At 44.2% G+C, this 72,089-nt stretch overlaps 1 long non-coding RNA gene across 1 annotated transcript; it reads right to left on the bottom strand.

Annotated features, from left to right (window-relative positions):
- Positions 1 to 14,917: 14,917 nt before the first annotated feature.
- LOC144682508 (uncharacterized) lies at positions 14,918 to 42,601 on the bottom strand. The gene is made up of 3 exons (XR_013577062.1): positions 42,395 to 42,601; positions 27,542 to 27,673; positions 14,918 to 15,439 (listed from the first exon to the last, which is right to left on the bottom strand). It is a non-coding gene; the product is annotated as an uncharacterized LOC144682508 (long non-coding RNA).
- Between the last annotated feature and the right edge of the window lie 29,488 nt (positions 42,602 to 72,089).

Below are 72,089 nucleotides of genomic sequence, written 5' to 3'. Positions count from 1 at the left end.
AAAATAGGAAATTTAACAACACTTTGTCAAAGACCCTTGTGCATACCCTTGGTGAATTGCAATTTCTTCAATTTATGCTTTGTACAGTTTCTACATGGTGCATCCAATGTGGCTTCAGCAGAGATAGAGGGAGGCTGCTCAGGTCCCCTGCTCACTCTTTGCATAGTTCAATCATTGATGAAATGAAGGCAGCATGCGTGTGTCAGGTATATTTATAATTCTTTCACCAGCTACCTGTTTATCTCCAGCTGAGAGGAATGTAGATGCTGCGTTTATCTCCAGGGCGTCCTTGTCCATGAGCTGTACTATTTGTGGTGACCTACCTCCAATCCTGTCCCTCACATTTGCATTTTGTCCTCCTTTCTCCCACAGAGAGTGTAAAACCAGACCTGTGAGCGCGTGAAGATAAGGCATTTGCCCAACAAAATGCAGTGCATTCAGCGAGGGTGACTGTGAGACACACACACATAACATTGTGTAGGAAAGGGGTGAGTGGCAGCAATGGATGAATAAGTGGGGAAATGCTGGAGTGCATAAAAAATAAAAGCTGGGTGTTGCTGGAAGTTCAGTAAGTCTGAGGAGGGATGTAATAGAGTACGCTTAGCAGGACAGGGTGAAAAGGGGCAGGGATGTAGTTAAATCAGCAAGTGTGCTCATTTTTCCTAATCTGTTTATGGTTTTAAACCACTTCCTGCATTGTTTCCAAAACCTGGCACAATGTTCATGCTCATCTCCTCAACTACCTCCAATCATTTTGGCGAGAGCAGTAGGTTTCTTCCTTTCATTGCTGGGGAAAAGTATGCCCCTTCTCCTCCTGACTGCACCCAGCAGTAATTCCAGTAAGGTATCGTTAAATCTGGTTGCTGCACTTGCTGTCAGCTCAGCTTTCATCCTGAGCACCTCCAATTTCCAAATTTGTGAACTTTCCCTTTAAACACAGCGGAGGTGGCCATCGTACCAGCTGTGGAGTTTGGAAAAGCGAAACCCAAATGAATTCGTCCAGTTGAGTTGAGCTTGCAGATTCTGACTGGCTCAGTTGATTTCTTGATATCCCCTGTCGTCTTCAGTTTAATATCAAGGCCCTGCTGCTGTTGCTAAAGCTGATTATAAATGATTTTGCGGGCATTGGAAATACGTTTAAACGAACCATATTTTGAGGCCATTAGCTTCATTAATTTTGCTTAGATAGTAGCTGGTGCTAATCCAGGAGAATCACCAACACCATTGACTTTTACAAGAGTGGGGATAATTATGATAATTAACTTTTATTGTCTTTGGCGAGAGTCAGGGTAGATGAGCGTAAAAGCACTAGGAAAATCTGTATTGGCGTAATTTAAGCGGGAAACTCAACTCCACCATAAATTCTTCTTTGTTTTGTTCCATTTAGTGACTACTATACTGTTGCAACAATGCAAGTGTCCACAAATTTTTTGCCATTATGTAGACAAAAGTATTCACTGGACAATTATACTGATCCTCAATAATGCATTAATCCCTTCCAAGAGGAGGATTCTACCTCAGATCTCACTGCAACTGTCGCAGTTAAAACAGCAAATCAACACCGCACGAACACTCCGTGATGTTTTAGAAAGGTTCACAGCCTCTCACCTCATCTCTGGCTAAGTAAGAATATCCTTTTACAACATCAGAAGAAGATTTCAATAGCCTGAATGATGGCTGGGATTGCACACTTTCATGTAGACAGCATTACGTTTCCATGGCAACTCCCAGAGCCAATCGTTCAGCGATAGATCCCACCACTTAAAACTTGTTTTAAATGGTGTTGTGGCGGTGGGGTTTGGGGATGAAGATCCACTTGCTCATTTGCAGGGAAACAACGCCTTTATGTATTTGAATCATTAAGTGTTTCATAGTTCCAGAGGGATCCATGAAGCTTCAAGAAGGAAGTCAATTGAGCAAATTCCCATCATTCTTGCACATTAAGCATTATATTACATAACTGTTGATGATTTCTTACTCTTAATTAATAAAATTATGTCTTTATAGCTTTAAAGGACACTCGTCATAGAGACGGCAGAAAAGCCAAATTCCTCAAAAGATGAAAAATGTTGTTTTTGATAGGGATTACATGCACAAAAGTTTAGAAATAATAGAACTTTTAATGTAATATCCATTTAGGACAAAACTTTGTGATTGGTCGGCTATTGGGAAAGTGACTTTTTCCTCCAAATTTTCTCCCAGTTTTTATATTCACCTCCTGAAGGCCACCTGCCCAATAAGTGGCCATTCATCATGTTGCAGAACAATAAGTATTGGTGACTGTTCAGCTGTGTTGGAGGGTGCCAGCCAGCAATCCTGACCACACTGAGCATGCCCAAATAGAGATAAATTTCCACAGGGTCAGTGGATAAGATTCATGAACAGGAACCATGTCTGTTTCTCCCATTTCTGAAGAAATATATCATCTCCCCACCACTAACTTGGAACTAGCTCGGAACCTTTCTCGGACAATCTTTTCACTAAACAATCAGGGATGTGTCGCATGGGGAACACACCAACAACATTCCTTTTAAAATGAGTGTATGCATGCCAGTCTTAAAGGGACCGTGTTGGCCGGGCAGGGCAAACAGAAGTTAGAGGGAACATTGCCTTGAAACCTTCTTGCTCTATCTGGCACAGGATCACAACATATGGTTCTATATCAACAGGGTCAACTGGGGGGCACATTAAAAAAAAAATAACACATATTTTCTTCACAAGGGGAACTAAGCTGTGCCACACACTTTCTCCTTGGCCATAGAGTTCTGATATGTGGTCATGAAAGCTTACACAAAAATTTCCCTTTCCTCATGAAGACATAAACACGGTGGCAAATTCCCCATGTTGTGCAATTCTCTTCAAACGAATAGTACTTTCAAAAACAATGGATTTGTGATGTCGTTAGTAATCAAGCTCTAGGTAAATCTTCCAACTTTTTTACAATGTCAAATCAGAGGCACCATCTTCACTTCAGGTGGAAAGAAAAGCCAGTGCAATCATCTGTCATTTTAATTACAAAGCATTGTGCACAGTGGGGGCACAATGGCCAAGAAATTCAGCTCGAGCCCAAAAGAACAGTCAGAGGAGAAGCAGCTGGGTGTGCCGTCCTTTCTGGCTCGAGGCCTGAGCCAAATTTGACTTTTATAGAATCATAGAATGGTTATAGCACAGAAGGAGTCCTGTTTTTGTCTGTGTGCCGGCTCTCTGTCGGAGCAATTCACCTCGTCCCACTCCCCCACCCTTTCCCCATAGCCTTGTAAATGTTTCTTCTGCAGATAATGATCCCAATTCTCTTCTGAAAGCCACAATTGATTCTGCCTCCACCACACTCTCAGGCAGGTCACTCCTGCTCCGAACCACTCGGTGTGTTAAAAAAGCTTCTCCTTGTGCGGCCACTGCCTCAGGTAAATGGCACCAGTGAGCTGTGGGTGCCAGATGCACCCCCTGCTCCAGCTTGTTGGGTGTGGAGGGCAGGAGCATTGGAAGAGCGGGACAAGCCTGTTCCACCATTCAATGGCTGATCTACGACCTAACTCCATGTGCCTGTCTTTGCCCCATAATCCCCTCAATATCTTTGGTTGATAAAATCAGATTTAAAATTAAAAATTCACCTAGCAGCGACTGCCCATATATTAACGGGGTTCCAAACTGCTAGCAGCCTTTGCAAGTCAACGTGTTTCCCAAATCACTCTCGAAACATCTGGCTCTAATCTGTAATTCTAGACTCCTCGAACAGTGGAACTAATTTTTCTCTGTCTACCCTATCAGTTAACCTTATTATCTTGAAGACTTCAAACAAATCGCCCCTTATTTGGCCAGCTTTCTTGTGGGTCTACCGATAGGTTGAGGATTGGAGCAGATGAAGTCACCCTGAAGAGGCGGAAGGCTATGACTGCATTAGCAATGAGCCTAGTGATTAATTGTACGCCCATAGTCGGGGAGGGGGGGCATCTCCTGGGCTCACATAAATAAAAATTAGTAATTTCTTTGGCCAATTCTTCTGAACGGCCTCCAATGGTCCCTTGAAGGAATGAAAAGAGAAAACGTTGCAAACACTCAGCCGGTCAGGCAGCATCTGCAGAGAGAGAAACAGAGATAATGGCCCTAATTTTAACTGCCCCTATGGCATGTTAGTTAGCCCCAGTGATCTTGTTTCTTTCCCAATGTGTCCCCATTTTAACCTTTATTCCAAGGCAGCAAGACACCTAAAGGAGGATGTTGCTGTTGTGACCAGATTTCATTCAGAGGCAAGTGTGAATGGTAGGGGTGGGTGGGGAGTGGTGGAGGTAAGGGCCAATATTGACTTCTCTGTCAGGCAAAACCTTTCACGATAGAAGCTAAATACTGCCGATGTTGGAAATCTGAAATAAAAACAGAAAATGCTGGAAAAACTCAGCAGGTCTGACAGCATCTGTGGAGAGAGAAACAGAGTTACCGTTTCGAGTCTGTATGACTTTTCTTCAGAGCCCTGGGTCTGGAGAGGCTCAGTAGGTAAAATTCAAATGTATTTTTCAGGTTTTTCTGTGGGCTAAGAGAGGCAGGAGTGGTCATCTGAGCCTCAGAATTTGCATCTTTATGCAGCCTTACCCCTGCTTATGTTGTGCAGGCTGCTCTCCCATTTACAGACACACTTGAATACCGCACCAGAAGAGCTTTGAGTGTCAAAATGGTGACCAAAGTGGCCCCTCCTCCCTCAAACAACACTCCTTACTCCGCCACTGACCCTCTTATCTGCAACAGCTCGTGTGAAGTGGGCGACTCTACAGCAATTTTCTCACAACAACGTCCGTCTGGTGTCGTGATGCATTTTGACGCAAGTGGTATAATTGTGTTGAGCAGTCAATACTAGACTGGAATTTCTGGGAAACTTGCATCACAATAATGGTGCATCTATGGCATGTGCCTTTATTCTAGTGCAGACGTTCCAGAAATAATGGCTTAAATGACTTAATGCCATTACATACGCCACCACTTAATCTCCTGGGCCCTCTGACCCTCAGTGAGGAATTAATTATCACAGTTCCATTGCATTAAGCTGAATGGGGATCATGATTTTCCTGAATTAACTCCTGTTGTGTCAGTGCCACCAACTAGACTGACAAATAATTGTGCTGGGGACATGAATAGTACAGGAGACATGACAGTTGTGTGGATTATTGACTTAAAATATGTTCTCTGGTTGCATTTAAGTGACATTTTCACTGCTCAGGACTTGTTGTCAACCACTCTCATATCATTAAAAACAGATTAACAAAATTTGTCTCTATATTTTTAAACTATATATCTACTTAAACATTAATTGTTGCTGATCAGCTACTCCATGCGCAGAATTTTCTGCCTGTCGGGCGGGCGGGCCCCACCCCCACCCCCACCCCCGCCCCCACCCCCACCCAATCTCCGGCGGGCGTGGAGCTGATTGCCGCCAGTGAAGCAAGTCCCACCGCCATTTTACGTGGGCGGTCCAATTAAGGTCCGCCCAGTGTGACGTCCGGCGGGAAGCGCAATGCGCTCCCTGTGCAGGCTGGGGGGGGGGGGGGGATTCCCCAAAAGCGAGAGTTCGCTCTTTCACGCATGCGCACGATAAAGCGCACATCTCCCTGAGGCTAAGTGCGGCTTGAAAAATATTAAAAGCAGAAAAAAAATCCCTTACATGTCCCCCTCATGTGACAATGTCACATGAGTTGGGACATGTTCATAATTTACAGAATAACTTAATTAAAATTTTTAACACCCTGCATGAAATCTGATCCCGCCGGTGGATGAGGTTTCATGTTTGTCTAATTCCCACCGGGTCTCCTGGCCTGCCCGCCAACCTTAAGGTTGGACGGGCAGGTCCTTCAATTGGCTAAATGATCCTGTCAATGGCCTCAATTCAGCTGATTTCGCTGTGCCCCCGCCTTCCTGAAAATTTAAATGGGGCGGGATGACGTCGGGGGTTCCGCCCAACATCATCCCGCGTCATTTTACGCATCGGCGAGCGGGCCCCGCCCCCTGCTCACCAACGGCAAAATTCTGCCCCATAAGTTTGTTTAGCGAGAGGGTCCCTTGATTATAAATTAATGCCAATAAACACAATTCAAGAATCATGAACATACAAACATATGAAATAGGAGCAGAAGAAGGCCATTCAGCCCCTCGAGCCTGCTCCGCCATTCAATAAGATCACGGCTGATCTGTTTGTATTGAGTTCCACATTCCCATCTACCCCAGTAATCTTTGATTCCCTTGCCTAACAAAAATCTATCCACCTCCGCCTTAGAAATATTCAATGAGCCTGCTCCACTGCCTTCTGAGGCAAAGAGTTCCAAAGTCGCACAGCCTCCTGGGAGAAAGAATTTCTCCTCATCTCTGTCCTAAAAGGGCGACCCCTAATTTTAAAACAGTGCCCTTAGTTCTGGACCCACCCACAAGAGGAAACATCCTTTCCACGTCCACCTTGTCAAGACCGTTCAGGATCTTATATACTTCAATTGAGTCACCCCTCGCTCTTCTAAACTAGAGTAGAAACACATATCGATGTGTACAAATGACAGTTAATCCATGGCTGGCAAAACCAGGCATAAATTGGGCTGTACAGTGCAGTAAAATCTCTCACGAATAATGTCAGCCTCGTAAGTCATGAATTTGTTGAACTCTTAGGCAATGCTGGCCCCAGCTCATCCCTCATATTTTGATTAGAATATTCTGTATCTGATTGACATGCCAGTTTAGTGGATCAGTTAATTGAACAAAGCATGCCTCACTTTTGCACAAGATCAGAAAAGGATTAGAATTAATTGGAGCCCCGGCATGCTTCAGTCTGAGATTTATTAGCTCAATCCTTAATTGTTAAGATGAAGATGTTCTTGGAGATTGCTGTCGCTTTTTCTAGCCACTAATCCTCACCCTTCTATAAAGGTGAAATACTTTGCATCAATTTCACAGTCAGAGATGGCTGCACAGGGACCGATTTCAATAAAATACAAGTGGATGTTTTAGCTTAGTGAAATGATCAGAATGCCTTATCGAAAAATTGCGCAGGTTCACATTTTAAATAACTTAGCTATTCAATCTGAAGTGCAACAGCCAAGGGGTAGAGGCAGAATCTGATAAACACAGAACACCTTTCTCATTTCAGTTTCAAATTGTAAATGTTAAAAAAAATTGACATGAGAAATTCTATTTAAACAATTAGCAATAGACTCAGCAAATGAGTATAACAATCCAGATACTCCCAGGTAATCAGAGGGGTGTTTGTGATGTTGATTGAGGGATAAATATTGGCCCAGGCCTAGAAGATAACTCCCCTGCTCTTCTTTGAAATAGAGTCATTGAACCTTTCACATTTGATCTCTGGGCCTCGGTTTAAAATCTCATCAGAAAAAAACAGCACCTTCAGCAGCGCAGCACTCCCTCAGTATTGCACAGGCATGTCAGCTTCGGTTTCTGTGTTGAAGTCTCTGGAGTGGAACTTGAACCATGACCTTCTGACTCAGACGGGAGAGTGCAACCATGGCCAACTCAAGATTTCTATTTTCAATTATTATCCATTATCTATTTTCAACAGTTGAATCCCTTCTTTTGTATGAAACAGACTATGGTCTTCCATTTATTAGAAGTTCACAATGGTGATTACAAATAATAAAATTTAAACACGAGCTTTCACATATTGAAGAATGAGAAGAGGGAGAATTTTAACATCTTATTTAATTTTCATCACTGAGAAGCATATAAGTGTAATAAACTTCAAAATTAGCTTTTAATTTAACTCTTACTTATTTTCTTAAGCATCTATTAATAAATGCAGAAAATGCATAAATGTATCTTAAAATATCATGTTGATGAACAGTCCTAAAAATGGCTTACTGGTACGAAGGGATATAAATATTCTTGTGAGTGCATCACTTTTAAATGAAGGTATCCATGGAATGTGGGAAGTCTAATGGCCATATGGCTGCACTGTTTAACATTTACCACTATGCTGAGTGAAGTATATTCTAACCAATTTTCCAGCAATGTTTGGAGGAAATTAGCCCCTGGAGGTTTGGGATGATTGGTCATTACGTATCCAAGCACTCTGCCAATTTTGGTACCATAGGTGACCTGAGACAGTGATTGACACAAGAGCAACCCTCATCAATTTAGTGCAGGGAAACATCTCTGTTGCCTTGCAGGGATTGGAAAGAACGGGCCCAATTTTAACCCATTCAAAATTCACAAGGGTTAAAAATCAGGCCCAAAGTATCTGTGTTATCTGGTTATGGAAACTCATGCATTAATAGGGCTAGCTCACTCCCAACTTTGTGATTTTAGTGATGGAAGGGGGAGTTTTTAACTCCTGTGTGAAAAATCAGTTAGATGCACAGGCTGCGAGCAGTGTTGGGAGCGCCACTCCATTTTATAAGCTGGGTCTCATTAACATTCCACGAGGGACAGGCAACTCACTGGCTTACAGTCTGAAAAGAGCAGACAGCCTGGTTATGGGGGTGAGGTGGGTGCGCTTCGGAGCGTTTTGTTTGGCTGGAGCAGGGCAGGGTGGTGGTGGGGAAGCCCGGGGAGGTGATTTTGGTATGGGGCCAAAAGCCTATGATAAGTTTATCAGCAAAAATAAATTTTAAACATTCATGTTGGGACCTCCATTCAGAGTGGAGACTTTGTGGTAATTGTTACGCTCAGAGGGCAGTTAAAATTGCTTTGGAGTTCTAATGACATTATAAAGATGCCTATTTATACTTATTCATGAGTCAAGCGAGTACTATAATGACTGAGGGGCGAAAAGAGTCAGGCAAAAAGTGTCTAGACTTTAAGTCCCATTTTTCCAGATTACAACGGGCAAAGGGAATTAAATTTCTCCCTATAAATTCAATTCTCCCCAAAGCTCAAAAACCCAAGCATTGCTATTTGATATTCAAGCCACAGCACAAATCGCAATTCTTATCCAATTAAGATTGCCTACACACGCACAGAATTTAAATATAGAGATAAAAAGGAAGAAACTCTATATGCTGGAATTCTGAAACGGAACCGACAATGCTGTAAATACACACAAGTCCATCAGCACATATCACCTCGAGTGGAGGCTCTTTGTTAGAGCTCAAGAGGCAGAATTTTACGTCCCATGGGTGGGCGTGTGCCAGGCCCAGTCGGGCGTAAAAAAGGATGCGATGACCTCGGGTAAACGTCCCTACGTCATCGCGCACTCGTGCAATATTTCGGTTGGCAGGCACGCGCGAGAGTCGGCAGCACGCCCGCCAACAATTAAGGGGCCTATTAAGGCCCTTAATCAAATAACTTAAGCCATTTTTTTTAGTGCCCGTCCAACCTTATTGTTGGCGGGCGGGCGAATCAGCCAGGCGGCCTTTTGAGTTTTTAGCAAATGTCATCCATGGACGGGATGAGGTTTCCACAATTAAATTAAAAAAATATAAATTTTTGGGCAGAATTTTTATACTTCTTATGTTATTGTGAGTTAGTCCTATGTCGGGACATTTTTTTACAGGTTTTAATAATCTTTATTTTTGATTTAAAAATTGTTTAGCTCCCTGAGGCATCTCCCTGCCTTTGGGGGGGCTTTCAGTGCCCGCTCTCCCCTTCGCATGCGCAGACTTTTGCACTCACCCCCGTCCCCTCCCCCCTGCCCCCACCCCTGCCCCCACCCTGGCAGCGCTGAGCTTCTCAGCGCGTCTTTCACGCTGGCTGCCCGTTAATTGGTCAGCCAGCATGAAATCGTGGTCGGGGGCCGATCGCAGGCCCGTTTCCCGGCCCCTCCTAGGCCCGCCCACCACCCCCACCCCCAAAATCCTGCCCAGAGGCTATATCGGTACAAAATCAAAGCCAAGTACTTTAACCATTGGCCACTTCCACTCTGCTCAAACATGTAAATTATCTTTTTATCTTTCTGAGCAACCCATTGTATATTTCTACTATTTTCTGTATCATAGGACTTATAGAATTGCACACAATTTACAGCACAGAAACAGCCCATTTTCCCAACTGGTCTGTGTTGGTTCTTACATTCTACATGGGCCCCACTCTACTTTATCTAACCCTATCGGCATATTATGCTGAATTGAAGTGTACACAAAGCATCTCAAAGTTAATCTGTCTGGTGCTTGGGAGTGAATCATCGTTGAATAGCTGCAGGTATCGGAATAATTGGATGTCTGCGTTTGTGCACACTTTTTGTGCCTTACATTCAGGTTACATGGCTGGTTGAGATGTCTTCATTGCCTTGGTCATGACATTAACGAGTTATTTGGATTTTGTGGGGATTTGAAATGTCCTGCAACATTAAGCTGTATGATTCCAAGAGAAACTGCGTGTGGTTTATTTATGTAAATTGTTTCAACATATTCCACATAGTCTAAGAGTCCAAGCTAAGCATTTGGGACATCAGCCACTTTCACTCTTTGCATGCAACCTTGCACTCAGTAAGCACCTCACATTTTAGCTGGAAGCATAGACAGAGTCAACTATAATTTGTCAAACTCACTGCAAACGAAACTGTTCCCTCTAAACAAGAAACTCCCAGCTTCCTGCTTTTCCAGATGTTTCTTCTTGAACTCCTGGACGCAGTGCAAGTATTTCTACTTCCCACCTTAAATGATTTCACACCACGCTCACTGCCAATTACCCAGTGGATTTTCCCTTCAATAAGTATTTTTTAGATCAGGAATGGAATTTGTTTCAGTGAATGTCTTGTAGCATAGCTAAATTGTGCTGCTACAGCACACTTAGCAGGGGTGGTGATACTGCCAGTTTATCTCCCCACATCCCATGTATTGCCTCCCTTCACTTAGAAGCTATTGGACACACAGGCCCCGATTTTTGCCGTGGCTCTCATGGAAAAATAGCAGAAGTGGTCGAAAATCCTAAGTCCCGTCCCCAAGTAACTGCATTTCTTATTTTCGCTGGAGCCCGGTTGGACTCGGGCCGGGGTTCGCACATGCGCAGTTTATGGAGGCAACTGGCCATTCAAATCATCAGCTGCCCTCCACTAACGTGGAGGGTAGGCCAGGAGTGTGAAATCCAGAATGCGCAGATTAAACCAGGAACGAGGAGGTCTGAACTTGGCAGATTTGTTTGGGTAGCTAGGGTACCCCTTTGGAGAGGCAAGGTCTCTCTTGTATATGGTCGTTGGTCACTTTTGGGACAAGTAAGACACTCTTTGGGATTGCTAAAAGTAAACATGATTGTGCGCTAAAAGTGCATAAGCTTATTGGAACTGTCAAAGCTGTCAAAGAGCAGTCAACCTGTCGAAAAATTGTCAAAACTTATCAGAATTGTCAACTATCGAAACTCATTGGAACTGTCAAAACTCAAGGGAACTGTCAAAGCTGTCAACGAATTTAACTCTGCTGGGCTTTAAATTTAAAAAAACAGGCTGGACTTCAAAACAAAAAATCAGTGCTTGATATTTCATTCTACCTGCTGACATAAGCCTGAGAATTGTCATGATAGGATTTGTGCTGCAATAACTGATTTTACAAACTAACATTATCACAGTAGGGTGCTGTTAAGTGAGCAGTTTGATTGACAGCTCCAAGTGGTTGTAGCATAGAAATATTTTTTTGTTAAGAAATTGGTTGAAGGAATTACTATGAATTGGGTGATTTTTTTTTAATCAACAGTAGTGATTTTTGTCTAAAATAGTGACATCACCAATAAGCACATAACTTTATTTTATATCAGGATGGCTCCTGATGTTTGTCCATGGTGGATATTAGGTGAGTTAGCATGGAGGGGGTAAGGGCAAAAGGTGGGGAAGAGGGGGCAAGGGTTGGCATGAGCTGGTACTAAATTGGCATGGGGGCTATAAAGGGCTATGGGTATGTAGGAGTATAGGGAGTATGAGGGGCCATGAGGGGTGGGTAGAAAGGTATGTGTTGCCAAGGGGGTATGAGGGGTCATGGAGAGTATGTAGAGAGGGATGAGGGCTGGAGGGATATTTTTTGTTTTAAATTTTTTTTATTGAATTCAACAAAGTACCAGAGCACAGAGGCAGGTCTTCTGCCCAGCCCACCTCCACACCAGGCAGCTTCGCACTCATTTCAGGAGGTTAGAAGTTGGATTGGAAGTCAGGCCCACTGGAACAAAAATTGGAACTCCGGGCCATCATTCTTAAAGGTCAGGTTCACAGAGCTGGGAATTCTCCCATCTTTACGCACTTGACCCAGAGAAAAATCTGGGTCATAATTTGCGTGATAGAGCCATATATGCTATTAACTATGATGTGTATACCACACAGTAAAATGTCAACAAAATATGAAGAAACCCTTAAATTATCGATGGTATATACACTGTTGCTCATCACACTTTGGGCCTCATGCCAGTCGGGATGCAAATATATAACTGGCTCAAATTTCACATTCATACAGGAACAAGGAAAACAGAAAGAAGTGAACCGATGAAATCATTTGCCCTAGTGCTTGAAAATTCTTTTGGTTGCCAACTCGTAGCCACAGTTCAGCGGTGCAGGACAGTCAGGACAGCACTGGAAGTTGAAAGGTAACAAAGGCATGGATGAGAGTTTTAACAGCAGATGAGATGAGACAAGGGCATGTTGCAGAGATAAAAGTAGGTGGTCTTGGTTTTGGAGCATACGTGATCGGGAACTCATTCCAGGGTCAAATACAACAGCAAGGTGGTAAACAACCTTGTGCTGCCTCAGACAGATAGCAGAGGGAAGGGATGGATTCAGTAGTTAGTCAATATTTTCCATCAAACCACACCTAAAAACATATCTGGTCATTTTTTTTTTGAAAAATATACTTTATTCATAAAATATCTGGAAGAACATTACAAAACATTTCTAAATCGCCATCACAAAAAGTGCAATTAGATTCAACTTTTACACATGGATCACGAGGTGCTTCAACAATAATCAATGAATATTACAGCCATTTCAATATGGTCATTACAGACAGTCAGACAATGGTATTGGAGTTATCAACATACATCATGTTGCACTCTGAGGTACTTCAATACAATTATAATACAATTAGTATTCAATGCATACATTCATTGTGAGCTGTACAGCCCGAGGGGCTCTCAACAGTTCCCAGCCCCTTGGTGCACTATGGCAGAAAGGTCTTAGACAGCGACCTTGCCCCATTGCGCCTTTACAGCGGCTGCCCCAAGCTTTAGTGCGTCCCTCAGCACGTAGTCCTGGACCTTGAAATGTGCCAGCTGGCAACACTCGGTCAGGGACAACTCTTTGCACTGGAAGACCAACAAGTTTCGGGCAGAGCAAAGAGCGTCTTTCACTGAGCTGATGATCCTCCAGCTGCAGTTGATGTTTGTCTCGGTGTGTGTCCCTGGGAACAGCCCGTAGAGCACAGAGTCCTGTGTCACAGAACTGCTCAAGATGAACCTCGACAGAAACCACTGCATCTCTCTCCAGACCTTCTTTGCAAAGGCACAATCCATAAGGAGGTGAACAGCAGTCTCGCCCCCACCACAGCCACCTCGAGGGCAACGTATTATCTGGTCATTAACACATTGGTGCTTGTAGGATCTTGCTATGAGTGAATTGACTGCCTTGTTTCCTACACTACAAATAGTGACTACGTTTCAAAGGTACTCAATTAGCTTAAATTTTTTGCAACATCCTGAGATCATGCAAAGCACTACAGAAATCTTGATTATGCCATCAAGATGATATTGTTGCACCTACCCGGGAGCAGTGGTGGCGGAGGTGGAGGTGGGTGGGTCGGGGCAGGGGGTGTTGGTGTGTAATGATGTGTCATATTTGCCCAAAACAAAAGAAAGAACAGGGGAAATTGTGTATAATGTGAAGTAGCATAAGAGAGTGGCCTTTGATTTAATACACAACAGTGCAATCATTCACCCAGGTACCAGCACTTAAACAACTAATCAGATACAATACTAGAAATTCATTGCAAAATTGAGATTACACATCTGACAAGTCAGATAATCCAATCTGCAATGGTAAGCCTAGCTTCACATGATCTAATGACTATAAATTTTTGTTTATACCAAAATAATTATATCCATGGCTTATTCAACTTTAAGACTACATCCAATGGATCATAAGGATTAAACTATAATAAACAAAGCACTAGACAAGTATTCCAGTATGGAACTCTTGCTATATGTGTTATGGCTATCCAAGTCATTGGAAATAATAAAATCGTAACTTGGTTCAATGCATAGAGTAATTCTAGCTTTTCTAAGCAAAGTCAATGTTAGTTATAAGTTAACAACTGTCCAAAAACATCTTAAACATAGTCAAATTTAATACCTTGAGTAAGCATTTTTTCATTTCTTGGTTATGCTATACAGCAATTTATAAATTTAAAAAAAAACATCTTACCCCAAACAAAAGAAAGATCAAGAGACAAGGGGCAGGATTTTCCCATCGGTGAGCAGGGGGCGGAATTCCCAACATCACCGCGCCCCATTTAAATTTTCCGGTAGGCGGGGGCACAGCAAAATCAGCTGCCCACCCCCCGACTTCTCAATGGCCAATTGAGGCCATTGACAGAGCAATTAAACTAATTAACGGACCTGCCCGTCCAACCTTAAGGTTGGTGGGCAGGCCAGGAACCCCGGCAGGAATGATAAAAAGCATGAAACCTCATCCATGGACGGGATGAGGTTTCATGTAGGTTTTAAAAAATTTTATTAAAGTTTTTGTAAAACTTATGGACATGACCCGTCAGGGAAATTTTATTTTTCTATTTTTAGCTTTTTTACATTTAGAGCCAATCTCCCTGAGGCAGCACTTAGCCTCAGGGAGGTGAGTGTGCTCTTTTGTGTGCATGCTCAAAAGAGCGCACTCTCGATTTTGGGATTCCCCTGCCCGCACAGGGAGCACATAGCGGTGGACGTCATGCTGGGTGGACCTTAATTGGCCCGCCCATGTAAAATGGTGTTGCGCCCCCAATTGGGGGCACTGATCGGAAGCCCTTCAACTTCACCCCCGACGGGGGGAAAATCCTGCCCAATGTGCATAGTTTGAAGTAGCAGGAGGAAGCAGCAAAATGGCTACTTCAAGGTATGGTATTCCCTGCTCCTGAGTAGACTAGTCCATTGTCTCTATGGGAGTGCTTGATTGTGGATTGGTCCATTGTCTCTGTGGGGATGTTTGGTTGTGAACTGACTTTTAAGAGAGAAAGCTAACAGAAGGTATATTTGCAACCAATTACATATTAAACACAGAATCTTCAATAAACAATGTGATTTATGAAGAAAAACAGATTTAAAATGGGGGAGTGTGGATGATATCTTAGGGGATCTCATACCATGCTATTTGGAGTGAGGATATTACAAGAAGATGATTAAACTTATCCATTGAATTGTATTCTCTCTGTGAAATTACCTGTAACTGTATTCCCTGTTGGAAGGCAATGCCAGTGCAAAAGGCCTCAGCCTGTAGTTCATCCAGATTTCCACAGCCAAACAATGCTAGTTGAAGGTCACAGCTCCAAGAATGTACCTGCAATTATGAATTATATATCAGTTTTAATAATTGTCAGGTCTATTGAGTGTTCATGGAGCATTCTAGTAACTATTTCTCATGCGCCTGCCCTTTCCCCACTGTTTTCACCAATAGGAAGCTAATCAGATTGTAAATCCTCAGGAGGTTGCAAATGGAACTTTAAACTGTGCCAAATTTTAATTTGAAATAGTTATATTTTGCAATATATTTTACAAAGTTATGGCATCTGTTTTGTATTTTTCTGTTTATACTGAGGTCGCAAAAAATAATTGACAAATAAACAGGGAGAAACCCCTGGAGGAATAGTACCATTAATCAAGTTTTGAGGGAAGTTCCAAATAAACCGCCTGATTTTTTAAACATGTTTTACCAAAGGTTACTGCTTAAATGCAATAAGTACCATTGCAGAAATAGTTAGTGAAGAAGGAAAGAAACAAATAAGAAGCAATGGAACTAACTATTCATATATTTCTTGGCTTTTGCTGTAAAAGTCACACTCTAAACAGATGTAAATTCTGTCCCTGTAATCCTGCATTTGATTTTTGAATTTTTCTCTTTCCCAACCACTCTGCTTATCCCGGACAAGTATCTGAAACTTTATTTCTCCATTGTGCAGCTAACTCTTATTTTGATTATCTGCTCCTATCACTGCTTGCTTGTCCCTACAACCACCCCACCCTCAACTTCTCTCCCCCCGGCCCCCCAACTTAAACCAGCTTATATTTCACCCCTCTCCTAACTACACTCAGTTCTGTTGAAGGGTCATGTGGACTCGAAACGTCAACTCTTTTCTTCTCCGCCGATGCTGCCAGACCTGCTGAGTTTTTCCAGGTAATTCTGTGTTTGTTTTGGATTTCCAGCATCCGCAGTAGTTTTTTGTTTTTAACTCTTATTGTGTTTGACAATTTATTAACAGAACTGAGGACAGCACTATACTGTTGGGTGGGAAGAATTGCATGTAAGGAGATCCTGGTTTAGTTGGAACTGTATGTAGTGATGCTTACAGAGTGGTACATCATATATAGAGAGTTTAACTTCATGTACCTAGAGCTGGAATGGAGATGGAAGTGAAGAAACTGATATATATTGAGCTGAACTCAGCTGCCTGTTTCATTTCTTCTATCTCTCTTTCTGTCTATTTTCTTTCCTCTCTCCATACCTTTTGTCTGCCTCTGTGATCTTTCTTTCCATCCATGCCCTCTTCTCTTGCCCTTCTCACTCCTGTTCTCACCTCTTTTCTGTTTCGCCCTGATTCGTATCATTATTTCTGCCTTATGCTTTCTCACCTTTTTTTCCCTTTTCTGATTCATTTTCTGTCCTTCCTTGCTTTGCTTTTTCGCTTGCTTATATTCCAGTTTGCTCACACTGCCTCCTATTGTGGTTCTCTCTCACCTTTCTCTCTGCTCCCTTCTTTTTCCTTTTTTTCCCATGCCTTTCTCTCCCTTTGTTTCTTCCTCGGTGGGAGGATGTGAGGAACACAAGCTTTGGAGCAAACAGGATTCTGGTGAGAGGAGAGGCAGACATCATGATTGTGACAAGGCTGCTGTGGGAGCAGAAACAACAGGGCTGGGTCTGTTGAGGCACTTATCTAGGAGCGGGAGAAACTGTTTTAGCAGCACAGTGAGAGCGATTGACACTGGGACCATTGCCACAGTAGGAGGAAATGAGTAAATACCAATATGGCCAAGAGGGATGGGTAATAAATACTGGCTTTGGCAGCAATGCCCACATCCTGAGAAAGATTTAAAAACTTCCTCAATGTACAAAAGCATGTCCATAACCGTGTTCAATGAGGTTACTCAAGGAAGTCGCAAACAAAGCATTTTTACCCCTTTATTCATTATCATGTTACAGCACAGTCATGAATCATGAATCAAATGTAATGATGAACTCCTAGTGCCTTTCTCTGAGTCCCAATCCTCTGAAGGGCACATCACCAGCCCCAAGAAGCCATTCATTGCTCTCAATTTCTTTCTCCTTCGGACTGACCCTGATCTTTTTTCCTTATTTTTTTCATGCAATTTGGGCATCATTGGCAAGGCCACCGTTTGTTGCCCATCCTTAATTGCCATCGAACTGAGTGGCTTGCCACACCATTTCAGGGGACAATTAAGAATCAAGCACATTGCTCTGGGTCTGGGGTCTGGAGTCACATGTAGGCCCAGACTAGGTAGGGATGGCCGATTCCTTCTCTAAAGGACATTAGTGAACCAGATCTGTTTGTATGTCAATCAACAATGGTTTCATGGTCACCACTACTGAGACGAGCTTTCAATTCCAGATTTTATTAATTGAATTTAAATTCCTCCAGCTGCCATTTGAACACTTGTCCCCAGAACATTAGCCTGGGCCTCTGGATTACTCGCCCAGTGACATTACCATTACACCGCCCTCTCCCCCCAAGAGTTTCTCCATTCTGCTCAATGAACAAACAGTGGGAGACTTAAAAGTAATTTTGTGTCTTGGCTAATGTTGATTTTTTTTTTTATTCATTCACGGGATGTGGGCTTTGCTGGCTGGGCCAGCATTTATTGCCCATCCCTAGTTACCCTTGAGAAGGCGATGGTGAGCTGCCTTCTTGAACTGCTGCAGTCCATGTGGTGTAGGTACACCCCCAGTGCTGTTAGGAAGGGAGTTCCAGGATTTTGACCCAGCGACAGTGAAGGTCGAAACCAAGCATCTCAAAGCTTCTCGTTGTCATATTCCCCATTCCACATGACACCATATAGGGTTACTCATTGTTGCTCCATGCTCACTACCCACTTCACACTCTGGATTTCGCAAAGGGCACCTGCTGCTACTCTGGTGAGACTCCGCATCTCCACTGCACCTATCACTACCCGCCTTCCTACCCAGTTTTCAAAATCTCACAAATAGTAATGGAAAAGGAAGATGCTTTGTTTTGAAAATCTACAAACTCACACTCTTTATGCAAAAGTTCTCTGAATACATGTGAATTTGAAAGAGGATACCTCACCCTAGGGGAATTAAACCCCTAAGGATAGTCTTAGTGGTACAGCCAATTAAAATATTATGCTTTTTACTACTCAAAGTTGGGTTTCAATGCAACCCAAATCCATGGTGTGAACGCAGAGGCATTCTGTCAGCTGTGGGATTTCTAAAAGAAACTTTTGAGCTCAAAGCTGTTCATAAGTTAGCAGGTGAGGTGAGATGAGAGAGACTGCCCTCGACAACAAAGCAGCATTTGACCGAGTTTGGCTTCAAGATGCCCGAGCAATATTGAAGCCAATGGGAATCAGGGGGAAAAGCTTTCCACTGGTTGGAGTCATACCCAGCACAAAGGGAGATGGTTGTGAGTATTGGAGGCCAATCATTTCATTCTCAGGGCATCGCTGCAAGACTTCCTCAGAGTAGTGTCCTAAGCCCAGCCAACTTCAGCTGCTTCTTCAATGGTCTTCTCTCCAGCGTCAGAAATTCACACAACCATTCAGATCAGGGAGAGGGTGAGAAATAAGCCCACACCCATAAATCTGAAGCTGAAGCTTGATACTGGAGCACAGAGTAACATCATCCAGCTTAGACTGTACCTGAAGATCTTTCCTAAAAATGTGAAAGAAAATGGTTACCCAAGGTGAGGTGCTGTGAAACCGTGCAACAGCATGCTAATGGCATATGGGGGAACTGTAATTCGACAGCTGGGAGCAACCCAAATCAGAGGGACACAGAAAGGAAATGAGGTTAACTGTATGTTCCATGCCGCTAGTGGTCCTGTTCTACTGAGGTTGAGCAGTTGTGAAGAGCTGCAGCTTATCTAAGCAAACCATGAGATAAAAGATCTAGACATAAAGATCCACCACCTAGCAAACAAAACACCACCGAAACTGAACCAATTAGAAATGAGACCAGCAAAGGCCAAGATTTACAGACGCTCTCTCACAAATGATCCAGGAATGGCCTGATAAGATATAGCAAACACAGCCAGCAATATGGCAATACTAGTCTATCGGAGATGATATCTCACTGGAAGATGGTGTTCTGCTAGCTGGATCCAGAATAATCATACCCAAAACTATGCAGGAAGAACTTCTCCAGATGATACGTGAAAGTCACATGGAATGGAGAAGTGTAATTGCAGAGCCAGGTCAGCTGTGTACCGGGTAGGCATCTACAATGACAGTGAAAGAATGCTATCTACATGCCAGAAGTATAGAATTATACAGCAGAACATGAAGATGATGGCTACTGAAGTATCACCCAGACCGTGACATATAGCGGGAGCTGATTTAATCACACGCAATCAAGAACGCTATCTCATAGTTGCAAATTACTACTCAAAATTCCCTTTTATCCAAAAGGTAAAAGATTTAGAGCTACGGCAATCGTCTCAGCAGTATGAGTTCTGTTCACTGAGCAAATGATTCCTGAATGTGTAATATGTGATAATGGAACCCAATTCACCTCCAGAGAAGTTAAGGAATTCACTGAACATCAGGGGTTCAACATTATCACCTCATCACCACGTTACTCTAGGAGACACAGGTTTATAGAAAAAAGATGTCCAGATGGTCAAGAGAACTTTCACAAAATGCTGAGAGAGACAAAGGAAGACCCAAACCTTGCCTTATTGTCACTCTGATCTATATCTCTCAATATATGAAATCGCCTGCAGAACTAATGAATGGAAGAAAATACAAGACAACTCTGTCAGACAAGATATTCCCTCCAAGTGACCAGGAGGAAGTAAGACAGCAACTCACTGATGCACAGATAGAAGGAGGTCAACACTTCAATGAGTATGCTAAATCCCTGCCTGAGCTGTTGAAAAGACAAACCATACATGTAAAGGATCAAATCATGAAAACCTGGAACCCAATAAAATTTGTTGGTGAAACTGAGGTTGCAAGGTCACATATCATTGTGACTGAAACTGATAAGGAAATGAGAAGGAACCAGGTCCATACTCAACCTACACCTAAGCTGGAAAAGCAGAAACGATCACCAACAAAACCAGCAACTTCAGTGACCAGTGAGACATCACCAGCGAGTGGTACAACATCAACTACTTCATCAGCAAGTAACACAACACCAGCAACATCAAGCATGACTCCTACAACACCAGGAGCACCATGCACAACATCTCCTGCGCAGCGTACCAACTTACCACTGAGAGCAATGATTGCCAAATCCACAAGATGGAGGCACAGATCCTACCACCTAAATGATACTGAACGTAATGTTTCTCTGATAAAAGAAAACATGCTATAGAAGAATCTTAAGATGTTCAGTTTATTTATAAAAGTTGATTGTTACCCTTTAGTTTATTACTGAAAAAAGAAACATTTCTCCTCGAAGCTTTTCATCTTACGCTCATCAGGACAGTTCGCAAGAAAATACCAATTAAAGGGGAAACAACATATTAATACTGTGTGAGAAGAGAGTGCTGAATGGTTGACCAAGTGGACTCTGATTGATAGAGGCGTTGCCATAGAAAATGAACCAGCAAACGGCTGTCATTTATTTTGTTTAGCTGAAACAAGCACAATGACTGCCAGTTAACTGCCAAGCATTGTTTGAGAGTGAACCCAGGCAGCTTGATTCTGATTGGTCAAGGCATTGCCCTGGGGAATGAATCAGCGAATGGCTGTCACTTATTTTGTTTAGCTGAAACAGGCACAATGTGTCTACATGTTCTTTCTGTCTGCAGAAAGCAGGGCCCTGTGTATTGATATATGTAGCTTCCAGTGCATGCAAATGCACCACACTGCAAGCCTGGCTAACAATCTTAAATTGGTTGTCAGCATAATTCTTAGCACACTGAGGATTATTTAGCAAATGTTGTCCAATCACGGAATCACATCTAATGTTGGACACTGTGTTTTAAGTTTTGCAAAAATTGGCTGGTTGGATATGGTCTGTACCTTGCCCATTGTGAACAGTGGAAGAGACATGCTGTTTGATACAATCCACCTGTCTTTGGGACATGTGGCCTATCTAGCTAGCATCGCACTGGCACTGAAATTCATACACCACATTACTCATTTGTGTGAATTTGTGTGATAGACAGAATGTCTTTTTGGCTTGACAGCAGCATCCTGTTAGTGACGAACACCACTCATGTTACTACTGCACAGTAGCAGAGTGAAATATCTAGCTTCACCTGTTGCTCAAATTTTTGAGATACCTTGTCCTTCCAGGGTAAACTGAGGTAGACTGGGCACTTTTCAGGGCCGAAAGTGACAGCCTTGTGCCCGTTCATGAGTTTGTGCAATATCCAGAGTGGAATGATCTGATCAGGGTAGCCATTATCTTGCCAGATGTCTTTGATGCATCCCTATTTCAGCATCAAGCTTGCGTGGCAAGCAAATAGCTTGGGCCATATTTACAAGGTTGCCGATAAGGCCAATCTTATAGCGCAAGGAACTGTAAGAATCGCAATGTGTATATTGACCAGTGATGGTACGCTTGCAGTAGACCATAGTAGAGAAAAGCCTGGCAGATTTCTCAACTAGTACGTCAAGGAAGGGGAGTTCGTTTGACTGCTCTACTTCAAAGGTGAATTTGAGCGCAGGATGGAGCCTGTTAAGACATACAAGAAATTATTACATGCAGTTGCGGATTTAAATATAGCAAATGTATCATCCACATATTGGAAGTATTCAAGGGGTAGGAGGTTGGCTATCACCCCAGCAATGACACATTTCTCATGGAACCCAAAGTTGTTTGTGAGATCTGGGCCTAGAGGGGAGCCCATGGCAACACCATCTATTTGGGCATACATGGTATCATTAAAACTGAACTCAAATGCATGTGTTGCCGAATTCATAAGCTCAATGAATACTGATTCACTCAATGGCCGCAGGTCTAGATGGCCATGATATAATGCTGCAGTGCAAATATCTATGGCTTCATTAAGTGGAACGTTGGTGAATAGGATCGCAATGTCAAATGACCACATGGACACACCATTGCTATCAATATGCAACTTCTATATGGTCTTCGCAAATGTGAAGGAATCCTTCACCGTGTATCTGGATAAGGTGCTCAAAACTGGTTGTAACAATTTGCCCAATCATTTGGCCAATTTATGCTGTGCAGAATGGGTCATAGATAAGATAGGGCGTAAAGGGACATCACTTCTGTGTGTCTTGGTCAGCCCATACATAGCAGATGCAGCAAGCCGTGAGGATGAACCCTGTCATATATATATCACGTGGCAGCTCATCGATCTTACACAAGTCCTGCAAGCATTTTTTTTTTAGCTTACTTTCGAGCAAGGCTGTCTGGTCATGCTGAGCGATTTGTTATGTGTTTAGTGCTGTTGTTAATTACATTGCCAAACCATTTCTGCTTAAGTGAGTTTATGGTGTGGATGCATTTCAAATGGGTACTGCTTATGGTGCGGTCACTTATTGAAGCAATATAGCAGCCTAAACAGATCAAATCGAAAATTGAAAGAAATTTGCACATCTTAATTCTTGCGAATTGTCCTGATGAGTGCAAGATGAAAAGCTTCAATGAAAAAATGTCACTTTTTTTCAGCAATGCTCAAGTTCTACCAAATGGCTACGTCTTTAGTTTAGAAAAAATAGTCAATGATTGGAACAGTTATATTGATATAGAGGCATTATATATAATTATTAAATAAAGAGGAATGTTATATTGTTATTATTCATAAAAAGCTAAGAATTAATTGTTATGTGAATATATATCCCAGGGTGCCACATTTTACTGCTGCACTGGACTTATGTGCAGAGCAACAGTGTAGCAGTCTATCAGTCCACCAGCCACATGGAAAAATTCAAGAAATACACCCAATGAAGCTCCAGCATTTTGCGTATTAAGTGTGATTATTTCTAACCTATGGGAACCAGAAGACATATCACTTTTCATCCTTGTATAGGCGACAGAAGATTATCAATATCAGAGTGTATTGGTTTATAGTAGGTATTGGTCCAAAACTGTGTTCTGACTTTCACATATGGTTTGCCACTAACAGTTAGACTACAGGAAATGGAACAAATAACCCCTGACTTCTCCTTTAAGATGTACTTCTACAACTATTCCCCCTGTGCTTCTATCTAGTGCCTGGAGGCAAGAAAGCACATAGAAACGGACATGGATAAAAAAAGAGCACATAATTTATCCTCCAGTAGGGATAGCAGAAAATCCATCAATAAACTCCTTCAGCCCTACAATCCACTGAGATATCTGCAGCCCCCCCTAGTTCTGGCTTCTTGCGCATTCCTGATTTTAATCGTTCCACCTTTGATGGCCATGCCTTCAGTTGCCTAGGCCCTAAGTTCTAGAATACCCTCTCTACACCTTCCAGCTTCTCTACTTTACTTTTCTCTTTAAGCCACTCATTAGAACTTACCCCTTTGACCAAGCTTTTGGTCATCTGACCTAATGGGAAGAATTTGACGGCCCTGTTTCAGTGGGGACGGGGCCGTAAAATGCGGCGAGACATTCTAAACCTCATTGGCTTCAGCGGGAACGTAAAATCCCGCTGTCGTAAAATTTCGTCCGATATCTCCTTATGTGGCTCCATAGTGTGTTTTGTTTTATAATGCTCCTGTGGAGACATGTTATTACTTTAAAGGGGCAATACAAATATAAGTTGCTGTGGTTGGGACACTACTGTGTCTCTACCTTTAAGATGAAATTGCTTCTGACTTTTCAAGTTCGTGACTTGAAACTCTGGACATGTCCTTGAAAATCTGGGCAGTGGCCACTGACCATCTTTTGGTTTGAAATGGTAACGAGTGACAACATTCCTGCTTCATCTTTATCCTTTGGAGATATATTGGAGCCAGAATCCATTATAATGTGGAATTTACCTGAATCAAGCAATAATAAAGGAGGAAGAGGGTTAACTACACCTCCCTTTGCTTGAGAGGCTTCAGAGAGACTTCAGTCTCAGGTACAACACGGGGAATAACTGATGTGTCGTTTCAATCCATAGCTTGCTTTTTTAATGGGTAACAACATGCTTTTCAGCTTGGGTTCAGTTGAACGAACAAACCATCTGGAAAACATTTTAGCTTTTTAATAAGTTCATGTAACAGCCTTTTACATTAACTGTGTTGCTCCATCGAGTCCTAGTGCTCCCTTTTTCTCTTCCTGCCTAAGAAATGACATTTGGACCTGGTTTCAGCAAAAAAAAACTAGGCAACAAAATAAGAAAATGTAATTTTTATCTAGTGTTCTCTTCTTGATTGATATTTGATTATTCAGCAAGGCTTCCCTTCATTATGAAACATATTTTTCCACATATTTAATATCGTAGGCATAAGGTTTTTATAATTTATTTAAAGTTTGCATTGGTCCATATAGACTCAATTCCTGGCTGCATTAAAATGTACTGAAGATCCATCTGCATTAATTTCCATAAAACATTTAGAACTGTGCATTGTCCTATGGTGTAAACGGAGCACAGCACATATCTAGTTAATTAACCTAACATTTTATCTCCCCCAGATATTTTTGACATGGGGCATTTCGATTTCCATGTGGATTCCTCCACTCATTTGAGTTTAATAGAAGTCCTGGGCAAATCTCAGAAAATGGCAGAGGTTTTCACAGCTCTTCTGACGAAATTATGGAAGACCACCAGGACCCACCCTCCCCACAGGAACTCACCCCCAATGTTTATCAAATACATTCGGTGAAATAGGGGCCAATTCAGCTGAATGGCATGAGCTGCATGTTCATGAAACTTTGCACCAGCGGAATGTCTAGTTTACCTCATTGAATTCAGTAAGGTTAGTTAATAAATATCATTAGAATATGCCCTTGGGATGTTTTTCCCTAGCAGAGGGAGCATCTTTATTGGCAGGATATCTGAATGGTTTACAGCTATTAAAGGGTTTCAGCTTGCACTGCCAACAGGCTGCTGTCTTTCACTGTGGCAATTCTGCTACTTCAGCAAAGGAGCTTACACAAGGGGAGGTGGTGGTGCGGTCTAGTCACTGGACTCGTAATCCAGGGACCCGGGGTAATACTCTGGGTGCTTAGGTTTGAATCTGACCATGGCAGATGGTGGATTTTGAATCCAATAAAAATCTGAAGTTAAAAATCTAATGATGACCATGAAACCATTGTTGTTAAGAACCTATCTGGTTCCACTAGTGTCCTTAGGGAAGGAAATCTTCCATCCTTACCTGGTCTGGTCTACAAATGCTTGGAATCTACACCACATGGACTGCAGTGGTTCAAGAAGGTGGCTCACCACCACCTTCTCAACTGCAATTAGGGATGGGCAATAAATGCTGACCCAACCAGTGACACCCATATCCCATGAATGAATAATAAAAAAAATGGCCAGAACTTTCTGCTTTAGTGAAGGAAGCTGGGATATCTTGCTTGATGAGTAGTAGCCAGGGGTCAGTTGGTACCCTCTTACTGCTGAGTCACAAGATTGTGGGCTTAAGTCCCACTCCAGAGACTTAAGCACATCGAGCTAGTCTGACACATCAGGTACCAGTGTAGTACTGTCTTTTGGATGGGATTTTAAACCAAGGCCCAATCTCTCAGGTTGATTTAAAAAATCCCATGGCACTATTTTTAAGAAGAACAGGGGAGCGATTCCCAGTGTCCCGGCCAATATTTATCCCTCTTTCACAATTACTAAGAATGGATTGTCCAATTATTGTCACATTACTGCTCCTGGGAGGTTGTTGAGCACAAATTTGTTGCCGTGTTTTCTACATTACAACAGTGACTATACTTCAGAAATACTTAATTACTCTAAAGGGCTTTGGGACATCCTGAGGTTGTGAAGGACACTCTACAAATACAAACCCTTATTTCTTATAGGTGATCTGTGACAGTAGAGGGTAGTAATATTTAGAGTTGAAGGGAATCCTCCTATGTTCCAACATGCACAATAAGTATGGCAGAGATGGTAGTTTAAGTTAACAATGTATCCATGTTTGTACATTATGGATATTGGGTTTTATGCCTTGGAGAAATGAAGAGATGATACTCGCCAGGTTCCCTGTGTGAATAGGAGTTTTATTATAATTCTTTTAAAATGTCTGCTTTCTCACACTTACTATTGGGTTCAGTTTCTCTCTAATCACACCCAACGGCTTGACTAACAGCACATGGCACAATGAGCAGTCAACAGACACACACTGTCAAAACAGCAACAAATTGAACACATCAGTACAAACAGATGAAAGGGAAGTTCTCTGGTCTGAGGAAGAACACTAAGCATTTTGAATCACCCATGTTCATATGCAACAAGATATGAACAACACTCAGAGTTGAGCTGATAAGTCACAAGTAAAATTTATGCCACACAAGTGTCAGGCAATGATCATCTCCAACAAAAGAGAATCCAACCACGTCCCCTTGGTATTCAATGGCATTACCATTACTGAATCCCCCACCATTAATATCCTGGGGGTTACCATTGACCAGGAAAATAACTGGCCAGCCATATAAATACTGTGCCTACAAGAGCAGGTGAGATGCTGGGAATTCTGTTGTAAGTAACTCATCCCCTGACTCCCCAAATCCTGACCACCATCTACAAGGCACAAGCAAGGAGTATGATAGAATACTCTCCAATTGCATGGTTGAGTACAGCTCAAACAACACTCAAGAAGTTCAACACCATCCTGAACAAAGCAGCTCACTTGATCAGCACCCCATGCACCACATCAAACATTCACTCCCTCCACCACCAACACACAATGGCGGCAATATGTACCATATACAAGATGTATTGCAGCAACTCACTAAGGACCCTTTGACAGCACCGTCTAAACCCATCATCTGAAAGTTCTCCTGCAAGCCACACACCTTCCTGGCTTGGGACTATATCACCATTTCTTCACTGTCACTGGGTCAAAATCCTGGGACTCCCTAACAGCACTGTGGGTGTACCTGCACCACATGCACTGCAGCAGTTAAAGAAGGTGGCTCACCATCAGCTTCACAAGGGCAATTAGAGATGGCCAACAAATGTTGGCCTTGTCAGTGATGCTCACAACCCATAAAAGAATATATAAAAAAACTAAGATATGGTTTTCCAACTCCAGTTAAGTTTATGTCCAAAATGTATCTGTACCTATGATGGAACTTGTTTGAAGGACATGCTTGAGGAGAAGGGCTAACTTGGAAATGGCTTACCTTGTAAAATGGAAAGACCAACTCAGGTCTCTTCAGACATGCCGAAGTGTCTCAACTCCTGAGATAAGAGCAAGCAGATGCCAGGTGCCTCAATTGCACTTGAATTTCTTCGCTCCACAACATCAAGGCCAACTACAAAGATATCCAAGAGATTTGTTAAACTAAACAATTTGTTCATTGCAAGAATAGAATCTGTTTGCAAGCAGCACAGGGGAACAAAATTGGGGAAGCAGTCTTACAAGGCAAAAAAAATAATGCTCATAGCAGCAAGCAAGAAATGTAGATATAGATAACCCAAAAGGGGAATAAAATGCAAAACTTTAGATGCTATGTTAAACTATAAAGGAAATTCCCAATGGCCAGAGCAGTGGGTAATGTACATGAGTTTTAAAAAAAATCCAAGAATTCAGCATTGGAGCAATTTGCGTAGGGTTAATCACAGCTTCCAAAAATATGGGCCAGAATTTTTCGCTTGTCGGGTGGGTGTGCGCCCGACCCGAACAAGGGTAAAATGGCGCACAATGAAGTGGGCGAGCGTCCCGATGTCATTGCGCACTCGCGCAACATTTCAGTTGGCAGGCGCGCGCGTGGGGGAGTTGGCAGCGTGCCTGCCAATAATTAAGAGGCCTATTAAGGCCATTAAAGTAATAATTAACAAAAAAACAGAAAATGCTGGAAAAACTCAGCAGGTCTGACAGCACCTGCGGAGAGAAAAACAAAGTTCACGTTTCGAGCCCCTATGACTCTTCCTCAGACTGGAAATGTTAACTCTGTTTTTCTCTCTACAGATGCTGTCAGACCTGCTGAATTTTTCCAGCATTTTCCGTTTTTGTTTCAGATTTCCAGCACCCGCAGTATTTTGCTTTTATCAAAGTAATAATTAAGTTAAATTTTTGGCTACCCGTCCAATGGTTGGCGGGCAGGCGAAAAGGCCAAGCGGCCTTTTGATACTTTAGAAAACCTCATCCACGGCCGGGCTGAGATTTACAACAGCAAATAAAAATTAAACTAAAATGTTTAAATTTCATTCAGAACATCTCCCTCTGCTCATGTGACAGAGTTACATGTGGGGACATGTTTTTTTAACATTTTAAAATTCTTTATTTATAATTTTTTTAAATCTTCGCCTGCCTCAGGGAGCTTCTCCTGTACACAGCCGCGCACATGCACGTAGTTCCCCGCTCACCCTCCCCACCCACCTCCCCCACTGGCAGCGCTGAGCGCTTGCAGCGTGCGTTTCATGCTGGGCGGGAGTTAATTGGCGTGAAATCGCGGTCGTGGCCCTATCGCGGGCGGTGGTTGCTTCCCGTCCACTCCTCACTCGCTCCCGCCGAGCCCGCCCGACGAGGGCAAAGTCCCGGCCGTGAAACGATTCCTGTCGTTGGATTTCGCATATCAGGCTTCCAAGTCTACTTGCCCAATGCAGCAAAGCGCAGTCCAATAATGTACGCACACATTCACAACATGTACCATCATTGATATGGCCCTGTACGTTCTCAATGTGTGACCTCACAACACTGACTTTGTCACAACAATGAAACCACGTGTTCCATTTCTGGTACTGAATGTATTCAAACCCACCGGTCAAATATAACACCTGCCAGACAGGGGGTTGTGACAGATCATAAAAGACTACATTTTTATGGCATTTTTGGTAGCTGGCCAGATGGTGAACCCTTTAATTTGTTTTAATGTAGGCCAGCAACAGATGGCCTGGGTGCATTTACTATGTCACATGTGCTAATGTCACTTCAAAGGGCCGGGTATGTCATCCCTGTATAGGTGGACCACTTAAAGAATACTAATTGCTGAATCCATATAGGTGGCAGAAACACTTAATGAGTTATTTGGCTGTAAAAGAGACAGAGCTAATTGTTTGTCCCATCAGGCGGTCCTACAAGGATGTACTATCACAGCTTGTCCTTGCCCTAAAGTGGGGGTAGATGTCTGGAAAGAGATATCTGAGTAACTAGCCTGATACTATTGAATCCAACTGTGAGTGACAGCTCTAATGAATAGTGAAAGATACCTCCTTTTAAAATTCCTCTTCCTCTCGGTTTGAATTTCAAAGCAAAGATTAGGTGTAACTATTAGGGCCTTTTAATGAGTTTCTGCTCACCAGTCTGTTAACAAGTGAGGATTAGCAGAGAGAGACACTACATGAATATTCAATATCTTGTAAGATCATTACTTTATTAAATGTGGCCAAAATTAACCGCAAGGGCATTGAAACTATTATTTTGGGAATAGGGGCCGGAAGTTTATGTAAAGTTATGTGCCTTGTGATATCTGTGCTACCTATTCTTGCTTTTGCTAACTCCAATTCTTTATAGATTTGATTTATAGTTAATAGTCAGGAATGATGGGCTGCCAGGGTATTATTTGTTCAGCTATGAATGAGATCCAAGAACGTGAGGTGTCTCATGCTATATTCTGTGTACTTATCAATTGCCTTACAAATATACAAAAATTGCGGGTAGGGAAAGAGCAGCTGGTCCATCGAAACTTTGCATCATGAGGGCTGGTCCTTCCCCTTCCCTCCCTTTCTCCCTCCTCCCATCATCTCACACCCACCTCTGGAGCCATGTAACCCCCTGGGAAAGGGAAAAAAAAACAGGTCAATACAGAAGAGAAATACGATGCAAAATTCCTTGCTGATCCCCTCAGGCAATCAAAACCGGTCCAGGGGAAAAAGTGGACCAAGTATTGTCAATAGTGGATCCGACCTTCAATGTAATGCAACCTCTGCTCCAATCAGGGCCCAGTTCAGCTCCTTCTAGAAAGCCATGCAGAGAGCCAGCGCCCACCACATCAGCTGGCATTGCATTCCAGAGGCTCACAATTCTCCAGGAAAAGAGGAAGCACCGAACATCCGATCTATCCCTACTCTTACAAGTTTAAATACATGTCAATTGGTCCTCACCAATCTGTTAAACAGGAATAATCTGTCAAGAGTGATGCTTTCCAGCCTGTTACTTATTTTAGTGACCTCCATCAGGTTACCCCTAAGTCTACTAGTTACATGTCTTCAAGTCGAACCACATTCATTAACAACAACTTTCTGGCTGCAGGATTGGAAGTAATTACTAATCCAGCATTTGAAATTTCCATCAAGACCACAAGATTTTGACTTGAAATAACCTGATGTGAGGAAACCTATCAAAGCCTTTTTGAAAATGCTTACTGGATTTCCCTCATCCACTACCTCAGTGACTTCCTCAAAAAAACTATTACTTTAGGCATGACCTGGGTTTTCAGCAGCCATATTGTGAATTTCTAATGGTCTCGTTCCCTTTCCCATCTCTTATGATCCCTTCAAGCATCTGTGATGAGCAGAAAATTAGCACTATCCCGATGAATCCATTTGAATTATGACTCCAAGAAGCTGAAACTGTTTAAGCTTGCTCAGTAACTGTAACTCCAGCATAAGACCATAAGACCATAAGGCAAAGGAGCAGAATTAGGCCATTTGGCCCATTGAGTCTGCTCCACCATTCAATGAGATCATGGCTGATCTGATAATCCTCAACTCCACTTTCCTACCTTACTCCACAAATCTTAAACATAGTTTTTGTGATCCTACAGCACACATGATCAATTAGTGGTAGCTCATAACATTAGTTCACAACTCCATGAGTATTAGGCAGGGCTGAAGCTGTGACTCATTCTCTGTCTCTATCTCTGCCTGACAGTCACAAGATCAGGATTTACTTACTCTCAAACCGTGTGATTATATTTCATAGGAGTACAATTTATTTCAATCCTTTACCATAGCGATGTCTTAGACTTCTGATTCACGCTTAAAAATACCCAAAATGATTCTTCTTAGTGGACTGCAGGAGCAGAGATCTAAGAGTGCAGAGGCTTTGGGGCAAGTTCAGTTTTGTGGGGCAAAGCAGGTGCTGTATCTGGACTCAGCGCCTGAAGATAGAGGCCAGGGGATGAAATTGGGGCTCAGGTCTCATCGACATAATACCAGCCAGCTGCCAATCGAGCATCCTGGTACAGCTTGTAGGTTGAGTCCTACTTAAAATGAGCTGCCCTGCAAAACCTGGGGGCAAATAAGTTATTGAAGGAGGTCTGTTTATATTTGGACACAGGTGTGGACGCACCTAAGGAGTGTGATACTTCACGTAATGCTATCTGCATACCCTTCTATTCCTTTCTCCCTCAGGTACTTATATAACTTCCCTTTAAATGCATCTATGCTTTTCAGATTCAGCCACTCCTTGTGGTAGCGAGTTCCCCATTCTGTGCACTCTCTCGTTCTTATTCGATTTCCTCGTGTCCATCTTATATTTATCACACCTAGTGGTGGGCTCTCCCACAAGTGGGAGTAATCTTTAGTACGTTTAAAATAAAAGCAGAAAGTGCTGGAAAATCTCAGCAGGCCTGGCAGCATCTCGGAGAGAAAAATCGAGTTGTATTTCGAGTGAAGAGTCAGTCATGTTGGACTGGAAACATGAACACTCTTTCTCTCTCCATGGATGAAGCCAGGCCTGCTGAGTTTTTCTTGCACTTTCTGTTTTTATTTCCAATCTCCAGCATCTGTGGTATTTTGCTTTTACTTTAATATGTCTATACTGGCAAGAGCCAGTGATTGCATTAGTTTCTCCTCAGCCTCCCTTTCCCAGAGAAACGAGCCCCAGTCTGTTTCAGCTTCCTGGTTCAATTTTGATATAGTTCTCGTTAAGCTATTTTGCAACTTCTCTGCCTCTGTATCCTTTGTTATGGTGACATCCAATTGATCACAGTTCTATATATATTTTACACAACTTCACTGCTTTTCAATTATATTTCTCTAGAAATGAATTCCAGTGGTTTATTTGTATTTAGATAACTTGTAAAACCTGCGCTACTGATCTGCAACCATTAATAGATAGTGCACTGCTGGTTCCAATTTTTGTATTCAAATAGAGTTTCTGGAATGTAAAGTTCCATCTGGAATTAATGTCAACACCTGACAATGAGTCACGCAACTGGTAAATGTTATTAATGTCATTAGTGCATTTAATGTGCTTTTAAAGGAGCATATTAATGGCCCAATCTTCCGGCCTCCGGATTGTCGGAGAACAGCTGTACACCCAAGGTGTATGTCGAGGGCCCATGGAAGTCCCGATGCTCTGACCTCTGTGGGGATTACCCGGGAAGTCTGACCTTCCGATGGGCAATTCCCCTGTTCCTGGTACCCTCCGCGAAAGTCCCTGACTCTGAGCTGGAGTTGGATATTTCAGACAGTTCTGATGTACTTACCTGGGTAGTTACCCAGGAAATGTTAAACAGGAAAACTCTGGGTTACTACAGAACTGATCCCCCAATCACTCATATTGGCCCCCCCCAAGACTCCACCTTTGACTACACCCACTGATCCTCGATTACCTCCGACACCCTAGCCAATGCCCCAGCACGACCTGACTAGCCCCCAACCAGACCTGACTACCCAAGCTGACTCTACTATACCCCGGCCCGCCTAAGAAATCTGCCGCCTCACCCACCTGCCACCTCACCCAGCTGCCACCCTACCCACCTACCACCCTACTCACCTGGCACCCTACCCACCTACCACTCTCCCACCTGCCGCCCCACTCACTTGCCCCACCCACCCTAGCCAGCTCCCCACTTACCTTACCACTGACCCACCCTACCCACCCCGCGAATTCATTAACATTCGCAAACTCACCCATTCACTAGACCTTTAAACCTTTAATATGGCAGCTAGTGCCATAAAAATGGGACCTGGCTTGTCTTCCCCTCCGATGCTCCAACTGTATGATGAAACTCTTCGGTTGAAGGTATGGGCTGCATTCCTGGAGAAGCTGGGCTTGGAAGACCCAGCCAGAAATGGGGAGCAGAGGCAGGGTAAAGTAGGAGCAGAGCAGCAATCCCATGGTGACTGCCGTTTCACAGAAGTTCCAGGCCTTAACCTTTTTACCCACAGCCTAGCTTACATCTACTTCCCATGAGATCTCAGGACACAGGGCATCGTTGAACCTTTGCTGTCACATTCATAAGGAAATTGTATTCTTCTGACAAGCTGTTAGTAAACTCAGAGTAAAGCTGCGTTGAGGAAGAAGCCACCATAAAGCAAGCACAGGAGCAAAAGATAAAATCAGTAATACAACTGGTCTTAGAGCCATAATGGAAGGGTTGGTGAGGATACACTGGATAGAAAAATATGCAGAATGAAAATCTATTTGCTTAATATCCCTTGAAAGTAAATACATTGACCTGACTGACAGCCTCACCATTGCAATAGAATGCAGAGAATGAGCAAAAGAAAGAATGTTTACTGATTGTTTCAGGTGTTTATCTCAACATTACTCAAGTCTTCACTAACTAGATTACCAGATTCATAGGCAGCACTGTTCTGTTGGTTGTAGATATTTCTGACCTAAAGATTCATAAAGTGCCAATCTTAGATAGTTTGTATTTTAGATTCAGTTAATCTGTCAATGTCTCTTCGTAAGTTTATGCTTCCGTCTACATCTGCCAACTCCATCCCCTTCCCTAGCAACAGTCTGTGACTAGATCAGTTCACAATCTTGGTGTGATATTCCACTCGGAGAAGCGCTTCCGACCACATATTCACGCCATCACTAAGATGTCTGATTTCCGCCTCCATAACAACAGCCAGCTTCGTTCCAGTCTCAGTTCATGTTCGGCTGAAACTCTCATTCACACCAGTTTTTACCTCTTGACTTGACTTATTCCAATGCACTCCTGGCTGGTCTTTCACATTTGACCCTCTGTAAACTTGAGGTCATCCAAAATATTGCTGCCTGTGGCTTAACTTGCACTAAGTCCTATTCACCTATCACCCTGCGCTTGTTGACCTACCTTGACTAAATTACTTGATTACATTTTCAAAGAGGTGACTAAAGTAGTGTAGAGGGGCATGTGTTTGGATGTTATTTATATGGGCATCCAGAGGGTACTGGATAAAATCCCCCATAAGAGATTTTTACGCTAAAGTTGAAGCTCATGAAATTGAGGGCAAATTATTGACCCAGTTAGGAGATTGCCTGAGGGACAGGTGACAGAGTCAGGATAATGGACAGGTACTCTGATTGGCTGGATGTAACTAGCAGTGTTCCACAAGGGGCCTCAATTATTCCCTGCATTTATTAATGACTTAGATGATGGAATAGAGAGCTGCACATTCCAAGTTTGCAAATGACACAAAAATCGGTGGCATCTTAAACATCGTAAACCAACAACAATGGGCGTAACTTTCCATTCTGGGACTACGTCCTGTGGTGGCTATGGGAATGGGGAGAGTTTCCCGCTGCAGAGGCTGCTGCGAATTCACGCCATATTGCACAATGCTGGCCTAATTAGGGGGTTTCCCAACGTTTCTCACAGCGGGCAGGCTGAATGGCTCATGCCCACCATCATGTATGGGCGCCTTATTTAAAAGGTGCCCAGTCATCAACTGACCCACTACTGAAGATAGAAGATGGACCTCCTGAACATAGAAGATGGACCTCCTGAACATACAAGATGGACCTCCTGGACATACAAGATGGTCCTCCTGAACATAGAAGATGTACTTCCTGGAACACTGTGAAAGCTAAGGATGGACATCTTGGAATACTCTGAAGCTCGAAGATCTACCTGGTAGATGCTCCAACCACCCACTGCCCATGTACCAGGGTCCACGGTCACTGGAGGCCTCAATCCCGATTTGCACAGGCTGCCCCAGGCCTTCTTCAGGTAAGTCTCGCCGTCTCCACACCACGTTGGTCCAGATGTTCTGGACAGCATGATATCCCGCTGGCGGCATGGACAATCAGGTTGGGGGCGGGGGCGGGGGAACGATTCCGACTGGGCCTTCATCGGCATCCCATTAACAGGATGTAAATCGATTTCCCGCTGGCCTCTGGTGGGAATGTCAACCCGCCATGGCGAGCGGCAGCACAAGAACCTGCCGTCATTTTACACCGGTGCTGAGCCACTTCATCAGCTCCTGCTGCAATGTCCACCCCACCCAGCATTAAACCCACCATGGGCAGGGGCGGTGGGGGTGGTGGGGGTGGGGCTGGAAAATTCAACCCAATGACTTAGATTTGTAGAGCGCCTTCAACATGATAAAATGTCCCGAGGTGCTTCACAGGGACATTTCAAATCAAAATTTAACCAGGTTCATCAGGCATGAATTAGCTCTTGCACATCTATACTGGCAATCTCCATCTAAATGAAAACTTTTAAGCTGTTCAGCTACTCCACCCATAACTATACATTCGAGTTACTTCCCGACAATTGTGCTAACCCGTCTATAATTCTCTAGTTTCCCTCTCTCACATTATCTTGGTTATAGCATTTCAAATAAAGTTATACAAGATACAGTCTTAAACTTTGATAAAAATAGAAATACGTGCAATATGAGAAAGATGAAGGCGCAGTGGAATATTATATTGATTAATTAGCTAATTATAATGGTGGTTAATTATTAGTAGATTGAAACCATTGGGCAGGATTTTGCCCTTGGCGGGTGAGCTCGGCAGGGGTGGGTGGGGACAGTCAGGAAGCTGACCGCTGCCCGCGATTGGAACAGGACCACGATTTCATGGCCGGCGGGCCAATTAAGGCCCGCCCAGCGTGATACACGAGCGGTAGCACTCAGAGCTGCCTGTGCCTGGGGTGGGGGAGTGGGGGGGGGAGGGCGGAGGAGGAGGGCGAGCGGACCGAGTGTGAACTTGGAGCATGCGCGCGAGTGAGCGCTGCACAATCTCCCTGCCTCAGGGAGACGAAGCATTTTTTAAAAAAAGAAAATGAAGAAAATAAAAAAAGTAATAAAACATGTCCCTCATGTGACCCTGTCACATGAGCAGAGACGTGTTATTAATTAAATTTTAAAACTTCTGCCCATGGATGAGGTTTCCAAAAAAAATGCAAAGGCTGTTTGGCCTGCCCGCCAACTGTTATGTCAGACAGGCAACAAACAATTTAATTTAATTAAGAACATAAGAACTAAGAGCAGGAATAGGCAACTCAGCTCCTCGAGCCTGCCCCACCATTCAATACGATCATGGCTGATCTCATTTCGGCCTCAACTCCAATTTCCCGCCCTCTCCCCATAACCTTTCAACCCATTACTAATTAAAAACCTGTCTATCTCCTCCTTAAATTTATTCAGTGTCCCGGCATCCACTGCACTCTGAGGTTGTGAATTCCATAGATTCACGACCCTTTGAGAAAAATAATTCCTCCTCATCTCTGATTTAAATCTACCACCCCTTGGCCTAAAACTATGGCCTCTCCTTCTAGAATGCCCCACAAGGGGAAACATCTGCTCCACATCTACTTTGTCTATCCCCTTTAGCATCTTATATACCTCAATTAGATCTCCTCTCATCCTTCTAAACTCTAGCGAATATAGGCCTAAACTGCTCAATCTCTCCTCATAAGACAAGCCCCGCATCTCTGGAATTGATCTAGTGAACCTCCTCTGAACCGCCTCCAATGCAACTACATCCTTCCTCAAGTAAGGGGACCAAAACTGTGCACAGTACTCCAGGTGCGGTCTCACCAATGCCTTGTACAGTTGCAGCAACACTTCCCTATTTTTATACTCTATTCCTTTAGCAATAAATGCCAAAATTCCATTTACCTTCCTTATTACCTGCTGTATCTGCATACTAGCTTTCAGCGATTCATGCACAAGGACACCCAGATCCCTCTGCACTGAAGCATTCTGAAATTTCTCTCCATTTAAATAATAAGCCACCTTTTTGATGACTTAATGGCCTTAACAGGCCTTTTAATTGTCAGTGGGCGTGATGCCGACTCCGAACGAACTATCACGTGACTGCGCGTTGACATTGGCATGCTCAGCCGACGTTAACGCGCCTCATTTCCCGCTCGAGCAGGTTAGGCGCCACCCGCCCGCCAAGTGAAAATTTCTGCCCGTTGTTACATTTCTTCCACATGAGAAATTGACAGAACATAACATACTTGTGTAAAAGTTTATTTAATGTTAAACATTTAACACCTAGGTGAATTTAGATGAAAACAAAAAACTACTGCGGATGCTGGAAATCCAAAACAAAAACAGAATTACCTGGAAAAACTCAGCAGGTCTGGCAGCATCGGCAGAGAAGAAAAGAGTTGACGTTTCGAGTCCAACATGACCCTTCGGCAAAACGGAAGTATAGTTAGGAGAGGGGTGAAATATAAGCTGGTTTAAGGTGGGGGGCAGGGGGAGAGAGAAGTTGAGGGTGGGGTGGTTGTGGGGACAAGTAAGCAGTGATAGGAGCAGATAATCAAAGGATGTCACAGACAAAAGGATCAAAGAGGTGTTGAAGGTGGTGATATTATCTAAGAAAAGTGCTAATTAAGAATGGATGGCAGGAAACTCAAGGTACAGCTCTAGTGGGGGTGGGGTGGAAAGACTGACAGGGTATTGGTTGTAGATTCAAAAATAATGGAAATAGGTGTCAAAAGAAGAATCTATATAAATTCCTGCCATCCATTCTTAATTAGCACTTTTCTTAGATAATATCACCACCTTCAACACCTCTTTGATCCTTTTGTCTGTGACATTCCTTTGATTATCTGCTCCTATCACTGCTTGCTTGTCCCCACAACCACCCCACCCTCAACTTCTCTCTCCCCCCGCCCCCCACCTTAAACCAGCTTATATTTCACCCCTCTCCTAACTATACTTCAGTTCTGTTGAAGGGTCATGTTGGACTCGAAACGTCAACTCTTTTCTTCTCCACCGATGCTGCCAGACCTGCTGAGTTTTTCCAGGTAATTCTGTTTTTGTTTTGGATTTCCAGCATCCGCAGTAGCTTTTTGTTTTTATCTCTGTGTTTAATTGACTGCCACTTCTCTTCAAGAAATGCCTTCCTTGAAGAAGTATTGCTCTGTTCTCCGACAGGATTTCCGCCTGTCTCTTCTGCCCTGTTCACCTTCATTGCTTTCCATTTCTCTCCTGGTGTTTGACAAGGTGTTTACTAAAATCCGCTTTCACAGCCATATTTCCTTTCTCAGTGACTGTCTCCGTCTCCGACTCACCCCACGTGGATTTCAACTGAAATTCCATCCCTCTTGTTTCGAACCCACCCAGGATTACAGGTATCTCCGGGACATAAAACGTTTCTCGGACTGCTGTTCCCGTCGCATTCTGAAATCCACACTCAGTGCCATGCGCCGCCATATGAACACACTCGACCTCTCCCTCCAGCAGCACCGCCGCACCCTTTTTCAAAGCTGCGCGTGCCCCCAGTTTCATTTTATTCTTCGCTTCATCCGACGCCTCAACAAGAAACTTTTTCTCTTTCTCTCAAGTGCTAAGGAACGCAAGCTCCAACAATTCATTGACACCAACACCCATCTGGGACCCTCCACCCCTGCTTGTCCCTCCGTCCCCACCCCATCTTCCAATCCCAGCCCCAGCCGCGTATTCACTATACCCCCTGACCTTCCCCTCTCTGATGCTGAACGTTCAGTGCTCAGCAAAGGACTTAGCTTCATACCCTTACGCCCTCATTTCAATGAATTTCGGGCTCGGCATGATGCTGAACTCTTCTTCCGCCGTCTTCGTCTCCGTGCTCACTTCTTTGGGCAGGAGTCCTCTCCCCGTTCAATGGATCCTTTTACCCACCTCCAATATTCTCCCTCCACCTGGACCCCTCCCTCTGGATTCTTACCTTCTCTTGATCTTTTCATTGAGAACTGTCGGCGTGACATTAGCCGTCTCAATTTCTCTGCTCCTCTCACCCATTCTAATCTGTCTCTCTCTGAACTTACTGCACTCCGTTCTCTTAGGTCCAACCCCAACATTGTCATCAAACCCGCTGACAAGGGTGGTGCTGTTGTTGTCTGGCGCACTGACCTCTACCTCGCGGAGGCTGAGCGTCAACTCGCAGACACTTCCTCCTACCTCTCCCTGGACCATGGCCCCACCACAGAACATCAAGCCATTGTTTCCAGGACTGTCACTGACCTCATCTCCTCTGGAGATCTTCCTCCCACAGCTTCCAACCTGATAGTCGCCCAATCTCGGACGGCCCGCTTCTACCTCCTACCCAAAATCCACAAACAGAACTGTCCTGGAAGACCGATCGTGTCAGCCTGTTCCTGCCCCACGGAACTCATTTCTCGTTATCTTGACTCCCTTCTCTCTCCCCTTGTCCAGTCCCTTCCCACCTACATCCGTGATTCCTCTGACACCTTACATCAAATCAACAATTTCCAGTTCCCTGGCCCCAACCGCTTCCTCCTCACCATGGATGTCCAATCCCTCTACACCTCCATCCCCCACCAGGATGGTCTGAGGGCCCTTAGCTTCTTCCTTGAACAGAGGCCCCAACAATCCCCATCCACCACTACTCTCCTCCGTCTGGCTGAACTTGTTCTCACACTGAACAATTTCTCCTTTAACTCCTCTCACTTCCTCCAAATAAAAGGTGTGGCTATGGGTACCCGCATGGGCCACAGCTATGCCTGTCTCTTTATGGGGTATGTGGAACATTCCTTGTTCCAGTCCTACTCCGGCCCCCTCCCACAACTCTTTCTCTGGTACATCGATGATTACTTCGGTGCTGCTTCATGCTTTCGTCGGGACCTGGAAAAATTTATTAATTTTGCTTCCAATCACCACCCCTCCATCATTTTCACATGGTCCATCTCTGACACTTCTCTTCCCTTCCTTGACCTCTCTGTCTCAATTTCTGATGATAGACTGTCCACCAATATCCATTACAAGCCTACCGACTCCCACAGCTACCTCGACTACAGCTCCTCACACCCTGCTTCCTGTAAGGACTCCATCCCATTCTCTCAGTTCCTTCGCCTCCGTCGCATCTGTTCTGATGATGCTACCTTCAAAAACAGCTCCTCTGACATGTCCTCCTTCTTCCTTAACCGAGGTTTTCCACCCACGGTCGTTGACAGGGCCCTCAACCATGTCCGGCCCATCTCCCGCGCATCCGCCCTCACGCCTTCTCCTCCCTCCCAGAATCATGATAGGGTCCCCCTTGTCCTCACTTATCACCCCACCAGCCTCCGCATTCAAAGGATCATCCTCCGCCATTTCAGCCAACTCCAGCATGATGCCACCACCAAACACATCTTCCCTTCACCCCCCCGGCGGCATTCCGTAGGGATCGTTCCCTCCGGGACACCCTGGTCCACTCCTCCATCACCCCCTACTCCTCAACCCCCACCTATGGCACCTCCCCATGCCCACGCAGAAGATGCAACACCTGCCCCTTCACTTCCTCTCTCCTCACCGTCCACGGGTCCAAACAGTCCTTTCAAGTGAAGCAGCATTTCACTTACATTTCCCCTAACTTAGTCTACTGCATTCGTTGCTCCCAATGCGGTCTCCTCTACATTGGAGAGACCAAACGCAAACTGGGCGACCACTTTGCAGAACACCTGCGGTCTGTCCGCAAAAAAGATCCAAATCTCCCTGTCGCTTGCCATTTTAACACACCACCCTGCTCTCTTGCCCACATGTCTGTCCTTGGCTTGCTGCATTGTTCCAGTGAAGCCCAATGCAAACTGCACCTCATCTTCCGACTAGGCACTTTACAGCCTTCCGGGCTGAATATTGAATTCAACAACTTTAGATCTTAAACTCCCCCTCCACCCCCCCAACCCCGTTTCTTCCCCCTCCCCCCTTTTTTTTTCAATAATTTACATAGATTCTTCTTTTCCCACCTATTTCCATTATTTTTAAATCTACAACCAATACCCTGTCAGTCTTTCCACCTCACCCCCACTAGAGCTGTACCTTGAGTATCCTGCCATCGATTCTTAATTAGCACTTTTCTTAGATAATATCACCACCTTCAACACCTCTTTGATCCTTTTGTCTTTGACATCCTTTGATTATCTGCTCCTATCACTGCTTGCTTGTCCCCACAACCACCCCACCCTCAACTTCTCTCTCCCCCTGCCCCCCACCTTAAACCAGCTTATATTTCACCCCTCTCCTAACTATACTTCAGTTCTGTTGAAGGGTCATGTTGGACTCGAAACGTCAACTCTTTTCTTCTCCACCGATGCTGCCAGACCTGCTGAGTTTTTCCAGGTAATTCTGTTTTTGTTTTGAATTTAGATGAAGTCAGTTAAGTTCATAGTTATCTATTCTGCTCTCATTTTATTTTTTGGAAAAATACACTTTATTCATAAAATATCTGAAAGAACATTACGAAACATTTCAAAATGGCCATCACAAAAAGTACAATCATATTCAAGTTTTCCACATAGATCATGAGGTGCTTCAATACAATCAATGAACGCTACAGACACTTCAACATGGTTATTACAGGCAGTCAGACAGTGCAATGGTATTTGTTCACCCCAAGCTGTAGTCGATGATCTATTTCTGTCTCACCTATTCAGGAGTTCAGAGAGCCATGGGTGCTCTGTTCCTTCAGTGTATCAGTGACTTTCAACATTCATCATCCTACCTTACCCATTCTTTCACTGCTAATTCTAATATACACACTTTAACTTGCTGCATATTGCATATCCCTCAATGCAAACACCCTGCATTCCTTTCGCTGTGCAATGGCTCTATCATCTTGATCTCCATGCTCATTAATGCTGCACAATCAGTTTTATCCAATTCTTCAAAGACACAAGGTATCATAGCAACTAATGCTCCAGGTGCAGGGCTATTTATGATCTGAGCACAGATTAGGAATTTAAACAAGGTGGACATGCATCCAGCATGATTATCCATCCATTAATTTTAATGGTCAGAAAATTCTTGGGGGTGGGGTGGTGAAACCTGCAAACCCGATTCCAAATATGCACTTCTGTCGTGTGAAACACATTAAAAATTATCCAGTAGTTTATTTATGTCTCATGAAAGTCCAGCAGCTTCTCTCTTACCTTTGATCATCTCAACCTGGGTCCTTTATTATCTCGTGGCTTCTTGGCCTCTATCTGCTCTGATCTCAAGTCTCTTCCATCTCTACCATTGGCCACAAGCAGCTTGGTCTGATTTAATGCCAAAAATCACTTATTTTCTCAACAATTCTTGAGCCGCTATAAAGTTCAACTCAATCCAAGACTTGAATGCTGCTCTCATGTCTGAGGAGTTTCTTGGCACACAAGCAAAAGCTTGTTGTCTGAGAGCTCATTAGATTTTCTGCTCCAAACTCCGTCTCCGATCTTTCTTGTCTGTCTCTGTCTCTCTATTTTACCAATATCAACGTGGGCAATTACTCCTTCGCACTTCCCGCTCCAAAATTCCAAACGTGCACTGCCACGTTCCATGAGCCGGATTTTCAAAGCAGGGTTGGAAATCGACAGCCAGATGAATTCCAGATCCCAACCCGTGCTGTGTCACTCTCACAACACTATTTTCAAATGTAAGTGGCCTAATTGGCCAGGATGCGCACTCGGCGCCGAGTTAGATGCACCAAGTGCCACTAGGATGCAGGAGCCGCTTGCCAGGGGCCAGTGTCATGTGCAGATGGCGTCCATGTTGGGGGCTGCCGCTTCCTTGCCAATGAGAACATGCAGCTGGTTGGAGGCCACAGTGATGCAAGGGGGCCACGCAGGCCGAATTGTGGATCAGTGCTGGTGGTACCTGTGCAAGGATATTCAGGATATCCAGGAGAGGTCAGTGAAAAATCAATGCCTAGAACTTTTCCGGTGGTCCGGCAGTGAAACCAGCAGCTGTACACTATAGTGCACCAAGACGGTTCAGGTTTTTAACTTTAATTGTCCCAATGGTGAATCGACAGACCCCTCAATGAGCTGCTAAATGAGCTCAAGGCGCCGTCAATTGGTGATGAATGCATTTCCTGCTCCCACCCATCCGCCCCAGTCTTCTAAAATTACAAAACTGTTCCAGAAGTATAGAGATTCCAAGACGACCTCTGGGTCCACAATTTTTAATCCTCGGGCTCCCAACCCCTCAGCCCTTTGAAAATCTGGCCCCGTGCCTCTGCAGACTCACTGTAATGAAGCCAAGTCACATTGTCTGCTCTTTTAATTAATTGGCTGAAAGTTTCCTCAGAGGCTGCTTCCACGTTACCACCTTAACATGCAACATGGATTTGCAACAAGTTCAAATATCTCTGTCACCCTTCCGGTAAAGTTGTGGTGAAGCAACAGCAGCTCAAGGGAATCCTGTGATAAGAATTCGACAAACATGGAATGTCTCACCAAATTCAAACTTTTCTTCTTCCTATAATTGGGGAGCTTTAAAAAAAACAATGTTTGTCTGTCCTTGGCTTGCTGCATTGTTCCAGTGAAGCTCAACGCAAACTGGAGGAACAGCACCTCATCTTCCGACTAGGCACTTTACAGCCTTCCGGACTGAATGTTGAATTCAACAACTTTAGATCTTGAACTCCCTCCTCCATCCCCACCCCCTTTCCGTTTCTTCCTCCTCCCTTTTGTTTTTTCCAATAATTTATATAGATTTTTCTTTTCCCACCTATTTCCATTATTTTTAAATCTATACCTGTAATGCCCTGTCAGTCTTTCCACCCCACCCCCACTAGAGCTGTACCTTCAGTGTCCTGCCATCCATTCTTAATTAGCACATTCTCTTAGATAATATCACCACCTTTTACACGTCTTTGTTCCTTTTGTCTGTGACATCTTTTGATTATCTGCTCCTATCACTGCTTGCTTGTCCCTACAACCACTGACCCCACCACCCCCCAACTTCTCTCCCCCCACACCCCCACCCCCCCCCACCTTAAACCAGCTTATATTTCACCCCTCTCCTAATTTTACTCAGTTCTGTTGAAGGGTCATGAGGACTCGAAACATCAACTCTTTTCTTCTCCGCCGATGCTGCCAGACCTGCTGAGTTTTTCCAGGTAATTCTGTTTTTGTTTTGGATTTCCAGCATCCGCAGTAGTTTTTTGTTTTTATGTTTGGCACCACCTTGTTAACTGCTCAAACACTTGTCCCAAATACTGTGCACTCGTGTTCTCAGTTATTCCGTTTCCAAAAGTAGCCTGTCGCTTATCAATTAAAATCAGTGCCTTCATTCACCATCATGTATGGAATAGCAGGTCTAGATTTGACAATTAACTTCCAAGTGTGATATATCACTTCTTAAAGAATACCAGAGATGCCTGCAATGTCCTTCATCACCTCAAAGGCAGAAAACCCAATACATCATCAAACCAATGCCCCGAGGCTAAAATTGCTTAACCGGATTTATATGCAAAGTATTGAATAGAAATGTAAAGCCAATAATTTTCACTCCCAAAAAAGTACGCTTTGGGTAGAATAAGACGTTAAAATGTTAAGAATCGGAATTCCAAACACTACCCACCCCAGCCTGCCGACTTCTGGTGTTAATGGAGGCAGGAGGGGGGCAGAGAGTCAGCTCCAGGAGGCTTGTTGGCAACTTAAATACTATAATGAGTCGGCTTGCCTCTTATTTAACTATCAGTTTAAATTTAACCCCGCTCGGCTGAGTTTTCCAGGCTTCTTGCCTCCAGAAACCTGAAGTGCTAAAGAAAGGAGAGACTTGCTGGTTCCAGAAGGTTTTCTCCTGGCAGTCCCTCAGGATCAAGGATGACCTGCTTTCACTCCATTTCAATGAGTTCTAACATGGCTGGCAAGTATATGTGCTATCTGCAGACTCCGGGCAGGATTTTCCGCGTGTTCAAGCGTGTTCAGTGGCATGAGCGGACAATAAGGCGCGATTGGTTTCACGACCACATGAAACCTGTTTGCGATCTTCCACTCCGTTTCCCACCATCTGATGTCGGGAACCTCATTACAATACATCTGCATATCGTTATTAGGCCAGCCCGCCGGAATCGCCCCCTCCGCTGAATCGTTCACCCACATTGCAGGAAAACACGCCGACTTGTTTCACAACAGCATACATAAGGCGTGCACCTGGTGGGCTGCACTTTGTTCGTGACTTCAAGGTTTGTTTGCCCACCTTGCTTCAGTCCGCACTCGCCGTCATCAGCGCCAGGCCTTACAGACAGCACCACATCACTTTTAGGGGAGCTGACAGGTAAGTTTCTACCTGCCATATCAGCCAAATGTGGGTGGCTTTTCAATGGCTGCAGGGCAAGGTTTTGCTTGGGGAAGGGGGAGAAGTGGCCTCAGACAAGGGAAGAGGCTGCAGGATGGGAGCTGTACTGGGGAAGGAGGGTAACCCAGGGTGTGTGTGGGGGCACATGTTGATCTGTGCAAGTGGCCTCAAGATGCTGAGGGCTGAGGAGGCAGCTTCCAGAGGAGATGAGGCCAGATGGACCTGTGAGGGTATATGTGTGAGAATGGGTGGTGATGTCCCTTGAGCTGGCAGTGAGTGAGATGCCAGTGAACGTGTGATGGGCTTGAGTGTGAGTTTAGAGTGATGAGATGGTTTCCATATCCTGGCTGCACGGATGAAATAATTCATCCTCTACCTGCATTGGATGGCCAACCTCTTCTGTGCAGCATTGGCACTGACCACCACTGCCATTGCCTACCAAGCCAGAGTGGTAATGCTGCTGCCCCTCCTGAGGCCAGAGCCAGGTAGAGAACATCATGGCGGGTCTCCACGGCATCCAAACAGCACTCGAGGGCTACAGTCTTCTTGCCTTTCAGGGTCATGTCTTCTTTGCTGCAGTCCTGGGCTGGAAGCACTCAGCGTGGCTGTATTTTAAATGTGGTGTGTGGCACGATGAAGCGGGGAGGTGACAGCGTGGCAGGCGAATCAGAGCCCGCCCGCCATGGAAACGGCCTGTATCCCGGGAATGCATAATTAATGCAGCAGGTTTGAGATGTTACGGCCTGAAAAGTCACCATTGTGGCCAACGTATAAAGCGTCATTTTTCCCGCCCGTACCGCACTTAGTGCAAATCTGGGAAGGTTTCTCTGTCTCATGTGGAGCAGGTGAATGCTTGGTTAGATAGGTTATTTGGAGGTTTGTGAGCTCCCTCTGATGCTTATAGACTTTGCCTCTGCACATTCCTGACAAATTCTCTCAATGTGTTTGGACCCTTCTCCATTTTGGTTGGCTACAAGCCAGGGTTTCCATAGGAGTCGAGGGATATGTCTTACCTCTTCCAGGATGCTTTGAGGACATCTCTAAAGTGTTTCTTCTGTTCTCCTGGGAGTCTCCTGGAGGTAATTGTCCTTTTACTTACCTGCTGGATCCAATTTACCTGTTTCACCAGCCACCACCAGGATTGGATACTCCCCTGCCCCTTGCAGCCTCCCCAACTTTTCTGATCTCCTCCATGACCCTTTATATCCCCTCCACTCAGCTGCTGATCTCCCACTGACTCCAGCCTCCACTTGTGCCTCTGGCTTCCGATATAGCACCACCACCACCCGACACCCGACCCCAGACCCTGATATTTCCTCATGCCTGCGAACCTTCCCCCCACCCTCCCACCCGGGCCTTTCCAATCTCTCCCTCCCTCATCCTCTCACCTCTCCGGCTGCGGCCTGGTGCTGCTGGCCTACCTGCCCGACTGCCAGCCAGTATGTCAATTCATGTTGTGCAACAGATTTAGAAAGCCCTGGTTAGGCACATGAAATGCGCATTTCCTGGAATTTAGAAATTTAAGGGGTGATTTGATCGGACTTTTCAAGATAGGGTCGATTGATAAAGTAGATTTCTGCTGGTTGGGGAAGTGCAGGGCTAGAGAGTATAGTCTAAAAATTACAGCCAAACCTTCCAGCAGTGAACACAAAGGCAAAACACCGCGGATGCTGGAAATCGGAAAGAAAAGCAGAAAATGCTGGATACAGTCAACAGGTCTGGCAACACCTGTGGAGAGAGAAACAGTGTTAGCGGGCGGTATTTTATGAGTGAGTGTGGGAAATGTGGCAGGCAGGGTGACTTAATTAGGCAGGAGCCAAAGCTTTGGCCGGTAGGTGAGGTGCAGATTTCAGGTTACTATCAGACCAGCCCTGATCTTATTAAATGGCGGAGCAGGCTCGAGGGGCCGAATGGCCTCCTCCTGCTCCTTGTTGGAATGTTCCCGACGCGGGTTCAGATGCAGAGATGAAGCCAGCAGTGTGACAGTGGCGGGTCATGCCTTATGCCATTCCCGTGGCAGGTTCCTACTTGTGATGCCTTTGCATTCCATGAATATTCATTATATTAAAACTCTCTGTAGTTGTGCCCTACCTTCAAGATTAAGTCAGCAGCACACGAGAATCTTGTGGCACCTGGTTCATGTTCGTTTAAAGGTGGCATCTGAAGAAGAGTCATATTGGACTCGAAACGTTAACTCTGTTTCTCTCTCCATAGATGTTGCCAGAACTGTTGAGTTTTTCCAGCACTTGCTGTTTTTATTTTATAATGAAAGAAAACCTAAACACCTTTCAATTCCTTTCTGTAAGTTCTTTGAAAGCATCTAATAGAAAGTGATTCCTTATAGAGTCTCTATATAGCCCTCACCATGTAAAACAACAGGGCATTGTAAGGGCCTGAAGAGCCAGCGATAGTCTGTGGGCATATTTCCCTTTGATACTCTAATGACTTTGGGCTAAAAATTGTCTGAACTGATCAGATTTGGGCTTTTGAATGGCTGAAAAAATAGTCTCAGGCGTCAACATTCATCTCATTCATAACTTCCATCATCAGGGCAGAATCAACAGCAGATGAAAGACTTCCAATTCATATTTCACACACACACACACACACACACACACACACTCTTCATCAGGGGGATTTTACAGTACTTGTCTTGTGAAATAGCCTCTTAATCAACATTAAGCACAAGAAGGGAAGTTGACTTGAGTGATTTTCTATGGAGCTATTCACTGATATGTCCCAAATGTAGTAGCAGATAGAATCATAGGATTCCGGATATCAGCCTGCATGATAGTCTGTGTGTGGTTGCACACCAGCTGCATGTTAAGGGAGTGGCCGCAGTAGATCTCAGAGCTGATATGTAGCACCTGCAAGGCGATGTACGTGCAGCGAATGGTGCCCTGCATCATGGGGATGCTTGCAAGCCTTGTGCTTCTTTCTGGCAAGAGAATGAAATGTACTGAACTCTCTTGGAATGCAGTGCCTTATGCAACAGTGGGTGATGAATTGGGAAGCGTTGCAAATATCGCTTGCTCCAACCTGGAAGGAGCCAGATGCATAGCTGTTCACGATCACCTTCATAGAGCCTGGCAATGCAGCTCTCACCCTGCTCTGAGGCTGCAATTGTGGCTGCAGCAGGAGGCAGGTTTTGGTGAGATATCCTTCGTGAAGTGAAGACATCTTACACACTGCTCCTCACTGAGCTTCAGGTAAGAGAATTGTTCCCTAAACACCCAGGACAGCAGGCCTTTTGCAACCCAAAGCCCCCCCTTTCTCCTCCAGCAACTTGGCCTGCTCTGTACCGCCTCTGCTCATTCTCCTTGTTCTGCTGTAGGCCCAGGGGGACCTAAGCTATTGCATCCTTGTCTGGGAGCAAGAGGTTTGTACAAAATCCTTGATGTCGAGACAAGTCCTCCAGCAAGTTTTACACCACTGTAGACTTCATCAGATTGAAACGATTCTGGAAACTAGCAAATGCTTCTACAATCACAGCAACAGCCAATAGAAATCAAATAGCAACTAACCTGAAAGCTACGATCCTACTAAAGAGCATTGGTTGGGGGGTCCCTCCTGCTTGAATGCATATTCAGCTGTGGGTGTCTAAAGGGCAGCATTAGCTGGAGTGTTGAGCCCCAAATTGGTCCTGCTGATTGACATCACAATCTGCCTATTCCACGTACGTCTGGCATACAAGGGGAAGCGAACACCCTCACCAAAATGGTATCCAGTGTAGCTCATTTCATAATTTTGCACATGGCTTGGTTGCCATTTTGATAACAAAATGGCAATTGCACTGCCAAGAAACTAGGCAACCGAGAGCCTAATTTCCTGATCTCTATCTCCCAATTCCAACCAGTCGCCTTCCCAGCCATTGAAACTTCTGCACTCCTGAATCAGACCATGATGTGCTTCCACAAAAGGCAGGCTGTGGCCGAGTTAACATTCAAAAAGTCACGGCCCAATGACATAACCGATGCCATAATGTGGAATTAAGTGAATCCTTTGTTGCCTGACAGAAATTCCAACGTGACTGGTCAAGATAAATACTAAAGATTTCCTCCTTTTAGAACAATTTGAGGACCAGGAGGAGCAGAGGTGATCTCTTACCCCCAAGTCCCCCGGGATACTTGAGCCTCCCCAGCCCCAGTTTCTTCCCCACTCCCCAACCCTAATCTCATTGGAATTCCTGATCTGCTGCAAAGCGCTCCTTCCCCAGATGTCCGATGGTCCATGCTCACATCTCCTTAGCTACAGCCTGTTTCAACTCCCGCCCGCCGGCAAGGCTTTCAAACTGGTCTGGTGTCGGATTGGGACTGAGCGAAGATTTATTTCAATGAGCCTCTGTCATTAAAAGCAGCAGGATCTCCTCCCCACTGGCCTGGCCTGCTCTTTGACCCGCTACGGGGCTACCCCGCCACTTTCCTACCTCCCCACATATATCGAGGCCCATTCATTTCAGTTAGACCTCACAAAGCTGAAGCCTCAAGGCCACAGTTATTTCAAGATGGAGGTACGTTTTGTGATTTAATTCTTTTTAGCCTATGCCTTGGCCTGTAATGAGGGTGAAATTGATCTCGGGCAGTAAGCCAAAGTAGGTGATTGCAAATCAGTCGTCAATTTTACAGCCTGGTCAATTTTCCATTAATTTCAGTGGTAAGTCAGGTGGGGTAAAATGATATGTCAGTTTGCAATTGTCCATGTGAGGTTCTCATGCAAGACCAATTTTACCCTCAATATCTCTGAAAGGATCTTTTCATTTAATTTATAGCTTTGGTTACTGTAGATAACCTATTTTTCAAGTTAATCATTTTATCCTTGCCATTAATCATGGTGTTCTCCATTATGTTGTACAGTGTTTTGAATTTCACAATGCGAGTTGTGATTTCTGGTTAAATAATGATTTAGCATGCTTTCAGCTCCTTTGATTTGTTACAAAAGTAAAACACCACGGATACTGGAAATCTGAAATAAATACATAAAATGCTGATTTATTGACAATTTTACTACAGCTCTTGTAGTGATTCAATTCGATTCATCCAGTTTTATTTTAAATCATCGTATTGCCAGCAATTTGATTTATTTCTATGTTTTGGCAAATGAGTCCCATCTCCATATTCCTTGTAATTGGTCTGAATCCGCTTCAATGGAATGAGCATTTAACCAGTAATGATATTATTAATGAGTCAATTTAGATCAGTTAATTTGAATATTCTTAATTTTTACTGCAGAGTTTAAATAAAATGGATAATGCAAATCATAAATAAATGCTGGAAGCACACAACAGGTCTAACTACATCTGAAATAAGGAAAGAAATTAAATTGTTGGTGAAAAATCTTTTCGCAGACTGATACCTATCTGGTACTTCCCTGCGTTGTTGGTTTTTATTTCATCATTTTATTGCTCAGGATTTGACGTGACTTGATTGGCAATGTTTATAGCTTCCCTGCTTGTCAAACATGTAGTAAGGTTTCTTCTTTTAAGTCTAAAGTTTTGCCTCCGTGGGCCCATGCCAAACTCTCAGTCAGCAAGGTCGCGTAAACCTCAGCATTGCGTTCTCCATTCTTTAACTGGTTCTTGTCAGTTGGGTTGGAATGGGGGAGGTAGAATTGAAGCTGCGGACATCTCCCGATGTTACTTTCTCTCTCTCTGATGACAGTCACGCGGTAGTTGACCAACCAACAAGGCTGCAAAATACACTGCCTCCCCAAAACAGTTTTCCAACCTTATGGCTATTTCAAAGACGCTGTTTCTGACCATTTCTTTGTTGTGACATTTACTGGATAGTGGCGATCCTCACAGACAAATAAACTGCTTTCAAACGGTGCTTGGCAGTTAACTGTCAGTAACCATTACTGGTGCTTTCTCCAAGGCAATGCCTCTACCAATCAGAGTCCACTTCCCAACCAATCAGTACCCTCTTCACATACCATATAAATTGTGGTTTTCCCCTTATTTGGTATTCTTGTAAAGTGTCCTGATGAGTGCACGAAGAAAAGCTTCGACATGTCTCTTTTTTTCAGCAATACTGAAGTTCTGTACTACCGAACAACTATTAAAACTGCTTTCCTGTCCATACTTCTGGAATTTTCCACCAACATGATCTTTTCCTTTAACGTCTTTATAAATTGTTTCTTTATCCTTCTTAATGATGCCATGTGCACACTGGGATACACTGGCTGCTTAAATTTCCAAGTTTAGCAAAACATTTTATTAGGGCTGTAGTCAGGAGATAAATTTAATAAAAGAGACAGAAAGGCAGATGATAACAAATGAAAGGGAAAGAGAAGTAAAAAGAAGTGCAGAAAAGTTGAAGAAATATTTTTTAAAATGAAGGATAAAGGGCAGTATTGAATGGAGACAGTGACTGCTGCAGATACTACACCCAACTGAGGCCTAATATCATCATTGGATCCCAGGCCTAAGTAGTGTGATGGGGGGTTGGGGGATCGAGGGGTGGGGATCGTGGAGGAGAGGAAGGGGAAGGGAGGTCAGGGAAGAGGGAGAGCAAGGGGTGGCTCTCAGTGGGCCCACCTCGTTCCTAATGCCAGGTCCCTCAATCAGGCACCGAGTGTCTTTGAGCGAGGGATCCCCCTCCCATGGGAGCCTGCACGCAACACTGCACAGGTTTTCTTGTCATGCTCCACTGACAGGAAGAGGTGAAATAAGGTGGGGGCTGCGGGGTATCTAAGCATTAGCATCATCAGCTGGATAGAATGGCTTTTCTCTGCTTGTAGAATACTGATAAGGAGCAGACAATTGTCTAGTGTTTGTCCAATGTATTTTGGTGCAAACAGGATAGCTCCCAATCAACTTGATTTCCTATCTTTAAGGATCAAGTAATGTTTGTTCATACAGTTCCTATTTCGGTGCTGCACCACACAGGTTTCTGTCAACTTAACAACACCTCTTGTGGTGCTACAACTGCTTCAGGAGCAGCTGGGGCTAATGGTCAGATTGTGCTAATAGGTCTCTGGACAGATTGTCAATCTGTTGTGTATTCATTTTATATTGAATGAGTGTCACGCAGCCAATTTGCTGTCAGTATCACACTTACTGTCGGGCTCTCTATGGCCACTGCTGTGCTCCTAGGTTTCACTGGATTTATAGCGTATTTACAATTTTGTCCGACATTCTTCTTCCCTACACATTTACGATGATGGTGCAGCTGCCTGCCCAATTCTGCTGGGATGTTGAAAAAGGAAACATGGAATTGTACATAATATCCCCCCTTATTAATTTTATAGTCTTTGCATACTCTGGAGATGATTTTAAATCTACCCACCTGGCAGAAACCTGGCAGTTGGGCAGTTAAAATCGCACATATTACTTACCAACTATGGAGTCTTGCAGTTGACCCTTGTGTTACGAACGTACGAAATAGGAGCAGAAGTAGGCCATTTGGCCCCTTGAGACTGCTCCGCCATTCAATAAGATCATGGCTGATTTGTTTGTGTTTCGAGCTCTATGTTCCCACCTACCCCCGATAATCTTTGATTCCTTTGCCTAACAAGAATCTATCTATCTCCGCCTTAAAAATATTCAGTGACCCCACTTCCACTACCTTCTGAGGCAGAGAGTTCCAAAGTCGCTCAACCCTCTAAGAGAAAAAAATTCTCCTCGTCTCTGTCCTATAAGGGTGACCCCTAATTTTAAAACAGTGCCCCCTAGTTCTGGGCTCACCCACAAGAGGAAACATCCTTTCCATGTCCACCTTGTCAAGACCATACAGGATCTTAAAACTTCAATCAAATCACCCCTCACTCTTCTAAACTCCAGCCTGTCCAACCTTTCTTCATAAGACAACCCACTCATTCCAGGTATCAATCTAATAAACCTCCTCTGAACCACCTCCAATGCATTTACATCCTTCCTCAAATAAGGAGACCAAAACTGCACACAGTGTTCGAGATGCAGTCTCACTAATGCCCTGTGTAATCTCCATAGGGACTGATAACTTTTAAAAAGAGAAATTTGAACCCCCAGTTCATAGCTGAATGAATGACAAGGCAAGATTTTCACATTTTAGGGCATCTATTGTAACCAAATTCTCTATTGATTAAACACTATTTTTGTAGGCAACTTATATTTTAAACCACAGAACACAACTTTTCCCTTTTTACTTATAGCACACCTGAGAAAGCACAATTACAGGTATACTTTGCACTGTCCTTTAAGTAGACATTCAATTCTCCTAGAATCAGTCCAAGATGATTCTTGGCTCCCTGGGATTTACCTTGCTCTTTTCCTTTCTCAGCTTGGTAACTTTGAATGCAAGACCTGCCCTTCACAGCGAGAGAATTACTGGAGATCTTCCCTCTAATGCAAGCTAGACGAATTTTCCAGAATCATTTTACCTCTTCATCAATTTGGCCTTTTCAACTCCAACGCAAGCTCCCACCCACATTGCAGCACAATGAGCCATAGAGACTTTTGGCCTCCAGCTGCTCTCTCTCTCCTGGGTCCTGGTAGACTAACTTACCTCTATGTGATATTCAGTGAGATCTGAGGAAAGCCTGTAATCCAATGGCTTCCTCTGCACCCTTCTCCATGGCAATGTGAATCACATAGGCCTTGCATCCAGGTAGAAACCCTAATTAGCTATCCTTGAGACCGTAACTCTCTTTCATCTTGAAAGTAAATGGATAGTTTAAAGGGTGACTGTTCAAAACCCTACATTCTCAACACTAGTCTGGGACTTTGAAGGTTCACAGTCTATCCACTGTTAGCATGCAGGCTGGACCATTGTCTCCAAATGCAAACACCTCGCACCTTCCTCCCAGTAAAACAACCTGGGCCCCCTTTATTAGCTGACAATCAAACCAGGCAGACTCCAGGACATGTCACATTATCACCTTCCTTTCACCTTAAGTTAAAGACACAGTCCCAACTCTTAACAATCTTACAAAACTCATGAATGGAATAGTTGCCAATTTTAACCTGCTGTTCTGAGGAGGCAGCAGATGGGAATGTGGGATTCGAAACACAAACAGATCAGCCGTGATCTTAATAAATGGCGGAGCAAGCTCGAGGGGTGGAATGGCCTACTCCTGTTCCTAATTCACACGTTTGTATGTTTGTAAGTTCCTTCGTTTACATGTGGCATATTGGGTCCCAATGATATCATCGAGACCTGACTGCAATTTTAAGTTCACTTTGAGGGGTAAGCCAAAGACCGGCATTTTTCGCGCCTGCCAGGGTCGGGCATGTTCTGTGGTGTGAGCGGACAATATGGCGAGAAGGCCAAAAATTGGTTTCATGACGCCGTGAAACCAGTTTGCGATCGTCCACTCAGCCCTTGGATGGCGGGCCACATTCCCTACTATTGGACATCAGGAACCTTCGTGTAATACATCAGCATATCATTATAAGGCCAGCCCACTGGGCTCATCACCTCCCCTCCCCCGCCGGATCGTCTGCCCACGTTGGCGGGAAAACATGCCGGTGCAGAACACGTCCTGACAACTGTGATGTGCAAAAGTCGGGACTTACCGCCAGGGCCTTGTTCACGTCACAGACACCCGAGGAACAGAAGATGCTGGAGCCCGACAGCAACAGGATCCTGGAGAAATATCCATGGCATGCTGGATGGATTCTCAAGGACATGGCTCCCCTGTGAAGCAGAAAGTTACCGTTGATGCTCACAATAGATGATGGTCGAGGGCGTGGGAGAGGAAGGTCTAGAACTGACTGGGAGAGGAAGAGGTGTCCGGGGGGGTGAATTTGGGAGGGGGGAATGAAGGTGAAAGGGGGTGAGGTTGTGGGAATAATGAAGGTTCCGTGGAGTGAGGTTGGGAGGGATCGGCATGAAGGATTTGGGTGGGGGGTGAGGTTGGGATGGAAGAGTACAGGGGGAGGAGGGGATAATGGGAGAGAAGATGGCAACTGGGGAGGTAGGTGTAAGGGAGGTGGAAGGTGTAAGGGAAGGAGTTCGGAGAGGGGAAGAAGTCCAGGGGGAGGAAGGAGTGCGGAGAGCGAGGAGGAGTTCAGGGGGAGGGAGGAGTGCAGAGAGGGCAGGGAATCCGGGGGGGTGGGGGGCGGGGTGAGGAAGGAATGCGTAGAAGGGAGGGAGTCCGGGGGAAGGAAGGATTGTGGAGAGGGGAGGGAGTAAGGGTAGAGGAATAAGTAAGGGTGGAGGAAGGAGTCCGAAAGGGGGAAGGACAAATCTGGTGGAAGAAGTGAGGCTGAGGGAAGAGGTAAAGCTGGAGGAAGGAGTCAGGAGTGGGGGAAGGACTGAGGGTGCCGGAATAAATAAGGGCGTCTGAGGGAGTCAGGAAAGGGGAGGGACTAAGCGGGGGGAAGTCCGGAGGGTGGGAGGACTAAGCGGGGGGAGGGGTTCTGGAGGGAAGAAGTCCGGAGGGGAGAAGGGGTTCCAGGGGGGATGTGGTCTAGAAGGGGGATGGGGTTCCAGGGGAGAAGAGGTCGATAGGGGTGGATATTCAGGTGAATGTGCAAGGGAGGAGCCTGATGAGTCCATGGCTGCCCCTTAAGGAGCGAACTGAGGGTGGGCATGAGGGAATGGTGAGAATGAACAAGGTCAGAGTGAGAAGATAGGGTGGGAGGGTGAGGGTTTGATGGTAGCAGTAGAAGGGACGAAGAGGATGGATGAAGGGGACTCGGAGGCAGACACGGACCCTGGAGGTGGGAAGGAGGAGGTTGGGGAGGTGAATGTGGATGGGGGTGGGATTTTCTGGAAGGAAGGAAACATTCACCCGGACATCCCCGAAGGAAAAGGGTTGTGGCTGGTAGGTCACGAAGGGGAGATGGAAGGTGATGCTGGAGTGGTTAACTGTGATGTGGGTAAGGAAATGGGTGACTGGGGGAGGGGAATGCATGAAAAACCGAATCCAGACTATGCTGTCCAAATCAAAAGTGAAATGACAGTCATGGTGGGTGAGATCAGGTGCTGCCTGGGGGTGGACGGAGATACAGGTCAGCTCAGATGGACAACCGAAAGTGAACCCCAGCAGGCAGCATTCAAAATGCTCAGGACATTGAGGTGAATATGAAATGTGAAGGTTCCGCGTGTGTGGGAGAGTGCTTGCACGAGGCTCCGAAAGGCCCTGCCACACACACACTCCTCCCTCCAGAATCACTCGTTGGCCAGCTGCTCCCTCTGCAGTGACAGAGGACATGGTTGAGGGACTCACAGGGAAAGGAGACTCGGAGGGAGAGGATAGTCTCTGAGATTCCTGAGTGGATGACCCAGGGGTGTCCAGCTGCCGCTCCTCCTCCCTTTGGGTGCCCAGGGGCCCCAGCCTGACTCCTTGAGCGGTGGATGTGAGTGCTCGCTCCCTGGAGGGACATCGAGGTGCCCCGTTTCCATCTCGCATTTCCACTGCAGGAGCTCACCCATGGATCCCGCGATGGAGTGCATGTCTGCACATATATCCACATCCTCCTGGACCAGGGTCTCTATGGCATCTACAATCCTCCAAATGGAGACCTCCATATGAGCACATGCGGGCACTACTTCATCAGAGAGCAGGCGGATGCACTCCCCGGCTTGCGTGTCACTCTGCTGAGGGCTTCCGACAGCTCTGCGTGATGTTCTCAAGCCTTCCGCTGACTCTTCAGGATGAGTTGGAAGGCCAAATCTAGAGGCTTGTCACCTGACTCGGACCTCACAGATGCCTGATCCCCAGCTATCCTCCAAGTGCTGATGAGCTTGCACAAACCTGCCTCCTCCTGCTGCGAATGTGTCCATGTGGTCACCACCACATTGTGAACCCGAGCCTGCTCTAGACCTAGGTTCCACTGAGGTGTGTGTCTCTGTGCTGGTGCGGGGTGTGGGTAAGTGCTGTGATGGGTCTTCAATGCAGTCTGACTAGAGGTGAGGACATGGATGGAGCTGAGGGAATGGCTGCCTGGAGGTGCCGGTCACTTGGCAGAGCTTCCTGTGAACCAAAGTAGAGATAAGTAGTGCATGGCAGCAGAGTCAAAAGCAAAAGATAGAGCACTCGCATTTGCATTGAGAGAGGGATGACGTGTTGCAGGATCCTTATGAGGGTGTTCGCCGGCAAACTCACTGTCACCGCAGGCGCAGTCCATGTCCTCACCAGTCAGTGTGATGGCACACTCCTCAAAGTGAGCGTGTCCACCCATAATGTGGGCCAGTCCATCCCCCCGGTCTGGGACCTCTTCCTGCTGATGTGAGCAGGCTTCTCCTGCATGAAAACAGGTGGAGAGAGTGTGAGCAGGGCTTATGGCACTGCAGGAAATGTTTGTGTGGTGAGCGAAACCATGGACAGGGTGAGGACTCAAGCTCGAGAGGATATGATCCTGACGGAGATGTGAAGGGGTGTGTGAGAGTTAGTGGTGTTGTCCCTTGAGGTGTAAGATCCCTGTGGATGTGCGATGGGATTGTGGGCGTGTGAGTTGAGAATGATGAGAAAAGTGAGTTACCCTGGTGGAACGGATGAGACCATTCATCCTGTAGTGGCACTGGGTGGCTGTCCTCTTTTGCAGGGCATTGCCGCTGACCACCGCTGCCACCACCTCCCAGTCCAGATTAGTGAGGTTGCTGCCCATCCTGTGGCCAGAGCTGAGGTAGAGGACATCACGGTGAGCCTCCACTGTGTCCAAAAGACGTTCGAGGGATGTGCCATTGAACCTGGGGGGCTGCAGCCTTTTTGCCTTTCAGGACCATGTCTTCTTTGCAGCAGCCGTGGGCTGGAAGCACTGAGAGGCGTGCGTATGGCTGGGCTTTAAATATGGTGCCGGGTGTGATGAAGCGGCCAGGTGATGGTGTGGCCTGAGAATGAAAGCCCGCCCACCATCGAAAGGGTCTGTTTCCCGGGAATGCGTAATTAATGCGGCGGGTTTGGGACAATACTGTGTGAAAAGCCGCCATTGCGGCCGGCGGGTAAAACATCATTTTACCCGCCCACAACCTCACTGCAAATCTAGGGCAATTCTGCCCAAAGTGAGTTTCTCAGTGAGTGAAGAAAGTGGGTGATATGTCTCCTGGTTCCCTTAAGTTAGAAACACTTTACATCCAAATACTGGAGCTTCAATGAGTGTATTTCTTTCAGCTCTCAATGTGGCTGTTAGACTGATAAGACTGAAACCATTGTTACTCGGCGCAAGACTAATGTGTAGCAGTGAATGTGGCACCGTGATATATATATTTACATAATAACTAGTCCCTAGCCCTTAATGAATAATACAACAAGATAACATCCCTCTTTCTTTTCAAAAAATATATAATACCTCTATATCAATAATATTGTTCCAACCATTAACCTTTATTACTGAACTAAAGAAGATTGACAATCGACTTCTATAAATAAACTGTACACCTCAAGAGTCTTTTATAGCTTGTTTACTTTTCTCAAAATATTATTCACAGGATCTCAGGTTGTAGGAAGCTGTGCGTCTATCTTGTGCATTTGGCATTTATCACTCTCAGTGATGAGTTGCACACTGTACAGGCGATGTTGCGCATGTTGTTTCTGGCATTGTAGGAGCCCTGTTTGATGTTGGTGATGCCGTGTCACTTGTTGGTGACATTATTGATGTTGCAATGCTTGTTGGTGATGCCGTTGATACTGTCTCACTGGTTAGTGATGTTTCTGATGTCATTGGTGATCTTTTCTGCTTTTCCAGGTCAGGTGTAGGTCAAATATGGACTCCGGTCCTTTCGCATTTGCTTACCAGTTTCAGTCTCCATGATGTATGACCTTGGAGTCTCAGTTTCACCAACAAATTTGATTGGGCTCCAGGTTTTCATGATTAGATTCTTTACATGTACAGTTTGTCTTTTCAATAGCTCAGGCAGGGATTTATCATGCTCATTGAAGTGTTGACCTCCTTCTACCTGTGCATCAGTGAGTTGCTGTCTTACTCCCTCCTGTTCATTTGGAGGGAGTATCTTGTTTGGCAATGTTGTCTTATATTTTCTTCTATTCAATGGTTCTGCAGGCAATTTCATGTCAGCCTTGAAAGGCGTAAATCAGAGTGACAATAAGGTAAAGTTTGTTTCTTCCTTTGTTTCTCAGCACTTTGTGAGGGTTCTCTTGACTACCTGGACATGTCTTTCTATAAATCTGGATCCACTAGAGTAATATGGTGATGAGGTGATAACATTGAACCCCTACTGTTCAATGAATTCCTTAAATTCTCTGGAGATGAATTGGGTTCCATTGTTACATATTTCTTTTTCAGGAACCACTTGCTCAGCAAACAGGACTCGTACTGCTGAGATAATTGTTGTAGCTCTAAAATCTTTCCTCTTTTAAATAAAAGGGAACTTTTAGTAGTCTGCAACTATGAGATACCATTCTTGGTTGTGTGTGAATCAATCGGCTCCCAATGTATGCCACGGTCTGGGTGGTACTTCAGTCACCATCATCTCCTTTTCTGTGCATTTCTGTACTTCTGGCATACGTTGCATTTAGACACCATTCTTCTGATACCTTTGTATCCAGTACACAGCTTATCTAGCTCTGAGCTTACACTTCTCCAATCCCATGTGGCCTTCATGTATCTTCTGGAGAAGTCCTTCATGCATCATTTTGGATATGATTTTTCTGGCTCTGGCTAGCAGAACACCATCTTCTACTGAGGTGTCGTCTCTGATAGATCAGCACTGCCGTATTGCTGGCCTCGTTTGTTGAATCTCATCAGGCCATCCCTGGTCACTTGCTGAGAGATTGTCTATTAACTGTTCATCTTTGCTGGCCTCATCTCTAACTTGACTCAGTTTCAGTGATGTTCCGTTCGCTAGGTGATGAATTTTTATACCTCGATCTTTAACTCATGTTTCTACTGTGGCAACAAATGAGACCGGGCATCTGCTAGCATCATTTCTCTTCCTGGCTTATTTGGCAGGCCGCAATTGTAACTGAAGCCTCAAGATTAATCTCTGCAGTCTTGCTGGAGCTCTACACAGATTCTTCTTGTGGACCCGCTCCAGTGGACAATGATCACTCTCCACTATGAACTTTTTCCCGTAGAGATATGTATAGAATTTCGAACATCCATGTATGACTGCCATAGCTCGCTTTTCGTGTTGATATAACTGGTCTCAACTGATGTCAGGGTTTTGGATGTGAATGCTACTGACCTTCTCTCTTGTAACGGGACTGGTCTCAGTTTTTTCATAGAAACATCTATTTGTACAGTTTCTTTCTGTTGTAGTATGACAGACTTGTCGCCTTGCATACTTTTTTTTATTCTTTCATGGGATGCGGGTGTCGCTGGCTAGACCAGCGTTTATTGCCCATCCCTAATTGCCCTTGAAAAGGTGGTGGTGAGCTGCCTTCTTGAACCACTGCAGTCCACGTGGTGTAGGTACACCCACAGTGCTGTTAGGAAGGGAGTTCCAGGATTTTGATCCAGGATCAGTGAAGGAATGGAGATAATAGTTCCAAGTCAGGATGGTGTGCGGCTCAGAGGGGAAGTACAGGTGATGGTGTTCCCATCTGTCTGATGCCCTTGTCCTTCTAAGTGGTAGAGGTTGCAGGTTTGGAAGGTGCTGTCTTCTTTGGGTTTGTTGAAACTCCTCTCGTGTGACTCTGACCACTGGCATCCAACATCTTCTTTCATCAGCACTTGTAGGTTTCCTGAGGACTCTGACATGTGAGGTATGAAAGAACTCATGTACTGGATCAATCCAAGGAAATTTCTCAGTTCTTTCTTGTCTCTTGGAGCTTCCATCGCAGAGATGGCTGTGACATTTTCAGGGCCTGGCTTGACTTCATCAGGTGTGTACACCATCCTGAAGAACAGGCATTCTGTTACCTTCACAATGCATTTGTCTGTGTTTAACTTGATCTGAGTTTCCCTGCTTCTCTCTATGGCTTCATGTAGATGATCTTTTTGATTGACACCATAGATCTGGATATCATCACCTATGCTGAATCTTTCTTTACATCCTTGGCATGTCTCAGCTGCTTTCTGTTGGAACACATGCTGGCTCACTTTAAAGCCAAAAAGTAGGCTGAATGGTGTCAACAGCGGATTCTTCATCACAATCCACAATCCCATAGCAATTTCTAGCATCAAGCTTGCTGAAAACCTTTGCCTCCGCCAGTGCTGGTGTGATCTCTTCCATTGTTGGAATAGGATAGTAATTATTCTTTGTTGCTTGATTAAGATCTTTAGGATCCAGGCAAATTCTTAGCTGTCCATTTAGCTTCTCTCTCACCAAGATGGAATTTACCCAATGGTGTAGACTCTGTGACTCTGATGATCACTTGCTTTTCTTCCATCTCTTGGAGCACTCCTCTGAGTTTTCCTTTTGGTTCTAATGGTACTTGACGTGGAGGATGAATCCCTGGCTTCATCACTGGATCAGTAGTGATGTGACACTCAAAACCTTCAAAGCATCCAACTGTCTCATCAAAACACGTTGGGTACATTTGTACCAGATCCTCCTTGCTTCTGACTGGAGGGTGCTTTTCCATGGGTGTACTACCTATAGCCCTCAGTGTCACCTCCTTCATCTCATGGTTTACTGAGATAAGTTGCAGCTCTTCACAACTGCTCAACCCCAGTATAGCAGGACTATCTGTCTCAGTGACCTTTCTCTTATCTCACCCCCTTCAGGCGTAAACTTTGCTGGGGTGGCTGGTTTTCTTGGGCAGCAGCGCAGCCTGGGTGTTGGGCAGGACCCCACCCTGGGCTGTGGTGACCCCCTCCCAGCAGCTTGTTGAGCTCCTCGTCGTTGCAGATGGCAAGCCGCGGGCGGGCGGGGGAAATGATGGGGGTCTTCTTGTTGTCCTGGGCCGCGTTGCCGGCCGACTCAAGGATCTCGGCTGTCAGGTACTCGAGGACGGTGGCCAGGTAGAGGGGGACTCCGGCCCCGACACTCTCGACGTAGTGGTCCTTGCGTAGCAGCTGGTGGATGCGGCCGACCGGGAAACCGGAAACTGGCTCTGGAGGATCGAGTCTAGGCCTTGGCGTGCCCTTTCCCTCCAGTTTTACCAGACATCTTGTTGTTGCCCCTACTGAAAATATTGGCCGGGATTTTCCGGCTCCGTTGTGGGTGGGACCTGCCATGGGTGAGGCGGCGCCCCAGCCAGGGGCCCATTGACTTGTGGTGGGACTGGAAGATCCCGGTGGTGGGCGGGTGCAGGAAATTCCGCCCATTATGTGGGACATACAGTTAACACCATTTCCTTTGTGCGTCCCTTTGATTTGGGTCATTCTTAGCTGTTGAATCTCAGTTCTCCCCCCGTATGCCATTAGCATGACGGGTTGCTCAGTATCAGAGCATCTTTCCTTGAGTAAACATTTTCTTTCAAATTTTCAGGAAAGATCTCCTGGTACAGTCGGAGTGGGATGGTGTTACCCTGCGCTCAGGTATCAAGCTTCAGCTTCAGATGTATGGTTGTGGGCTTATTTCTCACCCTCTTCCTGAATCAATGGTTGTGTGAATTTCTTTGGGAATGTTGCATCCAGCAATCTTGTGCAGTTGTATCCTACGTCTACTATGTCTTCAAACTCATTGCCATGCTCCAGGGTACAGATGTTTTGCTTTCTTTTACTTCTCAATCTTCCTGTTGCTCTGACTCTAACTCATTTACTATCCTCTTTCTTGGTTCTGCACATGTTTTTCCAGTGATTGGGCTTTCCACAAGCTCTGTAATTTGATCCATATGTGACACATTTCCTTCTCTTTGTGAACTCATGTGGTCGTCCACAGCTCTAGTACATCTTTCTCTCTTTCAGATGTGCATTCTTTCGTTACTGTTTCACTGCATCAACCGTGATCTCTTTGTCTTGAGTTAACCATAAGCTAGCCATGTGGGTCATCAGCATCTTCATCTGTCTACACCTGGCTTCATATGCTCTGGCAGTGTCTACAGCCTGCAATGTTGTGAGCTTTTCCTTTCCAATTAATTCTTTTTGTAGATCAGGGTGTGCAGAGCCCCAAATGAGTGATCTAGCAGCCTTTCGTCTATGCCCTTGAATTTACATTTTCTGGCTACATTTTTCAATCTTGTTCTGAAATTGTCAACAGGCTCACCTGATTCCTTCCTCAGGCCTTGAAATTCACATCCGCAGATCCGATGATTTGACTTTGGCTGGAGGTGGGTGCTGAATTTTTCAAAAGTTTTGCCTGGGTTTCCGCTGTCCTCTTTGTTCAGCTCGAAGCTATTAAATAAATTTAACTCATGCTGTTCTGCTCACAAATGGATGCAGCTGACCCTTTACTCTTCGCTAGTGCCTTTTAGAAAACTACTAAATGCTAGTCTGCATTTTTGCTTAGACTTTTCAAATGTTTCTATGACATCATCAGCCTCCCAATTCATCGTGGGCTGGAGCTGTGCATTTATTGCTGTGGTGGTGGCCATTTTGTTTTCCCACGATTTGCTCAGTTTTTCTCTCTCACTCTGGCACTAATTCGGGTTGATTTTTCAACCTAACGCAGCATTAAATTTGTTTAAAATGTTTGCGTTTTTACTCACAGACACCCCGCTGCCACCATGTCATGTCTTCTGGCTCCCATAAGTTAGAAATATTCACACTTTAGACGCAAATTGCTAGAGCTTCATTGTGTATTTCCATTAGCTCTCCATGTGGCTGGTAGACTGGTACCTCATTACTCGGCACGTGACTGCAGTGCAGCAGTGAATGTGGCACCCTGGAATATACATTCACATAACAATTGGTTCCTATCTCTTTAAAATATAACAATCTAGCAGAGGGGGAAAAGACCAGGGGCCAGAAGAAGCCTAAATAAATAAGTTTCTTTTAAGTTTCCTTGTGGGGCCAGGAGGAACAGGAATGTTTCACTGGATCCCACGAGAAATGCTTAGGTCTCCTCTGTTGCAGACTCTCACCCCGCCATTAACAATTGCGTGGGCCCAGCAAGACAGGCCAGCGTGCAGCCAGCTAACTAGTATCGGGCCAGTCACCTGTGCCGCCTGATTTTACACAGCATCAGATCCCAGGACAGATTCACGTCAGCCTGTGGGAATTAAATTAATCTGAGGAGTGAAAATAGCCAGGGTTTTGTTTCTGGAGCAGCAGTGAGTTTCTAATTCACACTGTCCACCCACCCAAAACTGGCCCACATCAGGCCTCATGTCTGTGTATCAATTCTAGTAGGAATTAACAGCCAGCCAGTGTGAAACACGCATTGAAATTCTCAGCGCTGCCGGGGTGGGCGGGAGGGAGGGCGAGCGCTGAAATCAGCACGGACGAGCGCTCACAGAAAGTTCCCCGAAGGCAGAGAGGTGCCTCAGGGAGCTGAGGACCTGAACAAGCTAAAATAAAGGTCAAAGAAAGTGAAAAATAGTGTCCAAGCTTCATAACCAGTCACCTGAAAATGTAGGTGACGAAAAAGCTGTCCGCAGAAAATTATTTTTATTTTAATTTATCATAGAAACCTCATCCCGCCCGTGGATGAGGTTCCCTGAAAAATGCAAAGGCCGCCTGGCCGATTTGCCCGCCTGCAAACCGTAACGTTGGACGGGCAACGAAAAATCCCTGTTAATTGCGCCGGGCTTAATTGCCCTCTTAATTGTCAGCGAGCGCGCTTCCGAGTTTAGCGCGTGCCTGCCGACCGAAATATCGCGCGAGTGCGTGATGACGTCGGGACGCTTGCCCGACATCGTCACGCGCTATTTCACGCTCGAGCAGGTCGGGCGCGCGCCCTCCCACTCAGGGAAAATTCTGCCCATTTGTCACCCAAAAGACCATTTTGCTAACTATTTTTGCATGGAGATAGTGTCCCTTTAATAGTGCAGGCTGGTAAAATACAGCAGGTTCCAGTCTGCCAGCACCTCTGACCTGATCATTAATAACCTTGTCACTGAGTATCAATTAGCTGCTCTAGGTTTGATTATCCCAGATTTCTCAAGATTTTAAAACAACATCCCTGACAGGAAATTATATCAATTGGTCTTACTCCATTGACACTGAGTGGCTGCTGTGCAGTACTAGTTATTCAACACTCAGTTTCTTCTTGCACCTGACTCCAGTCTAAACAAAGGCAGAAAATTCTATGTAAATGCAATTGGATCAGATCCCAACTCTGCATAAAGCCAGCTTCAAGCTGCCATTGAATGGAGCTTGAGATTGTGCAGTTAATAATTGATAAGTAGGTAACTAGGCGCTTTGCGACTCCCTTGCTAAATTTTTGAGTAGAAATTCCGTGCTTATAATCAATAAGTGAGTAGCTGGGAATTTTAGAGCTGTCTGGTATACGTGGTTTTAAATGCCAGCAACAGTTAAGCTTTGACAGTCTGCAGTTTCCTGTTTTTTTTAACATAAAGATTATTTCATTATGTGCCTGCCTGGATGTCTTCTTTGAGAAAAAAGAACACATCAAGGTGTCAAAATATTAGCAACCTCTTAACAAGTGTAGAATGGACAGCAAACATAAAACAGTGTGGTGTAAACAAGGTACCATACTATAAATAAAGCCTCTGTTCAGGATCCCAGAAACTTACAGAAGATTAGCAAGGAATGTAAAGTTGAAGGTTCCAAATTCACCTCAATTCACCTGTTTCAATATAAAAATAAAGATACAATTTTGGCTCTTTTTGTGTTTAATTTTACCAACTCCTACAATCCTGAGTAAGTGCTTTGACTACCAGCGATCATATTAGGTTCATGGAAATTTCAGAAACATTCAGTGGTGTGTGAAAATTCATCTCCTCAGTAATACAGGAAGTCAAACTTCATGGTGCAGTTGATATCGTTTGTCAAACAGTCCACATATACAAAGGATATAAATGTTACAAGTTCTTAGATATCTTCTGCTCCATACACAGATGGTTAATAATTCAAATACTTTAGAGATATTAACCAACTGCAATGCAAACTTGATCACTAGATGGTAGTAGAAGAGATACACAAGTAATTATTCAGATTCGTTAGATGTAACTTTCATGAACTTTCTACAGCTTTACTTACATTAATTGACTGCTCAATTTACGTGTATAGGCTCTCTGACAGGTTGGTTGAAGTATTTTCATTAACCCTTTAAAGACTGGGGTTGTTTCTTTATTAAACCGAAAACAAAATTTACAACATAGTTCACTTAAGTAGGTTTGTTCACATAATTATACAAATAGGTTCTGAAGTGATTCAGTGCCGGCAATGCTGGATGTTTTTGGCTCCTGACTTTGGATCCTAATCTCTATTGAAAGCTGTATTCTGACTCCTCCTAGAAGGAGTATGTTCACTCCCTGCTAGTTTGACTGGGAGAGGAATTTGTATTTGGCATCAATTGATAGATCGTAAATGATACTGCGCCTAGTTTGATGGCTTCTCCATTTAAAGTAAGGGCTGATATACAGATGGAATTTTTGTGCGTCTGCCATGACTGTTACTTAGTTCTTAGTACAAACAGTATGGTAAGCCTGGGCTGAACTTTTTAAAATGCAATATCCGCTTATTTATTTTTGTAAAACATTGCAGAAGAACACAGGAGAGCAGAGATCATTAACAGTCAAATGCAGTCACAGAGTCCTTACCCTTTAAGGCAATGGCGTGGTCATGACCGAGGGAAATTTATGCTCCTCTTAACTATTGAAAGCAATTATGATTCTCACGGAGGTTTTACATCTTGTTCTAAGAATCTAAGTTAGATACCGTAGTATCTATAAAAGAACCTAACAGAAGGAGGAGACTCCACGAACATATCATCCTCAGTGATAGTAGAGCCCAATATATGAGAACAAAATACAAGGCACTTGTGTCTTCAGCCAGAATTGTTGAATCCTTCTTGGTCACTTCCTGTGGCATCAACACAGTTACTGGTCTTTAGCCAATTTGATTCACTCCATATCCACAGCAAAGGCCCCAGGCTCTGACAACATCACAGCTATCATGCTGCAGCATCTAGCCAATCTGTTTAAGGACAGTGACAATACTGGCATCTACCCTTAAATGTGGAACATTACCCAGCTACGTTCTGCCTAAAGAAGCAGGACAGGTCATAATTATCACCCTTGGAGCCTACTCTCAATCATCAGCAAGTGATCAAAGGAAGTAGCAACAAGTGCTATCAAGTGACACTTAAACACTAATGGCCTACTCTATAACTAAAGATGCTCAGTTTGGATTCCGCCAGGCTCATTCGGGTCCAGGTCTCATGACAACCATGATCCAAACATGGGAACAGATCTGAACTCCTCAGGTGAGGTGAGTTGGAAGTGACTGCGTGGGACATCGAGGCAACATTTGACCGAGTGTGGGATAAAAGCTAACATGTAGGTGCAGCAAGCAATTAGGAAGGCAAATGGTATGTTGGCCTTTATCACTAGAGGATTTGTGTACAGGAGTAAAGATGTCTTGCTTCAATTGTATAGAACCTTGGTTAGACCGCACCCGGAGTATTGTGTACAGTTTTGGTCCCCTTACCTAAGGAAGGAGATGCTTGCCAAAGAGGTTCACCAGACAAATTGCTGGGTTGGCAGAACTGTCCTATGGGCAGAGATTGAGGAGACTGGGCCTGTATTCTCTAGAGTTTAGAAGAATGAGAGGTGATCTCATTGAAACTTACAAGATTCTTAAAGGGTTGACAGCGTAGATGCAGAAAGAATGTTTCCCCTGGCTGCAGGATCTAGGACCAGAAGACACAATCTCAGAATAAGGGGCAGGCCATTTAGGACTGAGATGAGAAGGAATTTTTTCACTCAGAGGGCAGTGTATCTTTGGAATTCTCTAACCCAGAGGGTAGTGGAAGCTCAGTCATTGAGCATGTTCAAGGCAGAAATCGATAGATTTCTGGATACTAATGACATCAAGGGATATCGGGATAGCACAGAAAAGTGGTGTTGAATTAGATGATCAGCCATGATCTAGTTGAATGGTGCCACAGGTTCAAGGGGCTGAATGGCCTACTCCTGCTCCTATGTTCCTATCAAGGAGCCCTAGTGACATTGAAATCAATGGGGATCAGAGGCAAAATAGTCCAGAGGCTGGAGTCATCCCTGGCACAAGGTGGCATGGCTATGGTTTTCAAAGCCAATTATCTCTGCCCAGAACATCTCAGCAAGAGTTCCTCCTCAACAGCTTTTTGGAATTTGTGCTCAAGTAAAATAATTCAACATCAATACCCAAAGATTAAAAGGTGTTATAACAGAGGGATTCTCACCCACATTGACTATACACTGAATCTAAGGGCCATACAAGATTTACGACAACGTGTTATACATTATGCTGTATATAATATGTTTAATAAAAGTGAAAGGACATGTAAAGGCTATTTTCTCATTCTGTCTTGTAGCACTCAAGTGAAGCAAAGAGTGTACACATCTTATAAATTCATACAATCTGTTGTCAAAAAAATATTCATATTTGTCATTTATTTCTTCTGACTGTAAGGAAAGCAAATGAATGGGGGGGTGCAGATATATTATTTGCCAAATATCCTGGGGATCCAGCTGAAGAATTGATTTTTCACACCTCCAGGGCAATAGCATTAAATCGGAGATATAACTGGCGATGGTGCTTTGACTAAAGGAGCTTTTTTGGGACCTTAGCTTCTGACTTGGATATTAATGTCTTCTTGGCTGTTGGCTTCAGTGTATTTTGGCAAATTTATTTCTGGGTCAGCTTCACGAGATCCACTAGCACAGTTCTTGTGTAATATCAAAGCAGCTTGTATTGCAGCACCACAGAGTTACTTACCGCTGTGCACAGCTCTGGTCTTTATATTACTAATAGGATATGGAGGCACAGGAGAAGGTGCAAAAGCTTTTACAAGAATGATACTAGAAATGAGAGGTTATAACTGCCAGGGAAGACCAAACAGACTAGGGCTATTTTCTCTAGAATACAGAAGACTGAGAGGTGACCTATTAAAGAGGTCTTTAAAACTATGAAGGAGCTTGAAAGGGTAAATGTAGAGAAGATGTTTCCGTTTGTGGGGCAAGTCCAAAGCCAGGGATGATAAATATAAAATAGTCACTAATTACTCCAATAAGGAATTCAGGAGCGACTATTTTTTTACCCAAGAGACTGGTTAGAATGTGATTCTTACTACCACAAGGAGTAGTTGACCTGAATAGCAGAGATGCATTTAAGGTGAAGCTAGATAAACACATGAAGGAGAAAGGAATACAGTAAAAGATTATGCTGATAGGAATAGATGAAGTAGTTTGGGAGGAGTCTTGTGTGGAGCATAAACACCAGCATAGTTCGACCAATAGGCCTGGTTCTGTGCTATGTAATTATATGTACTTCTCAAAGTAGCATTATAATATAAACAAGATAGTAAACAAGCTACTTAAATAACCCAGAACATCTTTTATCTAAAGATACAGATTTCAACATGAATTGTGAATACAGACAATTTTTTAATGCCATCTCCAATTTGCCAAAATTGTTTATGGTGTTAAGTGGATTCTAACAAAATGACTAGCTTTAAGCAGATATAATCATTATCAACTTTAAACAACTAATAATTTGGACTGTGATATATATCAGAAGTGTAATTGAGGACTTTTTTAACCACATGCTGTGTATTAATCATGCAACTGTGTAATTTAGCTAACTGTATCCAAACTGGGAAAAATGAAGTTTAATGTTTTCACTAACACCGATTTTGGGTACATTCCAAAGTGTGACAAATCCTTTATGGCGCTGCAGCACCTTCAGCACTAATACAGTTCTAGACACTGTCTGGTTTACCAGGCATGGTCATTTAAAAATTAAAATTACATCAGGACTGAAAATACTAATTATATGAAGTAATAACACAATTTTATGCTGGATACCATTATTTTTTGACCATATTTCACTTTGAACTCATGAAGGGTGGTTGCAACTAAATCAGGCACCATTCAGCAGTCTAATTATTACCCTATTCATATGTTAATATGATAGAAGACTATTCAGTAAGCTATTTATAATGCAATTTACTATCTGACGGATGTGAAACCTACTTAATGTTTTTATTGTTTTTCCTCATCAATTTTCACCCCTCTCCTCCTTTCTTCTCTTGCGCAATAGCTCTACAGGTGCTGTACACTCTCTGGTATCCCAGTTTAAGTGGTTATTGTTCTGGTGTGAGCCATCACTGTGAGTGTCAGCAAGCTATTCGGCTGGGATGGGAGTGTATGGAATTCAGCAGAATCCTGTAATCTACTAACACTTCCACACAGGCTTCTCCGGGAGGAAGGGTTGCTGGATTGACTTCCTCCCACGTTATCTGAAGCCAATCCCAGCCCCCTCAACTGCTGCCTCCCTTGTCTGTACAGCTCAAGTATTCACTCAGCAGAATGTTATTCATTGAAGCTCAGGATATTGGGGCTTTCTGAGACAAAGGCTACCTTATTTAATGTATAATTCACTCCAGTTTTATAGAAACAAAGTAGACCCCAACTACATCATCAACTTGCACTTATATAATGCCTTTAACAGAGTAGCATGCTAAAAGGTGTTAACTACGGCTCAGTGGTAATTCTCGCAACTCTGAGCTAAGAGAAAATAGAAATAAATAAGTATGATCTGATAGCCATTACAGAGACATGGCTGCAGCATGACATAGATTGGGACCTGAAAATTGAAGTGTATGTGACTTTTAGGAAGGACAGGAGGCTAGGAAAAGGCGGAGGGGTAGCTCTGTTAATTAATGATGGAATTAGTACATTAGAGGGGGATGACCTAAGCTCAGGAAACCAGGATGTAGAAGTGGTGCGGGTTGAGATGAGAAATGATAAAGGCAAGAAGTCAATTATGGGAGTGGTGTACAGCCCCTCTAATTGTAACTACATTGTGGGATAAAGTATAAAGGAAGAGATAATGGGAGCTTGTGAGAAAGGTACATCGGTAATCATGGGGGATTTTAATCTACATAGACACTGGAAAAATCTAATGGGCAAAGGTAAGCAAGATGAAGAGTTCATAGAAAGTTTTCCGGATAGTGTCATAGAACAGAATGTTCTGGAGCCAACCAGAGAGCAGGCTGTACTAGACCTGGTATTGTGCAATGAGATAGCGTTAATTGATTACCTCATAGTGAAGACACCCCTGGGTAGCAGCGATCATAATATAATTGAATTTTACATTCAGTTTGAAGGAGAGAAGAGTGGGTCCAAGACTAGTATTTTAAACTTTAATAAGGGCAATTAAGTGGGAATGAGAGCAGAGCTAGCTAAGGTGAGTTGGCAAATGAGGTTAAGGGATAGGTCAATAGTGGTGCAGTGGCAGACATTTAAAGGGATATTTCAGAATACACAGAATAGATACATTCCAACGAGAAAGAAAAATTCCAAAAAAGTTTTTTAAAAATTTAAAAACTCTTTTAAAAAGTTAAAGAGAGAATCAAACTTAAAGAAAAACATATCATTACGCAAATGCTGGTGGCAGATCAGAAGATTCGACAGAATATAAAAAACAGCAAAGAATGACGAAAAGTTGAATAAAGAAAGAAAGCTAGCTAGAAATATAAAGACGGATAGAAAGAGTTTCTATAGATATTTAAATAAGAAAAGTTAACAAAGTGAGTGTTGATCCTATAGAAAGTGAGTCTGGGGAATTAATAATGGAAAATAAAGAGATGGCAGGTGAAATTGAACAGGTATTTTGCGTCGGTCTTCACTATAGAGGATACAAGTAAAATCCCAGAAACAGCTGTAAATCAAGAATTGGAAGGG

The sequence above is a fragment of the Cetorhinus maximus genome, chromosome 7, assembly GCF_964194155.1.
Source record: "Cetorhinus maximus chromosome 7, sCetMax3.hap1.1, whole genome shotgun sequence".
NCBI lineage: Eukaryota > Metazoa > Chordata > Chondrichthyes > Lamniformes > Cetorhinidae > Cetorhinus > Cetorhinus maximus.
Note: the sequence above shows the minus strand (reverse complement) of the source record. Positions and strands in the feature narration are given on the sequence as shown.